This window comes from Rhinopithecus bieti, unplaced genomic scaffold (genome assembly GCF_001698545.2).
Source record: "Rhinopithecus bieti isolate Rb0 unplaced genomic scaffold, ASM169854v2 scaffold_12151, whole genome shotgun sequence".
Lineage (NCBI taxonomy): Eukaryota > Metazoa > Chordata > Mammalia > Primates > Cercopithecidae > Rhinopithecus > Rhinopithecus bieti.
Window position 1 is genome coordinate 153731 of NW_016807233.1, and position 72089 is coordinate 225819.

The window sequence follows — 72089 nt, forward strand, 5'->3', positions numbered from 1 at the left end:
GTTCTTCACGATAGTGAGTGAGTTCTCATGAGATCTGATAGTTTTATAAGGGGTTTTCCCCGTTTGCTTGGCACTCATTCTCTCTCCTGCTGCCCTGTGAAGAGGTGCCTTCACCATGATTGTAAGTTTCCTGAGGACTCCCCAGCCATGCAGAACTGCGAATCAATTAAACCTCTTTTCTTTATAAAATACCCAGTCTTGGATATATTTCTTCATAGCAGGGTGAAAACGGACTAATACAGTAACTTGGTACCAGGACTGGAGTGTTGCTATAAGGATACCTGAAAATGTGGAAGCAACTTTGGAACTGGGTAACAGGCAGAGGCTGAAACAGTTGGGAGGGCTCAGAAGAAGATAGGAAAATGTGGGAACATTTGGAACTTTCTAGAAACTTGTTGAATGGCTTTGACCAAAATGCTGATGGTAATATGGACAATGAAGTCCAGGCTGAGGGTCTCAGATGGGGATGAGGAACTTGTTGGGAACTGGAGTTAAGGTGACTCTTGCCATGCTTTAGTGAAGAGACTGGTGGGATTTTACCCATACCCTAGAGATTTGTGGAACTTTGAACTTGAGAGATGATTTAGGGTATTTGGCAGAAAAAAATTCTAAGTGGCAAAGCATTCAAGAAGCAGCAGAGCATAAAAGTTTGGAAAATTTGCAGACGAATGATGTAATAAAAAAGAAAAACCCATTTTCTGGAGAGAAATTCAAGCTAGCTGCAGAAATTTGCATAAATAATGAGAAGCCAAATGTTAATTGCCAAGACAATGGGGAAAATGTCTCTAGGGCATGTCAGAGACCCTCACAGCAGCCCCTCCCATCACAGGTCCAGAGGCCTAGGAAGGAAAAACGGTTTCGTGGGCTGGGTCCAGGGCCACCCCCTGCTGTGTGCAGCCTCAAGACTTCATGCCTTGTGTCCCAGTCTCTCCAGCCATGGCGAAAAGGGGCCAAGGTAGAACTCGGGTCATTGCTTCAAAGGCACAGGCCCCCAGCCTTGGCATCTTCCACTTGGTGTTGGCCATGCAGATACACAGAAGACAAGAATTGGGGTTTGGGAACCTCTGCCTAGATATCAGAAGATGTATGGAAACACCTGGATGTCCAGACAGAAATTTACTGCAGGGGCAGAGCCCTCATGGAGAACCTCTGCTATGGCAGTGTGGAAGGGAAATGTGGGGTCAGAGCCTGCATGCAGAGTCCCCACTGGGGCACTGCCTGGTGGAGCTATGAGAAGAAAGCCAGCGTCCTCCAGACCCCAGAATAGTAGATTCACCAACAGCTTGCACTGTGCACTTGGAAAAGCTGCAGACACTCAACCCCAGTATGTGAAAGCAGCCGGGAGGAAGTTCTGTACCCTGCAAAGCCACAGGAATAGAGCTGCCCAAGGCTGTGGGAGTCCACCTCTTGCATCACTGTGACCTGGATGTGAGACATAGAGTCAAAGAAAATTATTTTGGAACTTTAAAGTTTAATGACTGCTCTATTGGATTTCAGACTTGCAAGGGACCTGTAGCCCCTTTGTTTTGGCCAATTTCTCCCATTTGGAACAGGTATATTTACCCAATGCCTGTACCCCCATTGTATCTGGGAAGTAACTAACTTGCTTTTGATTTTACAGACTCTTACGCAGAAGGTACTTGCCTTGTCTCAGATAAGACTTTGGACTTGGTCTTTTGGGTTAATGCTGGAATGAGTTAAGACTCTGGGGGACTGTTGGAAAGACATGATTGTGTTTTGAAATGTAACGACATAAGAGTTGGGAGGGACCAGGAGTAGCATGATATAGTTTGGCTGTTTCCCCACCCAAATCTCATTTTGAATTGTAGTTCCCATAATTCCCACATGTAATGGGAAGGACCTGGTGGGAGGTAGTTGAATCTTGGGGACAGTTACCCCCATGCTGTTCTTGTGAGAATGAGTGAGTTCTCATGAAATCTGATGGTTTTATAAGGGGCTTTTCCCTCTTTGCTTGGCACTCGTTCTCTCTCCTGCCGCCCTGTGAAAAGGCGCCTTCCACCATGATTGTAAGTTTCCTGAGGCCTCCCAAACCATTCAGAACTGTGAGTCAATTAAACCTCTTTTCTTTATAAAATACACAGTCTCGGGTATTTCTTTATAGCAGCATGAGAATGGACTAATACACCTACAGTATTCAGGACTGCTCCTGATAGCAAAGAATGATCTGGCTCAAAATGTTAATGGTGCCAAGACTGAGAAAACCTGAGCTTTACAAACACACCTATACAAAGATCTATAAATCTATACAAGAAACCAAAGGTGGATAATCAAGGAGCTGACAGTGGACATCTCAATAAGAAGTCAAGATTCCTTGATCTATTTTTAGATCTGAGCCAATTCAGATCCAGAATCAATTGACAGAAAGCCAAGTCCCCAGGAGAAAGGATCTACCAACATCAAGGCTACTGTATGCAGTAGTAATTTTCCTAGTTCTTCCTCAAAAGGACCCACAGCCATTTCCTTGAGTAACAGTGCACCAGGAAAGGAGAACACTCACACATCTTGAAGATTTTTAACTGTAGAATCCAAGTGGAAAGGGGGATCCAAAGTGTTGGCCTTCCTGTTAGAGAAGGGGCATCCAGGGGTCGAATATAGATGGGATCCTGGCACAAGTACAAAGTGGATGGACTGGAAATAGGTACATTGGACAGTTGACAGAACATCCATATTAGACTCATGGCTTGTGGCAAGAGTGTTCTCAGTTGGGAAGGCTAAGCAGAAGCTCTGAACTGCCCCTGCTCCAGCCAAAGTAATAAATAAAAAGTATGGCCGGGCATGGTGGCTCACGCCTGTAATCCCAGCACTTTGGGAGGCCGAGGCGGGCGGATCACGAGGTCAGGAGATTGAGACCATCCTGGCTAACAAGGTGAAACCCCGTCTCTACTAAAAATGCAAAAAATTGGCCGGGCATGGTGGTAGGCGCCTGTAGTCCACTTGGAGGCTGAGGCAGGAGAATGGCATGAACCCGGGAGGCAGAGCTTGCCGTGAGCCAAGATCGCACCACCGCACTCCAGCCTGGGCAACAGAGTGAGACTCCATCTCAAAAAAAAAAAAAAAAAAAAGTAATATCACATCCCAATGAAATGGCAGAGATTAAGGTCACTCTTCCATACCTACAGGAAGCTGGGGTGGTGGCAAACCCCACCTTCATTTAATTCACCAGTGTGGTCTCTACAGAAACCAGACAGAGCCTGGAGGATGTCAGTGGAGTACTTCAAACTCAGTCGAGTGGCAGCCCCAACTGCATCTGCTGCATCTTTGTTAGAGGAGAGCAACATGGCCCCAGGTACGTGGTATGTGGTCAGTGACCCAGAAAATACCTCCCTTCCTTTCACAGTCAGGAAGGAGGATCAGAAGGTCTGAGCCCCTGACATGGCACCAGCTTTCAAGGAGACCAGCTTTTGGTTTCAAATTGAGGTCATTAAACTCCCTCTACCCCAGAAGAGGCAATAATTCACCTTGACTGGAATTGACACATATTCTGGTGTGCGTTTCCTTTCCAGTCCATAAGCCTTTATCAATCCAAGTGCAGCAGCACCACCTGAGGCTCTGCGTGTGACCCAGTGACACAAGACACTGTGTAGCATCACCTGGAACAAGGGCCCACTCTATGTCAACAGAGGTATGACAGAGGCATGTTAGAGTGGGTGTACCATGTAAATCTGGAAAAGGCAATGAGGTCATCACCTCCACCAGGGGACACCAGGGAGACTAATTTTGCAAGATTCCATAGCAAAAAGAAGGGAGCTGCGGAGAGAGAGCTGCAGAGGTCTTCAGAGCATTTCCTTGAGCCTTGGAATACAGCTCTGTGTGAGAAAATTCCCTGAAGCCAAAGTGAAGGAAACCACCCAAGCTCAAGGAAAAGCTCCATGAATAATTCCCAGAGCTCCCACGGAATTGGAATCACTCATCTTCCCACCAGCCAATATGAAGCAACATGAAAATACTCAGGCATGGAGTAAAGGCTCCACCTGTCTTCTTTTAGAATTAACGTAGTCTTTGACTCACCATGACAAAGCCTCAGATCAGAGTCTCAGCAGAATCAGACTGGTCCAAAGGTTACTTAATCGCCTGCGAGAAAAGTAAGTAATCCAATACCCTTCAAGGGAATATGATAAAATTTAGTACCCCAAAATATGAAATTCACATCTGGCATCCAAAATTACTAGGCATGCAAAAAAAAAAAAAAAAAAAAAAAAAAGGTAAATACCACAATCCATTTATTTCATAGAAACTAATGGCAAAGAAGATGTAATTACTAGACCCTCCCTCCTATGCCTCTGCTCTATGATCCTGGAAATGCCCAAGCAGTGGCCATAGACAGATGAGTAGGATTTATAAATACTATAGGGTCAGTCCATGGTTACAAGGGCTTCCAGGGAAAAGCAACTTAGGTCAGTGAGATGAAAGGAGTCTTGCATCTCAGAAGGATCCCAAGTGATCTGAGACTGAAAACAATAGAAAACAGCTGGCTTAGCTGTTGTTACCCACAATATTAACTTCTTTTTTTTTTTCAAAATGAAAGCAAGTTTATTAAGAACGTAAAGGAACAAAGGAATGGCTACTGCATAGACAGAGCAGCCCCCAGGGCTGCTGGTTGCCCATTTTTATGGTTATTTCTTGATGATATGCTGAACAAGGGGTGGATTATTCATGCCTCCCCTTTTTAGACCACATAGGGTAACTTCCTGACGTTTCCATGGCATTTGTAAAGTGTCATAACGCTGGTGGGAATGTAGCAGTGAGGACTACCAGAGGTCACTCTCATCGCCACCTTGGTTTTGATATGTTTGGGTCGGCTTCTTTACTGTGACCTGTTTTTTGTTTTTGTTTTGTTTTGTTTTGTTTGTTTTTTCTCTTTTTTTTTTATTATGCTTTAAATTCTAGGGTACATGTGCACAACGTGCAGGTTTGTTACATATGTATACACGTGCCATGTTGGTGTGCTGCACCCATCAACTCATCATTTACATTAAGTATTTCTCCTAACGCTATCCCTCCCCCAGGCCCCCTCCACATGACAGGCCCCAGTGTGTGATGTTCCTGGCCCTGTGTCCAAGTGTTTTCATTGTTCGATTCCCACCTATGAGTGAGAACATGCGGTGTTTGGTTTTCTGTCCTTGTGATAGTTTGCTGAGAATGATGGTTTCCAGCTTCATTCATGTCCCTGCATGAACTCATCCATTTTTATGAATGCATAGTATTCCGTGGCATCTATGTGCCACATTTTCTTAATCCAGTCTCTCATTGACACACAATATTAACTTCTGATCACCTGAATTCAGAAAATCCAACTATTTTCCCCAAGAAAATTTGTTTATACAGTTATAAAATTCATAAAGTGGCATGTGTCTGTAGACTTGGCTACTTGGGAGGCTTAGGCAGGAGGATCCTTTGAACCCAGGAGCCTATGATCTTGACACTGCTCTACAGCCTGGGCAACAGAGTGAGACCCCATCTCAAAAAATTAAATTAAATTAAATTCAAACTAAAATTAAAAAGTTTGGCCAGGCACAGTGGTTCACACCTGTAATCCTAACATTTTGGGATCACAACACTTCGGGAAGCTAAAAGGGTTTGGATTACGGGTGTGAGCCACTGCAGATCACTTGAGTCCAGAAGTTCAAGATCAGCCTGGGAAACGTAGCAATATGGGTCTCTAGAAAAAGTTAAAAACTTAGCTGGGTGTGATGACACATGCCTGTAGTCCCAGCTACTTAGGAGGCTGAGGTGGGAGGATGGCTTGAACCTAGGAGTTCGAGGCTGCAGTGAGCTGTGATCATGCCTCTACACTCCAGCCTGGGTGACAGAGACCCTGTCTCCAGGAAAAAAAAAAAAAAGTTTCATCATGGTTTTCCCTGGCCTTGGATATATCAATATGGTAGAAACCATTTCTCTTTCATACTTAAAAATGTTCCTGTATTAAGGATTATGTCAAGCAATCAAACAAGACAGAAGTATGTATGTGTGCCTATGTGTGTGTGGTAGGGGTGGAAGCTGGAGAAAGAGGTAGATGAAAAGTAAACCCATCACAATACACTCCCAGTGGCTACTGGGTGAAATTGTACAGCATTTAAATGGGTCACAAAAGAAGAACTACTAATAGTTACTCCTATGTAGGCTTAGTGCTTATGTCAATAAAATACTGTGAAACGATGCCAACATCTTTCCAAATGAAAGCAAAAATGATATCCAGAATTGATGTCCTGCAAAACATTCATATCATTTCAGTTATTTCAAGACTGTAAAACATTAGCATAAAAAGTGATAAGTTCATTCCAGTTAATATGAATCCTTCCTTCAAATAATTTCAAATACTAAATCATACTGAAGAATTTATTACCAATATAATAACATTTAAAAACTCCTCAGTCTATTAAATTCAGTGAACCAAAATTCTTCAGAAAAATATAATTCCCTAATTAAGCTGCAGCGAGGTGGGGACCTACGAGTCCTACTGTGCGGCAAGGTTCTCACCAGGGCGGCGGCAGGGTTACCAGCCACATTCATGAGCTGTTTCAACCAAGGCGCAGCTGTGGAGAATGAAGCTTAAGAATGCATAAATGCCAGCATATATTTGGATCCCAAAAGGCAAAAGCATTTTCATTGAGAAATTGGCCAAAAAAACACCTTTATTTCTCTTCTAAAAAATAGCTTTTGCAACCAGGTTCCTGTGAATTTCACCCAAAGATATTTGGGGTTTTAACATTTAATTCAATGACCCTACTTTGGCCTGAATATTCCAAAAGCCAGAATGTCATCTGTAGCATCATCCCTACCCATGACATCCAGGTGTGGACGAGCTCACTGTCCACTCTGCATTAAACACATATCCTTTAACAGTAACAGTAATGCCTTTAATATGGTCCATAGGGACCTATCGGGTCCTGGCATCCCTGATCTCTAGGATCACAGAAAAAATACCTGAAACTTCATAAAAAAAAAAAAACTAGAACTACCATAGGAGTGGGGCAGAAACATTCGAGAACACCAATCTAGAGGACCAGGGATGGATAAATAGCTGCAGGAAGGGACTTTAACCTTGGGAGAAGGGAAGGGTTCTATAGTGGAGAGGGAGGGAGAGGCTGTGGAAGGTGAGTGCACTCTTTGTATGGAAAATTTGCATTGAGAGAACCAGGGACAAGAAGAGACTGATGGGAGAGTGGGTTAAGACATAGAAACGGGGCTGGACATAGTGGCTCATGCCTGTAATTCCAGGGCTTTGGGAGGCCAACGTAGGAGGATCACTCGAGCTCAGCAGTTTGAGACCAGCCTGGGCAACATAGTGAGACCTTATCTCTACTAAAAATTTAAAAAATTAGCAGCGTGTAGTGGTGCACACCTGTCAGCCACTCAGGAGGCTGAGGCAGGAGGAGTTCTTGAGCCCGGGAGGTCAAGGCTGCAGTGAGCCATGATCATGCCACTGCACTCCAGCCTGGGTTACGCAGAAAGACCCTGTCTCAACAAAAAAAAAGAGAGAGAGAGAGAGAGAGAAAAGAAAAGAAAAGAAAAAAAGACATAGAGGGGAAGAGTCAGGGGAGATTACCCAAAATTACTGCATCCCCAAGAATTACTGAACGCAGAAGAGGGAAAGAGGCCCAGAGCCAAGTTACAGAGAAGATCTCAGATTGTGAGTAAGCAAATCACACATCAGACGACAGGAGTTAGGAAGAGACAGCTAGGTCGGTATCTGCAAGGCAGGAGACAAGGTTGCACCGGCAGGTAGAGAAGTGTGGCAATCAGGGGCCTCAGTCTGAAGAACAGCTGCATCTTATGACATCCTGGATCGTCCTACTAGGCAAGGAGGATTCTTATGGGAGAAAGCTGGGCTGAACTAATAAGTTAATGGCGGTGGGGAGGGGATCCACGAGCACTGGTACTGGCTGCCCAAGCCCTGGCCCAGGGACACCTGCCAGGGATGAGTCATCCATCTGTGGCTGGAGCCGTCCTGTCTCTCTGGGGGATGGTTATCGTATTGTGCTAGGATAGCTCTGGGGTCACTTGCCCAGGAAGTCAGGAAACCCAGACTGTATATTCCTAAAACAGACAAAAGGGAATCTCTCTCTCAGTCTGGACCCAGAAGCATGAGAAACAAGGAGAGAACAAAAGACTGGCTCCCTAGTCCCTGACTTCAGGAACATAGTGAGATAAGGTCTCACTATGTTGTCCAGTCTCATCTCAAACTCCTGAGCCCCTGATCCCACCATGGCTAAGATGTGTTCACCATATCCACGTGTGAAGGGGCTCTGCTTTGAGGCTTCAGGTGGAGTGAGACTTCTTGCAGTGAGTAAGAACCAAAGAGGAACCAGGAACCATGACAGCACCCGGATGAAGCAGGTGGTGTGAGTCTGTCCCTCTCAGGGCCCCCAGAGCTGATTGTTAGCAATGTAAGAGCCAGAAATTGATGGAACTGCACTGTCTTCTCCATGAGCTTATGAAAGAGAAACAAAGTCCAACACTAGTTAAAGTGGGAAGGACAGACTTTATTCAGTAATAACTATTGCAATAGAGAAGGGGTCTCGCATGAAATAAGCTCCACGTCGCCAAAACAACAAGAAGGAGACTTTTACAGACTAGAGTGTGCTGAGGGAAAGGCAGTGCCAGGTGCTAGGCTGGGCTGGTTCATGTGACCAGGACACCTGGGTTGGTTAATAGGCACTTATCCAGAGGAGAGACAAACATCTCATGTCTTTAGGACAGGAGGCGGTGCTGCATATAAAAGCAAGGTGCCCACCAAAGTCAGGACCTCACCCTCCCATGGGGACAGGAGTGGAGTTATCTCCCTGAACGTTTGCAATCAGTGAGTCCGCTCGCAGGTCCTTAAGAAAACAGTTCCAAGTGGTAGAAGATTTACATCTCAAAGGGACAGAGAAAGGACTTACAATTGCAAGCTTTCTAAAGGAACTGCTCTTAAATGGGGCTCAGGGCCTAGCTGCCTGTCACCAGGTGTTGGCTGGAACAAACGGTAGAGTCTTCTGGCAGTGATGAGGTTTCACAAGTAGGAATTTTAGGGGCTGGAGTCATTGTCATCCCAGGGACACAGCCTTGAAAAACCATGCAAGTGTTTATTTAAGTCTCTTCATGTAGGAGGCAAATAAAATCATTTGTGCTGAGAGAGAGTCTGCAGTTTTCACAAGCCAAGCTTGAGGCCTAGTTAAGAAGACGGCTCAGAGTTACCTAAGAAGAGTTTAGTCAAGAAGAATCTTGGCCCAGGTGCACTGTCAACTCCATGATTGCACCATGCCTTCCATGATGGCACCATCTTCTCCATGACGGCACCATCTTCTCCATGACGGCACCATCCTCTCCGTGAGCTGCACCATCTTCTCCATGAGCTGAACTGTCTCTTTCATGAACTGTCTTGGAGATCCTAGACAAGGCATGATCGTCAGTCAGTATGTAGTGTACCCATCTGAAGGAGACGAGGCAAGGTTGAATGCAGAGCAGTGCTGCTTTGGGGGCTGGCTGGCAGACAGTGGCTCAGAACCAGAGCAGGGTCTCTTCCTGCCCAGGGAAAGAGGCAGCACCTGGAGGATCTGATTCCCTGAGCACATCCCAAGAGAGCTCAGCTTGGATGCTGCTTCTCATGGTGGGAGCTGGCCGTGGTGAACCTGTGACTCATGGCTGGCAGGCAGCAGCTGTGGATAAGAGGGAGCCAGAGCCAGAGAGGAAAGAAAGAACAGACACACATACCCACTCATGCATGAGCCCAGGAGTACCTTCTGAGACTCCCAGGGATTCCTGGAGGTCACTTGGACAGCTGTTCATTTCCAGCCCAGAGGCCAAGAGGGATGAAGTGACCAAAACCGATTATCGCAAGGGAGTGTGACACTGTTTTTTTGTTTTTGTTTTTGTTTTTTTTTTTTTGAGACGGAGTCTCGCTGTGTCGCCCGGGCTGGAGTGCAGGGGCCGGGTCTAAGCTCACTGCAAGCTCCGCCTCCCGGGTTCACGCCATTCTCCTGCCTCAGCCTCCCGAGTAGCTGGGACTACAGGTGCCCGCCACCTCGCCCGGCTAGTTTTTTGTATTTTTTAGTAAAGACGGGGTTTCACTGTGTTAGCCAGGATGGTCTCGATCTCCTGACCTTGTGATCCGCCCGTCTCGGCCTCCCAAAGTGCTGGGATTACAGGCTTGAGCCACCGCGCCCGGCCGTGACACTATTTTTTAAGCCCCAGGCTGCCGAATCCTGGAGTGTCTGAGTCTTCATCACAGTCTAGCAGCAAGAATAGATGAGGTCAAACCCCCTGGGAAACAGGACAGGCCCTGCGAGCCTCCATTGCCAGCCCTCTCTTGAGATGCAGATGTTTAGGGTCCTGTTCCTTCTGGATTTATTCTCCTTGCGACACCATCCAGCCATTTTAGTTGTCTTTTGCACATGAATTTCCTGCCAAAGCAACAGAGATTGAAGGAAAGGATGAATTTTTTCTACAACTGGCAGAGGGGGAATGGTGTGCCCAAAGGCTCACACGAGCAGCTGGGTTCCAGCCAGAGACCTCAAGGGAAGACGGAGTCCTCTGGAAAAGGAAACAAGGCTTAATTCTCCTTCCAGGGTCAGTCCTGGGGCCTCTGGGTTGTATTTAATTTTATTTGGGAAGATGGCATTTCTTTTTCACATCTGCAGTGTGCAAGAGGGGGATAACCTTTTCCCTGGAGAAGCTGGTGGCACTGTTCCGTCCCCCAACACCCAGCCACCTCCACAGCCTCAAGCTCAGCAGAACTGGGAGAAGGCGGGTGCTGAAAACCTTGGACCAGGGTGGGAATGACAGGTCGTGCCCTGGAGCAGGGGATGTATGCAGAGTGGGTAATAACTGTTGTCAGTTCCCACGGAGCAGCCACTGCACTCAGCACTTCCTACGCAGGAAACTGAGGCTGGCAACTGGAAAGCACTGCCCACAGCCGGAGCTGGCGGCCAGAGGCTGAGCTGCAGGGCCAGGCAGTCTGTTCCAAAGCCTCAGCTCCCCATGGTGCGATTCTGCCTGGCCAGCCCATCTGAGCCTCTGTCATCTTTGTGTGTGTGTGTGTTTGCCCTCATCCTTGGCTGCTGGCTGTCTGAACATACAGTAAGCTCCACTAAACAAGGGGACGGCATTGGCACAAAAAACACAAAACAAGTGATCAACGCCCCGTGATTTGGCTCCAGGGCTACACCTGATGGCCCCTTGGCATCAAAGAAAGATCACACGATAAAGGTTTCCGCTGCCAAGTATGTCGTTTCAGTTTCTAAAGCACGTTCACAAGCCTTACGACACCTCGTCCCATCGTGATCTGGGCATCATTAACCCCATTTTTAAATACAAAATGAGCTGAGGTTTAGCGGACTGTTTGTATTGATTTCCCATCGTTACTGTAACAATTCACTGCAAACTTTGTGCCTTTAAAACAACACAAATCCCGTATCCCTTAGTTCCAGATGGTAGCAGCCTAAAATACGTCAGGGGGACTGCATTCCTTGTGGAGCTTGCAGGAGAGAACCCGTGTCCCTGGTCTTTCCTGGGCTTGTGCCCCGTGTCACTCCCACATCTGCCTCGGCTGCCTCAACCCCTTCTCTCACTCTCCTGTCCCCTCTTCTATCTTAAGGACCCTTGTAACTACAATGCTCCCACTGAGATAATTCAGAAAATCTTCTCATCACAAAATCCCTAACTTAATCACAGCTGCAGAGTCCCTTTTCACCATGTAAGGCTCCACATACTCAGGTTCCAGTGATCGGCACATGGACACGTGTGGGGAGCACACTGCTCAAGCCTCACAACTCAGAAGTGAGAGAGTGAGGCTCCCATAGCAGCTGCTAAAAGGCCTGGTGCTCGAGAGATGGTCTTTGCATAGACATGTGTGCATTGGGGTGTCTGGGCACACAGAGCCGCCGGCACAGACTACTTCCCAACCCATCCATTCCCCTGCCTTCCAACTCTCTCTCCCTCTCTCTCTCTCACACACACACACATACACACACAGAGGCACACATACACAGACACACACATACAGGCGCGTGTGCGCACGCGTGCACACACACACACTGCCAACATGAGGCTTTGGACCACAAGAAATCTGACTCTACTGAACAAGCCTTTCCCTTGGCCCCCAGAGGTGTGAGCAAATGACTGACTGAATGAAGTGGATTTGGATATGAAGAGCTGAGACCAAGACCCGAGGTACAGCAGGGCTCTGCAGGGGCTGGGCTATGGTTGCCAAGCGCTCTGAGTTATCTGACTATGGATGATTCACCTTGAAAGTCAACTCTAGCAAAAACATTTCAGGAAATTCTCAAATCTCAAAGAATTTTCCTACTTGTTTGAGGAGTTGCTCATCTGGTTCTCATTGTGCCACAGACTCAGTCCATTTTTGTCCTCATAAATTAAGTGTATTACGTTTTCAAGATGATGGAATCTAATACTTATAAAAATAAAAGAAGAGTAGAGTAAATGTCTGATGCTGTCATGATTCCTTTCAGCATCAGAAGATAAATTTTTCATGAATAATTTTCTTAGTCGATGCTGAAACCATTATTTCCAAGTAGTTCAGTGACTTTTCCAAAGATAAAACCTTGAAGATAATTAAGCAGGAATATTTAAGCTATGATAATCTGCATACAAGGAAAACAGCTGCTCTTCTTGCCTAAGAAAAATACACAAAATTGACAAGCATTCATAGTCAATAGTTACCTGATGTGTAACTATTAAGTAAGAAAGCACCCAGGTTCTTACTTCAAAATGAAGTTCAGTATGATGATGCATTTCCATTTTATTAAAATTAGCTGCACAACAAATAGGTAAATATTGTTTGCATTTCAAGACAAATGACAAGGCCAATTTCAAAAAAGGTTTGCAAGAAAAACATCGTAAAAGTTGGGAAACCAGGGAATTTTCTAATTGAACTTGTTTTAAATAATGATAGCTTCCAGATTCACAGATAATTTGCCTTCATAATTATGGAAAATTCATCTTGCACAATGAAAGCTAAAGTTTTCTACTCTAAAAATGTTAGTCTCCCGTGGAGTCTAAGATGAGCATCTTCACATTTGCATTAAGTTTCACTTTTCATCTTCTAAAGGGGCTCTGAAGTGTGGTTCATTTTCCACATTTCTCTTATACTCGAGCAAAGGTAGACCCGATAGAGTTACCTTGCTTAGGCTTATTCTAGTTTCAAAAAACAGCAAACATTCCCAGCTGGCTTAAGCCAAAGAGGAGGAGGGGTTGCAGGGAGACAGGGCTGGTTCATGGAAGCCAAGGACAGGAAGTTAGGTGATCCATGAGGAGGCCCCTGGGAAACCAGGAGGCATCAATGGTGAGCTTCCACCCTCTCTTTGCAAATCGGTCTTCTCAGTCCCTCAAGGCCACAGGGTAGGTAGAAGATGACCATCCACAGCCCCTGAGTTTACATGTGGCAGGGCCCGTGTGTGCACTTGGACAGATTTCCCATAGCCCAGCTACGCCAGGTGCCCACCCACGGCTGGATCACCCCCACCTGGGGGATGTGAGCACACAACAGAATCATGGCCCAGGAACCAGTCCTAAGCCAGGTGGGGCCAGCATGTTCCCAAAAGGGGCAGGTCATCCCACCAGGCAGCCATCCGAGCAAAGTACCCCCGTCTTCTGCTGGGGCTCATTGAAGGCTGAGTGATTGGATTCCACTGTCTGAAGAGACGTGGGGTTCATGTGGGCCCATGTTTCTAAACAGGAAGCAAAAGGCATGTGGAGCAAAATGCTTTGTCATCAGTCAGCCTGACCCACACTGCAGGGGCTTCATATCCCTACCCCACCTACTATAAACCAAAGCGTCCTCTCCCCAGTCTTCATGACACTAAACCACCCACCTTCATGTCATGTGCCTCCTCAGAGCACAGCACTGCATCCTATTGAAAAGCACTGGGTTTTAGTCCAAGCGTTTTGAAATTCACAGTGAGGGTCCTGAGACCCAGAGCAAGATACAAAAGAATGCAAGCGATTTAGCATAAGACAGTGGCCTCTGCCGGCCTCCTAACCATGCAACCTCAGAAATACCTTCACATTCCTGGACCACGGCTCCTCATCATCCAAAAACTGAATTCAATGGCACCTCTCCCATAGACTGATTGTAAGGATTAAGTGAAATCAGACGTTAGATTGAGCCATATGAAATGTCTGGATTTGCAGGGCAAACAGTTGAATATCTTCTTTCATATGGCTCACGTAACACTCAGGAGCTCTAGCACATAGTAAGTGTTCAATAAATATGAATCCTACAGGGATGCAAATTAAATGCAGACTATGCCAAATACAATGAAAAAATAACTTCTACCCAAGAGCACTGTATTCCCACCCCACCTCAACTTTGGACAGAATATAGCACATGGCATTAACTAAGGTAGAAAAGATAGTGCTAAGAATATATCCTTTGGGGAAATTTTAATTAAGTACCATCTGTGACAGTTCAAAGAAAGTTGGTTAAGTGACAATAGGAAGGACAAAAGGAGGCATCATCCCAATGGAGCTATAGAGCTGGTGGCCAAGCAGTCTTCTGCTTATAGAAGACACTGGAGAAAGCGATTTTCAGCTGTCATCCCCTGAAGACGAGACAAAGCCTTGGTCTCCAGCAAGCGAGAGGTGGGGGACAGGGATTGGTAACTGGCAGGGTGGTTGACTTTGGGGTGCTACTCATATTTCACTGTTTCAGCCTTACCTCGAATTTTGCATAAAAGAAATGGCTTTTATTTCAAGCTCCACCAGTCCCTAAGCTGTCCCATGCGTACACACACCACCGTGAGACCCTCTGCTGGCTCCAGGTCTGAGCCCCAGCAGGCCAGCAAAACACGGAGCGCATGAACCCCCTGGGCACAGCCCAAAGACTATCCTTGGCACTTTCCACTAGCAGTTAACTTTTAATTAAAAGGTAAAGAGACATTAATTATCAGTTAACAAATTTCAATCTCTATTCAGACAAGGGAATTAATGTGTTTTTAAAAGGCCTCAATAATTATTTCCTGAAGTTGAGAAAAGGGGTGAAGATAAAAATACACCTTCGCCCACACTCTTCTTCTCATTTTGGAAAACTTGGGTGCTAGGACAGCCACACCCAACACCTGCCAGCCAGTGCTCTGGATTTAAGAAGTGCAAGCGATTTGGCGTAAGACAGTGGCCAGTCTGTGGACTGAATTATCAACATTTTTGAAAGGAAGGGTGTCAGACCCCAGCAGAAGGGGCAGGTGTCCGCAGGCTCTTGGTTGGTCTTGGTCATTTTTGGAAGACTTTGGAACTCTGCACAGGAATGTCTTTCTCGGCTTGCTCCTGTCCTGTCCCCATAGAGCTTGGCTTTTCGAGTGCAGGTGGAAATGGCTTCTGCTGCTCACCTCTAAGTCCAGATGGATTTTGCCACGTGCAAAAGTTTCTAGAGGTCAAATAAAATTGCTTCCAGGAAGGGGAAAGAAAGGGTTCTCTTGCCATCGTGACTTTACAGTCATCACATCGGCAGAGCTTCGTGGTGGAGGACAATGATTTTCTACTGCCCTTGTTAAGTTCTTTGTAACCTTGTGATTTTTTTTTCTCCCTCAAACCTCCTTCTGAGATATTCTCCTACTTTTTCCCAGAAAGGTCATTTCCCTCCCTTCCTTTCTTTCCCTGGAAGGAAAATTGAACTGGTACATCTTACTTGAATTACTTAGCCTCTGAGAATGGAAAGTACGAGGGAGATCAAAAGGCTTTAAGCTCCTCGGATTAAAATTGCTCCAAGATAGCTCTGCCAGATGGGCAACATGCTGTGAGGTCATCTGCCATGAATAAATTAAAACCTGGGTCAAATACAAAAAGGAAAAAAAAAATTCATTTGAAAGACCCCAGTGTAGGTTGAGCTTTCAGCTCCTCTGCGGGCCCACAAACACAGTTCGTAGTATGAGAACCAAAAACTCCCCAGGAGCAGGCCAAGGGGTTGAGGAGCAAGTTTTGCAAAAGGTGAAGCAAAAGACAACACCAACGCACTATTGTCAAAGATGCTCATTCCTCAGAAGGAGGAGACGAGAGTTCCAAACAGATCAGGGTCTCTGTGTACGTGAGTGGTGCCCTCAGTGTAGATCCCATCCCTGGCCCGGTCCTCCTGTCCTCAAATGTCCTCTCCTCTTTCTCCTCCTCCGTCGCCACCACGACAACCTCAGAGCAGCAAGGGCTACAGCCTTTTCCCAGGCACTCACATCTCCACAGACCCAGCACCAGACTGAGGGTGTCTCCTGGGTTAGAGACCATCCCAGGCCTTATCCTGCACAACTGTTGACCACAAAGCCATTCTCACGAAGAGGGAGAGGGTAGAGTCAGTCAGACTCACAGACCTTCCCGGGCTTTGGGGACTGCATGACTCTGAGAAAGCTGTGTGACCTCTCTGATCCCCACCCACTCTCTTTTTTTTTTTTTTTTTTCCTTTTCTCTCTTTTTTTTTTTTTTTTTTTTTTTTTTTTTTTGAGACAGAGTTTCACTATTTTTGCCCAGGCGGGAATGTAGTGGCAGGATCTTGGTTCACTGCAAGCCTCCTGGGCTCAAGCGATTCTCCTGCCTCAGTCTCCCAAGTGGCTGGGATTACAGGTGTGTGCCACCATGCCTGGCTAATTTTTGTATTTTTATTAGAGACGGGATTTCACCATGTTGATCAGGCTGGTCTCGAACTCTTGACCTCAGGTGATCCACCCACCTCAACCTCCCAAATTATGGGCATGAGCCACCACATCCGGCCTGCTCCCCACTCTCCCTCCCTCCAATCAACGGGAACTGGAAACATCAACCTCATGGGAGAACCAAGGAAGCCTCCACAGAGTGGAGTCAACACATCTCAGTTCCCCTTCCACACCACACCACCAGCCCTGAGGCTGTGCTCGCTCCACCTCTGTGTCCCCAGCACCAAGCACTGACCAGATCCATGGTAGATATTCAGTAAAGACACAGTCAATGAACCTGCCCAAACCCACAGACACCAAAGTCTCAAGATAACAAAGACAATCCCAGGTAGAATATTGGATGAAACGATGCAGTTCACTTTGTTTGATTCTGGGCTCACCAAGCACATGTTTTTATTTGTATTTATTTATATATTTATTTTTTGAGACAGAGTCCTACTCTGTTGCCCAGGCTGGAGTGCAGTGGCATGATCATGGTTCACTGAAGCCTCAACCTCCTAGGATCACGTGATCCTCCCACCTCAGCCTCCCAAGTAGCTGAGATCCTGATGAAACAGTATTTCACTGTGTTGCCCAGGCCGGTCTTAAACTCGTAGCCTCAAGCGATCCACTCGCCCAGGCCTCCAAAAGGGCTGGGATTACAGATGTGAGCCATGGTGCCCAGTCCCAAGCATATATCTGATTTACATCTTTACTTCCCTTCCTGAATAGAGCACAAGTCTCTTAGCCAGTGAAAAGGAATGTTCTCTCGGGTAAGTTAATAAAATATGTTCTTGGACTTTACCCTGGTCCTTAATAGGGAACCTCACATTCTAGATATTCCTGTGTTGTGGCAGCACTCAAATTGAGTTGCTAAATGCAAAAAGTGTGGATGACACCACAGATGAGTGGCGGCCGCATCAGCCACAGGCCCTTCTCCTTCTCCTTGTCCCTTCCTCTTCCCTCCCCTACACTGTTATCGTCTCTCGCACTCCCTCCTTCTGTACCACGCTCTAAACCTGTTTTCCTCTCTAAACCCCAAATCACCTGCTACTGAATCCCCCAAGAAGGGAGATCTGGGGATACCACAGCCCCATCTCACACTCCCTCTCCCACGCAGTGGGCCCACACTAGCTGAGCAGGGGACAGGCCACCTACAGCTCCAGATGACAAAACACACATGTGACCATGTACACAGAGAGCTGGTGAGAACAGAAAACTTCCTTCATTCAGAAAAGACTGGAGCCAGACTGAGACCCAGACCCGCAAGCCCCCTGGGGCATCGCAGTGCCCTCCACACAGAGGGAGGACACAGGAACCAGGTTTTCTTCTCAGCCTTTCACTCCAATTTGTGATTTTTCTCAACTTGATTAGATCGTTTGCTTATATATTTGGTCTCTAGTCTTCTGGAAATAAGGGGTTAGACAACTGTTAGGCAAGAAATGGAGAAAGCACTATTTTAAAAACAAGCAAATAAGCAATGACTACAACAACGATTTCTAGAACATCCACTCTGTGCCAGGCTCCTTGCTAGAAAATGAGAGTAAGCCTCAACTGTTTTCCTTAAGGACTCATGACTTTTTAGGACAATTCATGTGTGGATGAGTGAGTGTGGTCTGCTGTGGCTTCATAACATAGGCAGCTAAGGGGCAGCCAGATGGCCTGCGAGGATCAGGGAAACCCATGTGAGCTGGGGTTTAGCGTCATCTAGAGTTACACGATGGTTTAGTATGCGTAACACATAATGTTATACTGCGTTTCATCATCTAGAGCTGTAGGAGGAATGGGGTGAAGGATGAGGATGAGTGATGGGGAAGGGGATATTGAAGACTCGGTGACCACAGTGAGCTGAGATACAGAAAACTGACAATCCTGGTGTTCTGTTATCTGCCAGCAGCTCTGTGCCAGAGGGCGTGGTGCATAGATGAGGCAGGAGCTGCTGAGGCTGAAGAGAGAATTTGGAACGAGAGAGTGAAAAATACCACCTATCCCTCTCTAGCTTCCTAGACTTGGGTAACAGGAAGCCACAGATTGCTTTGAAGTGTTCTAAGAAGGAACTCTATTGGCAGTTCAGAAGATGAGCTCGGGGGGCAGGAGAGATGTCAGCAGCGAATGATGAGCCCTTGACAATACTGATAAAAAACTGAAATGCATTTCCCCACTTCTAGGAATTGACATTATATGTATGCCTGCACAGAAGTGAAACACATCTAACAAGGGTACTCCTTGTGCCGTTGTCTATGTTGGTTTAAAAAAAAAGAGAGGAAGTGTCCATCAACAGAGGACCTATTGAGCAAACTATAGAAAACCTGCAAAATGGAACACTATGCAAACATCAAAAAGAAGGGAGAGAAGGAAGGAGGGAGAGAGGAAAGAAAGGTGAGGCCCTCTGTGCAGTATTAGGAACATACCTTTAGGATGTATTGTTCAGCGAAGAAGGTGCTATATTTCACGTAAGAAAGGGGGAGATAAGAATACGCATGCAAGCCCAGGCAGCATGGCAAAACCCTGTCTCTACAAAAAATACAAAAATTAACCGGGCATGGTGTCGTGCACCTGTAGTCCTGGCTACTCAGGGGGCTGAAGCGGAAGGATCACTCGAGCCCAAGAGGTCAAGGCTGCAGTGAGCCACAAGTGTGCCACTGCACTCAGCCTTGGCGGCAGAGTGAGGCCCTGTCACCAAAAAAAAAAAAGAATATATATGCAAATGTTTCATGTTTACATAAGGAAAAACTAGTAACAGCAGTTACCTATAAAGTATAAGGAGTGATAAGTGTGTCATTCAGGGCCTGACTACAAACTGTTGGGCCGCTCAGATGGTTTTAGCTGGAGAGTTGAATGTAGAGATTAAATACCCATCAATACCAGTCAGTGCAGAGATGACACACTATGTCTGCAGGCAGGAGGAAGACAACCACAGAGGAAGTTAAACAGCCAGGGACTAACAGCTTCAGAAAGCCGTTTCCATCTCCCCTTCCTCCTCCCATCGCCGCCTTGCCTGAGGGGCAGAAACAGTGACCTGAGTCCCAGGAGAAGGGGATTCGCCCAGGAGATCACCCCAGAGAACCTGCCACCATGTGAGAATGTAGCTGACCCCAACCATGGTGAGGCAGAGACGGAGCAGAAGGGGGAGGTTATGGGACCTGCTGGGTTCCCTCCTCTGGCTCCACCCCATGCCCTGTCTGCATCTCCCACTGGCTAAACAAAGCCCAAGAAGCAGGGCCAGTGCACTGTGTGGGGGCAGCTTCCCGGGCCGAGCAGGGCATGAGCGCAGAGAATGGACGTTGAAGTCGTGCACCTTTTATATTGTCTCAATTTTAAATCATGCAAATGTGTATGCTGTTCAAAAAATAATAATATAATGCCAAAATATTCGAATAATTCAATCACTGGGACCCAGAATGACAGAGACAACAGCGTGGGCATTGCCCCTCCCCAACTGACCCATGCAAGCGGGGAGGACAGGAGAATCTCTCCATGCCCAGAGTAGAGTCAAAACATCAACATGGAACCAAAATGGAAAAACAAAGACAAAGTCATGCACAGGATTGAGTGTGGGGCGAGGGGCTTACTCTATGATAACTTCTAATATACTGAAGTGTCTGAATTGGAAAACACTGCCACTGCTCTAATTGCTGGGGGAGGTTTGGAGGTAAAATAATCTTAGAGCAGAGTCCTCCTCCCTGTGTGGCAAAGAGAGGCTCATCTGCAGCCAGTGAGGAGGCATTTGTAAGGGAAGCCCATCCTGGGAAGATGCCAAAAGCCCCAGGGAACGATGCAGGGCTTGTGGTTTGCAAGTGTTGATACCAAGGTGGTGTAGCGGGAGTGATACCTCTTTCATTGTGTGAGGCTGACTGTGTTGCCTCCAAGAAGAAACAGTGCTCACCCTGGCAAGGTGTGCCTGCTTTGCAGGTGAGAGGAAGCTGGCAGCTGCCCATCAGGCTGTTTGTGAGATGGAACTGGAGGTGAGGCACCTGCTTCACACTTAACTGTGAAACCGCCTGGACCCTTCCCCCTGGGGCCTCAGCAGCAGTAAGAGTCTCCATCCGAGTCCAGCCCAGCCTGGAGGCACTCAGAAATCAAGATTCAGGAAGGGAACCCACGAAGGGACCAACTCCGTCTTTGCAGGGGAGCTCAGGGACCTCCGAGGGAGCGTGGGTGCAGTGAATTCAGGATACTGAAAGAGGCTGTGCTGTAAGCGGGGAGGGTGGGAAAGGAGCACAGGTTGTGGTGAGGAAACTCTACGTGTGACAGCCTCCTCTCAAGACCTGGATCCTCACACGTCTCCCATGGAGAGTAAAAGGAACCCCGAGCTGCACAAAGTCCCAGCCTCACTTCTTTCAGCCTGCACTCCTCTTCCCTGATCGACCTGACCCTTCAGTGAAAAAACTCTATACCCCTCCCTCACCATCGAGGATGGTTTCAGAAAAACAGTACAACATGGAGAAGATAGGAAAAGCCCCAGAGCTGTATTGTCCTGCTTGGAAGGTTTAGGGCCCCTCCTCCATAGCACCAAGCCCCTTTATAAGATAAACCTATGCTTCCCAAATCAAATGAAAATGACAAAAATAGGCAATGCTCCTGAACCTTCGATAAATATATGATTTTGAAAATTGTGATTGGTCTAAATTAAATGTGCATTTCATTCCTATCACTCATGCCCTGTATTCTTAAAACATAACTTGGTAAACACCGTATCACCTGAAGCTTTGTGCATCATTCCTTCTCTATTGTAAAAGCCTTATCATTGCATTATTTCCAACTGATTTGTGCAGTTCCCTCACACAAGACACAAAAAAGAAAACACCCCACCATCTTGTGTAGATGAAGGTCAGGCCTTCAAGGTCAAGTGTGGCATCCTGAATTTGGGGCCTGCAAACTTGGAGGACTCACAAGGTCTTCGTGACCCATGAGGGTTGAAATTCCTTCCCCTTTGCAGCAGGAAGTGACCCACTTCATTGCCCCAGCAAGGGTGGAATTCCACCCCTCCATCCAGGATACAGATACACGATATTAGTTCTCAGCACTCATGTGAGTGGCATTTATTTATTATTTGAAAAGCCATGCATTAGCCTCTGCGGGTGCTTTATAACGTAGGAGCTAGGATCCTATCCTAGATAAGCAAACACCCCACAAACTAGGGACAGTAGAACCCATCAGTAACTGTAGTACAAGATTAAAATTGCCAAGCAAGAGTCATAGATAGGTATGTTGCTATGTTAATATTTTTCTGCAAAAATTTGAAAAACTTCAAACCTATGGAAAAAATCAATGATTGCAATCAACACCTATGCACCCTTGACCTCAATTCACCAGTTGTTAACATTTTCTTACATTTGCTTTCTCCTTTCCTTCCCTCCCTTCTCTCTTGCTCTTTCTTCCTCTCTTGATCTCCAAATCATTCGAAAGTAAGTAGCAGTCACTGTGATACTTTTATGTTTCATTTTTCACAAATGTTTCTTCTAGGAAAAAGGATATTTTTCCTATATAACTTGAATATTATCACACCCGGGAAATTTAACATGGATCAATAATAATATTACCAAATACACCATCTATATTCCAGTGTCCCAGTTTCCCAAGACGTTCCCAAGGATCATGCAATGTATTCAATCTTCATAGCTCTTTAGTCTTTTTTTTTTTTTTTAGACGGAGTCTTGCCCTGTCACCCAGGCTGGAATGCAGTGGCGTGATCTCGGCTCACTGCAAGCTCTGCCTCCCGGGTTCATGCCATACTCCTGCCTCAGCCTCCCGAGTAGCTGGGACTACAGGTTGCCCGCCACCACGCCCAGTTAATTTTTTTGTGTTATTTTAGTAGAGACAGGGTTTCACCAGGTTAGCCAGGATAGTCTCGATCTCCTGACCTCGTGATCCACTCGCCTCGGCCTCCTAAAGCGCTGGGATTACAGGTTTGAGCCACCTCACCTGGCTTCTTTAGTCTTTCTTACCTAGAACAGATCCTTTGCCTATGTTTTTGTTTTGTTGGTTAATTTATTGTAACATCTTTTTTTAAGTCCAGGTCAGTCATTTTGTAGAATGTGCTAAGTCTGTATTTGTCTGACTATGTCCTCGCTAACCTTAGATTCCAGTTAAGGGCTTTGGGCCAGAATGCTAAATATACGACACCGTGCCCTCCCCCTTGCATCACAGAGGGCAGCCTGTGATGTCAGCTTCTCCCATGATGGTGATGTCGATAGATGGCTGTGCTAAGTGTTGGACCTCTCCGTTGAGCGGAAATGTTTTCCCTTGTAATTAACAAATAACCTAGGGAGGGAGTGACGCTCCGAGACCATGTAACCATCCTGTTCCCAACAACTGCTCCTCCCAGGGTCTTCACCTGACTCAGTGACAGCAGCAGTTGTAAAATAATGATTTTCTCATTCCATCATTTTCCATCTAATTCTTTCTCTTTTTTTTTTTTGTTTGCTTTGTTGTTTTGCTTTTGCTACTTGGAGGTGAAGAAGGGAAGAGACCATCACTCGCTGGAGTGATGAAAGAAACATCAGGAGAGACAGGGCGTTTGGAAATGTGGACGGAGACCTAAAACACTGCATTTGCAGCCTTATATTAGGAAACAGGTGTTTCCTAATCCTCCTTTTCTCAAGGATTACTCCCATCCACTAGTTTGTGAGTAAAGAACCACATGGGGGGAGGTGGGACTAGAACTGTGTCCACAATCGGGGGAACAGGTTGCTAGGCTCATGAGCAACAAGAGAGGGTTAGGCTGTGGTCCTTGTCCTCATGCACGGAGCACTCAATAAACCCTGGCTAAACCCCTTCCTTTGATACTGTGCTGCTCTGCTGGGCTAATTATTCCTGGAATACTGAGGAATCTCAGACACGCAACTGCAGAGTACATGTGTTTGATGCAGCATCCCAAGGTGTCGATGCTACTTAAAGGTTTAGGGGAAAAGAGATATTTTGTATTAAAACATGTAAGAATATGATTAGAACACAAATTGCAGGCAAAATGTTCAGCTAAAGCATGAGATTTCACAAAAATGTTGTGCTTTTGGTAAGCCATTGTGGACTTTGGTGAGCCCCTGGAATCCCAGGGACACACAGTTTCTCCCTTCTGCTGCAAAGACAAGATTGAGAAGAACATTTGGGAAACATGCTCAAAGTCAACCAAGCAATGAAGGAGACACAAACATCAGATATCAGGGAGCAAAAGTAGGTAACAAGCAGATTCGATGGTGCAAATGTTGACTGCTACGGAATCCATATTATAGTCATGCAAAGGGGTATTACTAACACATATGTTAACACTTTGTTTCTAATAATGTCATTATTTGTAACAAGGATTCTAAAACATTCTAAATTGGCCTTTGTTCTGATTCTTATCAATGATAAGTCTTCTTTGTCTTATCCTAGAGGTAACTGGATACTTCATGGGATGTGTTAGTAAACAGAAGAAAGGTTCTAACTTTCTTTAGGGTTTAAATTGTGTATTTTGGAGAGAGAGAAAGAAAGAGAGAGAGATTAATAAAAAGAAAACACTCACCAAAGAAATCCATTGGAATAGAATAAGAATTCCAGGGCCTTATCAAGATTTGGAATCCAGCCTATTATTCTATAAAATGAAAAAAATAAAAAAGACATTAAAGCTTTAAAATGAATAGGAGGCGGTCCCTGTCTTTATAGAATTGCTGAAAATCCAAGCTCTGAGGGTTCAGACAGAGTTAAACCATTTGTAAACCTAGTCAGAAGAAAATGAAAAGTATTAAGGCTGTGTAAGTGTATTTTTTTATGAATTGGAAACTAATCTCAATTTTATAACTATGAAGCAGGAGGCTTCTTAAGCTGTGACCATCAGTTTCAATTCTGAGCTCTCCTAAATACTTAGTTCACTGCCTCTTTGGAACTGAAGTCTCAGTAGCTAAGACTTTAACGATGTTAGAAGGGACTCCCTATACCTCTGCCCAGTGGAGTGTGCTGGGTAACAGACCACGTGCTCACAGAGAGGAACACTGCACTGCACGAACTCAGAGCCTCTGATGCCACTCAAGCAGCTAATGGCCAGGTGCGGGTTCCTTTCCCGGAGGGACATGTGTCAGGGAGGAGCACCTTGACAGACTGTGGGGCAATGCATAAGGGCAAAGCTCCACTCCATCTCTTCACTTGTGAATCTTTAAACCCAATCTATACTATGCCCTTCCTGCACTCTTTTTATCCAACTATGATATCTATCACAGTTTATAGCTTTGTATTTATGTGTCCAAGATATGTCTTCTCCACTTCACCAAAGTTCCTTGCAGGAGGGGCTCATGCTCTTGTCCACCCCTATGGACCCAGCTACAGCCTACCTTAGAGTACATGCAAGTTCAGCATTTGCTAATGAATGAATGAATGGCTCCCAAGTAGGAATCATATCTGAGAGATTTCCCCCTTGCCTGGGCATTGGTCACTTGGTAGTTGGAGCTGCAGTCTACCTGGATTTTCATTTAACCAAATGAGTAGATCCAAGACTGTCCTATAGCTTCAATCATTCATCCAGCTCATGTTCTCTGAGCCCTTATTATGTCCTAAAGACTATGACAGGAACTGAGGATGTGAAGATGAATAGGACATGTACAAATGAGTTAACACATCAGTCAAATCAAAGCCTGCTCCCGATAACTCTTTCTTTTTAGGGTCAACCAAATACATTGAATCTTTTGCTTAACATGCAATATGAAAAAAGAGAGAAATTATAAATTTAGGAAGATAGACAAAAGAGATAGTGACCTTGACTCACCAGTATCCAGGCCCAAAGAGAAGCAAGTTCTCTGATTTCACTCCCTGGAGCCTCAAACTTTCTTGTTCTTCTCCAAGCAGCAGACATTAAGAGAGACTGCTGAATTTCTTAAACATAGAGACCCTTAACAGCCAAAATTGCAAGTGAATTTAAATTCCAAGGCCAACTCTATTGATTGGTATTGTTCTCCTCCAGCCGTGGGTTGAGAAACTACTACTGGACTAAGAGAGAAAAGCCACCATCAGTTAGCGATATCTTCCATTGGTGCTACGTGCCATATTTCTGTCAGTCTTTCCCTCAGAGGTGGATATTACTATGGAGCTGACAGGGAGATCACAGGAGCAATTTCTACCATTGCCTTAGCACAATATAGGGTATATACTAGATGCTAAAGAAAAATTTAAGTAGATCAATAGTCTCTGTTCTATCAATGTTCTCTTTGTGAGATTCATGCCACACTTTCTGTACCACTTTGCAGCTAACGTGTCTATGGGAAGGCTATGATTTTGGGATGAACAGATTGCACATGGCCTTTGTTCTGATTTTCATCAATGATTATCCAATAGGGTAATACTTTTCTAAGTTTTCTGATTCATGCAATAGAGTTCAAGACATTCTTGATTTAAATTATGCCAGAGATTATCTGTGTTTGCCCAGGACAACCCTTACTACACTCTGTTATGATGATTCATTTATTCATCTGCAAGTTCTGCAGAGACAGTAACAACTACTAATTCATTTTTGTTTTTTCAACCCCAAGAGTAGTGCTTGGTGCATTAAATTAACATTTAAGTAAGTAAATGAGCTGAACATTTTACACCAAGAAGATGAAACTTTTGGCTTAACAGATAGGACATCTCTTAATAGAAGAGATGGATATTTGAACCACAGGTGACAACTTAGTTTTCCCCATATTACAGAGTAGTAGAATAGCTGGGGTGTCTCTAAGTTGGAAAGAAAAGGATAAATTATATTTAAAGTAAGGCAGAAAAAGAGTCAATATCTGTCATAAATTTTAAATCAAAATAGCACAAAATACTATAATATTAAATATATAGAAAATAATCATGGGGGAACTCAGCAACAAAAAAACAACTCAATCAAAAAATGGGCAAAAGACTTGAATTTAGCCATTACTTCAAATAAGATATACAAATAGCCAATAAGCAAATAAAAAGATGCTCAAAATCATTAATCATTAGGGAAATGCAAATCAAAATCACGAGATTTGTTCTGGACCAAATGTGTGTCCCCAGAAAATGCATATGTTGAAATACTAACTTCAGTGTATAATAAGAGATGGTAACTTTTGGAAGGTAATTAGGTCGTGAGGGTGGAGCCCTCTTGAATAGGATTAGTGTCCTGATGAGGATAGACTCATGAGCGAGCTCTCTCTCTCTCTCTCTCTCTCTCTCTCTTTCTCTCCTCTCTGCTTTGTGAGAATACACAGAGAAGTGAGCCATCTATAAACCAGGAAGAGTGTCTTTACCAGACACCAAACATGCTAGCACCATAATCTTGGACTTTCCAGCCTCCAGAACCAAAGCAATAAATGTTTGTTGTTTAAGTCACTCTTTCTGTAATATATTTGTTATAACAGCTCAAGATGACTAAGATAATAAACCACTTCACACCCATTAAGATAGCTGTTATCCAAAAAAAAAAAAAAAAAACCCATAAATCAACAAGTATTGGCAAGGATGTAGGATGTAGAGAAATTGGCGCTCCCACCATTGCTGGTGAGAATGTAAAATGGTGTAGCCACTGTGGAAACCATATGGTGATTCTTTTAAAAATTAAGCACAGAATTACTATATGATCCAGCAATTCCACTTCTGGGAATATATCCAAAAGAAGTGAAAGCATGGACTAGAACAAATGTTTGTACACTAATGTTCACAGCAGCATTATTCGCAAAAATCGAAAGGTGGAAATGATTCCAATGTCTATCGATGGATGAATGGTTAAACAAAATGTGTGTATACAAACAATGGACTATGGTTCAGCCTTTAAAAAGAAGGAAATTCTGACACATGTTACATGAATGAACCTTGAAGACATATACAAAGTGAAATAAGCCAGACACAAGAGGAATATATTGTATGATTCCACTTGCGTAAGATACCTAGAGTGGTCAAATTCATAGAGATGGATAGTAGCATTATGGCTGCTAGGTGCTGGGGACTGGGAAATTAGTGTTTAATGGGTACAGCATTTCAATTAGGGAAGATGAAAACATTCTGGAGATGGAGATTGGTTGGTGATAGTTGCACAACAGTATCAATGTATTTAATACCACTGAACTGTACATTTAAAAATCATTAAAATGGCAAATTTTGTTATGTATATTTCACCACAATAAAATAAATATGTTTTTAAAAACAACAAATGCATATGCCCTAAGGATTCTATTTCACTTTTGTGGAATTTTTTCCTACATACATAATCACAAATACATAAAATGACACACAGACCATCCCTGATTTGCCATGGTTTGACTTAGGATTTTTTGACTTATGATGGTTTATTGGGACACAGCCCCATCATGAATCAAGAAGCATTTATATATATAAGGTGATGTCTTGCAGCTTTGTATATAATAGCAAAATATTGGAAGCCATCTAAATTGCCTTCATGAGAGGACCAACTGGATGTATTATCATTCTAAGCATACAATGGAAAGTTTTGCAGCTGTAAAAATGTACCAAGATGCTCTGCATAGACTTATGTGGAAAGTTTACCAGGATATATACTTGAGTGGAAAAAAGCAAGGTGCAAAGCAGAGTATGATATGCTATAATTTGTGTTTTAAAAACAGGGAAGAATATGTCTTGAATTGTTTGTATATGCACATGATTCTCCTGGAAAAATACACAAGAAAATGAATTTTAAAATGTCTGTGAAGAGGGTAAACAGGAGCCGGGGAAGGAGGGGGGCTTTTCATGTCATTCCGTGCTTAATTTACAATTTGGGAAACATGTGAATGTACTGTCTGTTCATATAGATTCTTTAAAACTAGTTTTAAAATAAAATAAGCTATGTCAACAGAAGAAAAGCAATTATGTGGAAATTTTACTTAGAGTCATCATCTGTGATAGCCAATTATTTAGATTTGCTGTATTAAATCGTACGGCTGCCTCAACAAATGACCACAAACTGCCTGCTTTATAAAAACAGGCATTTATTCTCTCACTGTTTTGGAGGCCAGAAGTCTGAAATGAGTGTCAGCAGGAGCATGTTCTCTCCAAAGCCTCCAGGGCAGGATTCTTCCTTGTCTCTTCCAGCTTCTGGTGGTGGCTGCAGTCTTTGGTGCTCCTTGGCTTGTATATGCATTACTCCAATCTTCACCTCTGTCTGTCTTTACCCAGCATTCTCCCTGCGTATGTGTCTCTCCATCCAAATTTCTCCTTTTTTAAGGACACCATTCATGTTGGATTTAGGGTTCCCCCAATGACTTCATCTTAACTTGATTACATCTGCAAAGACCCTATTTCCAACTAAAGTCACATTCACAGATTCTGAATGAACATGAATTTGGGAAGACAGTATTAAAGTCAGTATATGCACTAAAGATTATGCCAGTGTCTCGATGTGCTTATGTAATTACTACCCTCTTCCCTGGCCCCATCATAGAGGCCTCCTGTCTTTCTTTCTCCCCAGAAGATTGGCGTAGAGATGTACCCAAAAGGAACACCTAAATGACCTAACAGGACAGTTGATGTCCACTCTTCTTCTTATTATTTCCATCATTGTCTCCTGCTCAATGCCAATCCACCAGTTTCAGGTATTTCTATTTCAACCAATATCCATTGCAGTTATTTTAATAGCAATAGTGAACTAAAGGACTTACTTGAGAATAACACTCACACTGTGATAAATTACTGAGGATATCAAGTCAGTTGTTAAATCAGGAATAAGATGCTAATTATGGACACAAGTACAAGTTGGGTTTTTATTTCTATTTTACTTCCCCAGGAAATAAATAATACTTATCTAGCTGGGACAGCAGGTTAGTTTCACAGTCCTGATCTTCTCATCTCTGGATCACGATCTGATATCTTAACCTTGGCTGTACTGAGGCGTTAATGGCTCACTCTTCATTTTATTCAACATCCAATTGTTCTGTTACTGGGCTCTGCCACTGCTGCCAAAAAATGTTCATGGGCTCACTTCTTCCTTCTTCTGCTCCTTTTCTTCCCTCCATTCTTTGTATCTTCTGCAGGTGTGGCCCCCAACAAGCCCTGCACCGTGCTGTGTTCTCTTGCTCCTATTACGGGTGAGTAAAGACAGATAAAATAGTGGTCAAGACACAGGATGTAGCATCAGACCCTCCAGGCTCAGATTACACATATGTTACTTACTAGCATGGTAACCTCATGCAAGTTATTGGACCTCTCTGAGCCTCAGTTTACCTATCAGGCAAGGAAGAGAGGCTCTCTCTGAGGAGGTGACATAAGTCTGAGACCTGAATGATGTGAAGATGTGTAGAAACAGTGCTGAAGGCAGAGGATCAGCAAATACAAAGGTCATGAGTTGGAAAGAAGGTCAACCAATGTGGGGAAGGCAGGTAGACCAGAGAAGCTGCAACATGGTCATCTAGTGCATATGTGTGCTGGTGGGGTGGGCAGGGGTTGGGGGATAACTGAAGTCAGAATAATTAGGCACACCCAGGTTAAGAAAGCTTGGAGGATTTTTTTTCTTTATGTATAATGGGAAGCCACTGGATAGTTTTAATAAGGAAATAATATTATCTGATTTACATTTTTAAAGACTCTTCTTGCTGCTAAGAGTATGACACATACTGGAGGTAGAGTGAAAGCAAGGAGATCATGAAGAATCTAGGGTAGTTTTCTAGACAAGAGGTGATGGTGGCTTGGACCTGCATGGGAGCTATGGGGATGAGCCTAGTGAATGAGTTGAGGAAATATATTACAAAGGTAGAGTTGACAAGACTTGCTGTAGATTTGTATGTTACAATGAAGGAAAGAAAAGAATTAAGATCTACTTCCAGATTTTTCTCCATATTTTATACAGGATCAAAAGTTCTATTTTGGACATTTTGGTTTGAGCAGCCTAGTAGACATCAAAGTAGAGATGTCAAGAGGGCATTTTATATACAAAGTTAAGATAAACTTGGAAGCTATTAGCATATAAGTGGTATGTAAAGTCACTGGACCATAAAAAATTACCTAATGAAAGAGTGTAAACAAACAGGGAAACAAGGACAAGAGAAACGGTCATCCAACATGCAGTCTTGTAAAAACAAGCACTAAAGAAAGCAATTTGAAGTAGCAGGAAAAATCAAGAAAATGAGGCAACATAGGAGCCAAAAAAGAAGGTGGCTCAGAAGAAGCTAGTGGTCAAACTTAAAGAAATCAAAAACATGATACAAAATGTGAAAGGAAAAGTCTTTGGTGAAATAGATAGCATAAATTAAAAAACAATGACAACTTCTGGAAATCAAGGGCACACTTAGAGAAATGCAAAATGCACTGGAATGTCTCAGCAATAGAATCAAACATGAAGAAGAAAGAACTTCAGAGCTCAAAGACAAGGTTTTTTAATTAATCCAAACCATCAGAGACAAAGAAAAAGGAAATTTTAAAAAACAAAGTTTCCAAGAAGTCTTCTCCAGAAGACTTCTTCCACAGTCTTCTCCAGACAAATGCTGAGAGAATTTGCTACTCCCTTTATAACAACACAATGAGAAAAAGAAAGGTATTCGGGCAACAAATAGCATGCTGAAGCATGATGAACAGAACAGTACCTCACATTGCAGTACTAACATTGAATGTAAATGGCCTGAATGCTCCATTTAAAAGATACAGAAAGGCAGAATGGTTAAGAGTTCACTAACCAAGTTTCTGCTGTCTTCAGGAGATTCACCTGAACATAAGGATTCATATGAGCTTAAGGATTCATATAAACTTAAGATAAAGAAGTAGAAAAAGATATTCCATGCAAATGGACACCAAAAGCAAGCAGGCGTAGCTATTCTCATATCAGACAAAACAAACTTTAAAGCAACAGCAGTGAAAAAAGACAAATGGGGACATTATATAATGATAAAAGGACTAGTCCAACAGAAAAATATCACAATTCTAAATTTATATGCACCTAACACTGGAGCCTCCAAATTTATAAAACAATTACTACTAAACCTAAGAAATGAGATAGACAGCAACATAATAAGAGTGGAAGACTTCAATACTCCACTGATAGCACCAGACAGGTCATCAAGAGAGAAGGTCAACAAAGAAACAATGGACTTAAACTGCACCCTAGAACAAATGAACTTGACAGATATTTAAAGAACATTCTACCCAACAACTGCAAAATAAACATTCTACTCATCAGCACATGGAGCATTCTCCAAGCTAGATCATATGATAGGCCACAAAACAAGTCTTAATAAATTTAAGAAAATTGAAATTATATCAAGTTTTCTCTCAGACCACAGTGGAATAAAACTTGAAATTAATTCCAAAAGCAACCCGCAAAACCATGCAAATACAAGGAAATTAAATAACCTGCTCCTGATTGATCACTGGGTTAACAATGAAATAACCATGGAAATTTAAAAATTCTTTGAACTGAACAATAACAGTGACATAACCTATCAAAACTTCTGGGATACAGCAAAAGCAGTGCTATGAGGAAAGTTTATAGCATTAAATGTCTACATCAAAAAGTCTGAAAGAGCACAAATAGACAATTCAAGGTCACACCTCATGGAACTGCAGAAACAAGAACAATCCAAACCCAAACCCCGCAGCAGAAAAGAAATAATGAAGATCAGAGTAGAACCAAATTAGCAGAAACAACAACAACAACAAAATACAAAAGAAAAATGAAACAGAAAGCTGGTTCTTTGAAAACATAAATAAAATTGACAGACCATTAGCAAGATTAACCAAGAAAAGACAAGATCCAAATGAGCTCAATTAGAAATGAAATAGGAGATATTACAATTGATATAGAATAGAAATAGAAAAGATTATAGAAATAGAAAAGATTATTCAAGGGTACTATGAGCACCTTTATGCACATAAACTGGAAAACCCAGAGAAGATGGATAAATTCCTGCAAATACACAACCCTCCTAGATTAAACCAGGAAGATATGGAATCTCTTAACAGAGACGAATAACAAGCAGTGACCAATAACAAGCAGTGAGACTGAAATGGTCATTTTTAAATTGCCAAGAAAAAAGTCCAGGAACAGACAAATGCACGGCTGAACTCTATCAGACATTCGAAGAAGAACTGGTACGAATCCTATTGACAGAATTCTAAAAGATAAAGAGGGAATCTTTCCTAATTATTCTATGAAGCCAGTATCACCTTAATCCCAAAACCAGGGAAGGACATAATTTTAAAAAACTACAGACCAATGTCCCTATTGAACATAGATGCAAAAATCCTCAACAAAATACTAGTGAACAGAATCCAACAGCATATCAAAAAGATAATCCACCATGATCAAGTGGCTTTCATACCAGGGATGCAGGGATGGTTTAATATACACAAGTCAATAAATGTGGTACACCACACAAACAGAATTAAAATAAAATCACATGATCATCTCAATAGATCCAGAAAAGCATTTGACAAAATCCAACATCTCTTTTTGATTAAAATCCTCAGCAAAATCGGCATACAAAGGACATATTTCAATGTAATAAAAGCTATCTATGACAAACTCACAGCCAATATAATTCTGAATGAGCAAAAGTTGAAAGCATTCCCCCTGAGAACTGGAACAACACAAGGATGCCCACTTTCACTGCTTCTATTCAACACAGTACTGGAAGTCCCAGCCAGAGCAATCAGACAAGAGAAAGAAATAAAGGGCATCCAAATTGGTAAACAGGAAGTCAAACTGTCGCTGTTTGCTGATGATATGATCATATACCTAGAAAACCCTAAAGACACATCCAAGAAACTCCTAGAACTGGTAAACAAATTCAGCAAAGTTTCAGGATACAAAATCAGTAGCTCTGCTATATACCAACAGTGACCAAGCTGAGAATCAAATTAAGAACTCAACCCATTTCACAATAGCTGCAAAAATAAAATAAAATAAAATACTTAGGAATATACCTAAGGACATGAAAGACTTCTACAAGTAAAACTACAAAACACTGCTGCAATAAATCATAGATGACACAAAAAAATGGAAATACATCCCATGCTCATAAATAGGTAGAATCAATATTGTGAAAATGACCATATTGCCAAAAGCAATCTAAAAATTCTATGCAATTCCCATCAAATACCACCATCATTCTTCACAGAACTAGAAAAAAAGAATCCTAACATTCATATGGAACCAAAAAAGAGCCCACATAGCCAAAGAAAGACTAAGCAAAAAGAACAAATCTGGAGGCATCACATTACCTGACTTCAAACTATAAAGCCATAGTCAAAAAAACAGCATGGTACTGGTATAAAAATAGGCATATAGACCAATGGAATAGAATAGAGAACCTAGAAATAAACCTAAATACTTTGATCTTCCACAAAGCAAACAAAAACATAAAGTGGGGAAAGGACACCCTATTCAATAAATGGTGCTGGGATAATTGGCAAGAGGCATGCACAGGCCACATGCAGAGGCATGAAACTGGATCTTCATCTCTCATATTATACAAAAATCAACTTAAGATGGATCAAAGACTTAAATCTAAAACCTAAAACCATAATGATTCTAGAAGATAACATTGGAAAGATTCTTCTAGACGTTGGCTTAGGCAAAGACCCCATGACCAGGAACCCAAAAGCAAATGCAACAAAAACAAAGATAAATAGATGGGACTTAGTTAAACTAACAAGCTTCTGCACAGCAAAATAAATAATCAGCAGAGTTAATAGACAACCCACAGAGTGGGAGAAAATCTTCACGATCTATACCTCTGACAACAACTAATATCCAGAATCTACAAAGAACTCAAACAAATCAGCAAGAAAAAAAAAAAAAAAAAAGATCCCATCAAAAAGTGGGCTAAGAACATGAATAGACAATTCTCAAAAGATGATATACAAATGGTCAACAAACATGTGAAAAAATGCTGAACATCACTAATAGAGAAATGCAAATCAAAACCACAATGCAATACCACCTTACTCCTGCAAGAATGGCCATAATCAAAAAATCAAAAAATAATAGATGTTGGCATGGATGCTGTGAAAAGGGAACACTTTTACACTGTTGGTGGGAATGTAAACTAGAACAACCACTGTGGAAAACAGTGTGAAGATTCCTTAAAGAACTAAAAGTATATCTACCATTTGATTCAGCAATACCACTACTAGGTGTCTACCCAGAGGAAAAAAAGTCATTATACAAAAAAGATACTTGCACACACATGTTTATAGCATCACAATTTGCAATTGCAAAAATGTGAAACAGGCCCAAATGCTCATCGATCAACAAGTGGATAAAGAAATATATATGCATACCGTGGAATACTACTCAACCACAAAAGCGAACAAAATAATGGCATTTGCAGCAACCTGGATGGAATTTGAGACTATTACTCTAAGTGATGTCAGTCAGGAATGGAAAACCAAACATCATATGTTCTCACTCATGTGGGAGCTAACCTATGAGGATGCAAGTGCATAAGAATGAGACGCTGGACTTGGAGGACTCGGGGGAAACAATGGAGGATGACAAGGGATAAAAGACTACACATTGGGTACAGTGTACACTGCTTGGGTGATGCGTGCATCAAAATCTCAGAAATCACCATAAAAGAACTTATTCATGTAACCAAACACTACCTGTTCCTCCAGAACCTATGGAAATAGAAAAAATGGGGGGAAAAAGAAGCAAGTGGTCAAATGAATCAAATGCTGAGAGGACTAGGGAAAGCATACATGTGATTCCCTTGGATCTTGACAAGATGATGGTCATGGGTAACCTTGACCTTAGCTGATTCAGTGTTGTGATGGGACCAGAAGCCAGAGCGAAGCTGGTGGAAAGAGAACAGAAGAGAAGGGACTGTGCCTATATAGTGCTGTTCTTACACAGAGTCTGGCACATAGTCATCTCCAATAAATAACAAGGGTTTATTGTTACCCATCACAAGGCACTTCTTGAATGCAGCTCGGCATGGCCCCTGAGTTGTAGATCACTACATAAGAAATCCTAAAATCACCGTGCACTACAAAATGCTACTCGATCCTGGAAAAGGTCACCAACAGAGGCACTTGACCAGAACAAAGCACTATTTTGTCAAACTTACAAACTCATGATGTGAACAAAGAAGGTGGAGTTCTGTTGTGCAAATTGGGTCCTGAAGCACGCAGGGGAAGACCTAAGTGGCAAAATGGGAAAGTCTTCCCGTAACAGTCATGCAGACCCGAGGACACACCTGCCAGACTCACCTCCCTAAACAAAGGGGGTTGTTTTATGAATAAGTATTTGTTAGCATCATATGCCCTTGTCAACATTTTAGTGATGTCATCAGAAATGAGAGATGCTAGATGCATGACTTAATCAGAAGATCATATTTGGTGACTTCTGCCCCAGGTGGTGACAGCATGGGACCAGCTTATCTTGTGAGTGGAAAGAGGGGAGAATTTTCTTCCAGCAATCATTATATTTGAGAAGCATGTAGGTTCAGCAGAAAACCAAAGAAGCAAGAAAAATGCCATGAACTCTTAAACGCCTGAGCCCCAAAGCCCTAAGGCAGCAGCTGACCAGGCCTTCAAATGCTCCTCGTTTGACTCATCTCAGGGACCCTGATTCTGCTGTAGTAGGAAATACACAATGTACCAGCAGACCCATTCAGCAACACTGCCTTCTATAGCTCTACAGAGACCTGTACCCAGTGAACTCACTGATGTGGTGATCAGTCTGATAAAGAATTAATTATTTAGAAATTCGTAGTGTCTCTCTTCACTCCCTCTGCCATACATGTGAGGCATGGAAGAGATGGATTCATTGAATCAAAGACTCAGATGCCCTAGCCATGCTCTGCCCTTTACCTATTCATTCAACAGAACTATATTGAACCCTTCTTACATGCCAGGAGCTGTCTAGCCAGAAACACATAATACAGCAACACACGAAACAGAGTTTTTGGGGACCCTTATGAAGCTAGCTTTCGAGAACAAAGGCATACAATAAACTAGTAAAGAAATGAATCCATGATACTCATTTCAAATACAAATAAATGCTACCAAGAACAATGCAGCAGGTGAAGAAACAGAGGTGGCAGGAGTGGGACATGGAGTGATTTTAGATATGGTTGTTACAGTTCCCCTGGTGGAGGAACCAAGGAAGTACAGACCTGAATAAAACGAGGAAACAAACCTGGTGAGTATCTGGGGAAGAAGTGAAAATTCAAGGGAAAAGGTACTAAAAGGACAAAAGCCCTGAGACAGGGATGAGCTTGGTGTGTTGAGAATTTTGCAAGAAGACCAGTTTGGCTGGAGTAAAACAAGAGAAAAGAGTGGAAGAATGCAAGATCACGTTAATTTACGCAGACATGCAGAGATTTATGGGTCATGGCCAAAAACTTGGGTTTTATTTAAATGTATTGGTAAACTTTTGGAGGCTTCTGAGTAGGAGAAGGGCATGATCTGATTTATGTTTTAAAATATCACTCTGGGCCAGGTGTTGTGGCTCACGCCTGTAATCCTAGCACTTTGGGAGGCTGAGGTGGGTGGATTCTTTGAGGTCAGGAGTTCAAGACCAGCCTTCCCAACATGGTGAAACCCCACCTCTACTAAAAATACAAAAATTAGCCAGGTGTGGTGGTGGGCATCTGTAGTCCCAGCTACTCAGGAGGCTGAGACAGGAGAATCACTTGAACCCGGGAAATAGAGGTTGCAGCGAACCGAGATAGCACCACTGTACTCCAGACTGGGTGCCAGAGCGAGACTCTGTCTAAATAAATAAATAAATAAATATCACTCTGATTATTTAATAGAGTAGAAGCAAGCAGTTGACTATTGCAGGGGGAGAGATACGCTGGCATTGATGGGATGATACAAATTGAGGTTATATTAGTTGTCTATTGCAGCTGTGACAAGTTGTCACACACTTAATGCCTTAAATGACACGATTTATTATCCTACAGTTCTGTAGATCAGAGGCTGATATGGTCTCATGAGACTAAAATCAAGGTGTGGGCGAGGTTGCATTCCTTTTGGGAGGCTCTAGGGAACAACTTATTTCCTGTTCGTTTGAACTGTGAGAATTTAGTCCTTTTTTGGCCATAGGACCAAGGTCTCTGTTTTCTTCCAAGCTGTAAAATGAGAGCTGTTTCCTGCTTTTAGAGGCTACCACATTCCTTGGTTGTGATCCCTTTTTCTTCACCTTCAAAGCCAGCAGCAGCAGTTCAGTCCTTCTAATGTCATCTCTCTCTGACCCACATTTCAGCCTTTCTCTTCTACTTTTAGAGGTTCATGTGAATTAGGCTGGACTTACTCAGATCATCTAGGATAATCTTCTATCTCAAGGTCTATTACCACAATCACATCTGCACAGTCTCTTTTGTCATGTAAAGTAATAGTTACAGGTTCTAAGGATTAGAGCATGAACATCTTTGTGGGGCCATTATTCTGCCTACCACAGAAGGGATGACAAATAGATGAATTCCAGATGCATTTTAAGGATATTGCCAACAAGACAATGAATGAAATATGTAAAGAAGAGAACCAAAGCCAAGTAGCCTGACTTCTAGCAGCACCATATACTGATTTGCGGGGCAGTGAGTTTGGGAAGAAATCTGATATTCCTATGTATCCCGAGGTGTCCCTAGCAAATTGGATGACAAATATTGAGTTTAGTGAGGAGGTCAAAGACAAAGAAAAAACATGAAACTATCATCATATTTATGATTTTTAATGCCATGAGACAGTGAAACCATCTAGGGAAGAATTGTAGATAAAGAAGAGAAGAGAACAAAAAACTGAGTCCAGAATGACTCTTAGTCTAGTCTCAACCAATATTCAGAGGTCACAAGAAGAGGACAATCCTAAAAAGAAAAAGTATAAAAGAGAAGCTAGTGACATGGGATGGGGAGAATCGAGGTTTATAGACACCAAACGAGATTTCAAGAAGGAAGTGATCAAGTACATCAAATGTTGCTGGTGCATCACACAAGATGAGGACTGGAAATTGTGCCTTGGATTTGACAAGATGGAGGTGGTTGACGACTTTAACAAAAGTAATTGCAATATGGAGAATTAATCCTTCATAGGAATAGAAAGAAGGGAGCCTGGCAGATGAGAGAGTGCAAACTCATTTGGGGTAAGTAACTCTTTTGAAGGTTTTGCTGTAAAGATCAGCAAATTAAGTTCGTGACTAGAAGCAGATGAGAAGTCAAAGAACAATATTTTGGTATGGGAGATCATACAGCATATTTGCTGATGAGAGTGATCCATGAGAGAAGGGAAAAGGGATGATCCAAGGAAGCCACCTGTATAGACAGAAGCAATGGTATCCAAGGCACAATTGCATGGGTTGGGCTTAGACACAGCAGGCTGTATATCACAGGAGCAAAGGCAGAGTGCCTGAGACAGACAAATGCTGTTGGGTTAGCAGATTTGGTGGGGAAAACATAAGGTAGTTCTCTGGTGATTGCTCAATGAAATAAAGCAAGGTCATCAATTGGGAGTGATTATTATTCAGCAAATATTTCCTCCCTTTCCCTGCCATCTCCATCTGAAGAATACACTTTCCCACCTCATTGACGTGGGACTTGGCCTTGTGACTTAGTTTGCAATGAAATTTGAGTAAATATGAAGTGAACAGAGCACTTTTGCCACTGGCATGAGAAGAATATGCCCTTGGCAAGCAGGCGGTAACAAAATAATGACAGACACATGAAACAAGGAGCCCCAGCTGATGCACAAACCTGTGAGCATGATTACAAATTCTTCCCACTGTATGCCACTGGGATTGTGTCCTTGCCTGTTACACAGCAAAAACTGACTGCAAATAGTTGTTTCTGGGTGTGGAAAAAAAATTGACAAAAGAAAGTAATAGGTTAGTCAGGCAGTGCTGAGGAGCTACAGGAGGTTGCGTTATGAATTCAAAGTGGAATTCATAGTCCATGCTGGTAGCAATTGTTTCTAGTCACCTTCAGTTGCTTGGATGCAGGTGTGAAATGGCCAGAAGTTTTAGCCAAGGCTGAGTTTTGCCAAGCAAAGTCAAGAGGAGCAAAAGAGCTGAGGATGTTTGCAAAGTAGTGATTATATTTAAGGACTCTGTAAACTCTAAATGGGGTCAATAAAAAGCAAGAAAAGAAAGAGCAGACATAGGGGTAATGACCAGTGAAAAAGAAATCAGGTTCATTGGTGTTCCCAAAACAGATGAAGTGTTGTTGGAAGAGAATGACTAAGATAAGTAAAGAAATGAGGAGGATCTTGGAGGAAAATGCTTATAATTAAAATTGTGGAGGTCTAAGGAATAACCAAAGGGGTAGGATGTGGCTGAGATAGAGCAGAGAAAAACTTACACATGCAACAATGAGGAAATGAAGAAACTGAGGAGCCCAAGTGTGGTGGTTTGGCCTGAATGTTGAATCACCAAAAATGCTAGGAAAATGCTAGGAGCAGTTTTGAAGACAAAGTGAAGTGTTTAATGTTTATATTTGTTCATATTAAGTTGAAAAGACATGAGTTCTGGAGCGAAAACAGATTAGTAATTCTTACTTATAATAACCATACTCTTCCTTCCATGCCTCATTCTTACCTCTAAGGTGGTGCAATGAAAGCCAGATCAGACATCACCCTCCGTATACCATGGTCTGCAACGACATCATAAACCTGGGTAGTGACTGAGGCTGACTTAGAGAGTAGCCCTCCTCTGCTCTGAGAAAAAGAAATAATCTCCCTAGTTAAATAAATTCTCTTTAGAAAATACCCAGGGATTTTACACTTCAGAATATAAATAAATGTCTCTAAAAGGAAGAGAAGACTAGTGTCTCCAGATTTGGATCCCAGGAATATGCCCATGGTCCCAGGTCTCATCCCCCTTGAAATGTAAACACATACCTCTGGAAGGATAAATCTCTCTGGAAAGTCTCTCAGTATCCAATCATTCTTTAGCTTTCAAGCCATATTCTTTTAGCCCAGGTCCCAGATTTTAATAAAATTTGCCCAGAAAATTCTAACTCCAGAAACACAGAAATATTGTCTCTATAGTTCCTTAGCTAGTAAGAATGACATGAATGTTAATAACCTTTAGTGAGCAAGGAGAAGTAACCAGAAGATGAGCTGAGGCCTGTGACAAGTGCGGAGTGATGGTTAATTTTAATGTGTCATTTTGACTGGGCCACACGGTGACCAGATATTTGATTAAATTTGTCTTCTCTATTCTCATTTTAGCCATTGTTCCAATACTCCACTTATCCAAACAATAATGCATAATATTTCAGGTGTCTGTGTGAAGGTGTTTCTGGATGAGTTTAACACTTGAATTAGTAGACTGAGTCAAGTAGATACCCTTCCTAATGTGAGTGGGACTCATCCAATCCATTGAAGGTATGAATAGAATCAAAGGCTGAGTAAGAAGGAATTCTTTCTCTGCCTGACTGTCTTTGAGCTGGGACATTGGTCTTCTCCTTCCTTTGAACTTGAACTCAGACTAAAAATTATAGCATCAGCTCTCCTGGTTGTCATGCCCTTGGACTTGGCCTGGAACTTACACTATTGGCTCTCCTGGTTCCCAGGCCTTCCAAGATGGGCAGGAACTATACCAGTAAGTCTCCTGAGTCTGCAGCTTGTTGATCACAAATCTTGAACTCAGCCTCCATAATAGCATGAGCTAATTTATTACAGTAAATCACTTGCTAGAAGATAGATAGATAGATAGATAGATAGATAGATAGATAGATAGATAGACAGACAGACAGATAGATAGATAGATAATAGGTAGATAGATAGCCTATTTGTTCTGTTTCTCTGGAGAACCCAGACTAATTCATATGGTAATGGCAGTTACCTCAAAGGACCAGAATTTTTTAGGAAAGGGGGAAGAAAATGATCAAGAAGAGATCATGCAAATCAGAAAGAATACCTGCCATACTTCCCAACTCTGTACTCCATGCAGAATGGGAGAGGAAATAACCACCATTCAAGAAGACTACAAAAGAAAGCAGGGTCCTCAGGAGAGAGCAGATCTCAGAGAAGAGAACTTTCTGAGAAAAGACTGGAAGTACAAGGGGTTTTGCTGATGATAGTGCTGATTCCAGAGGACACAGTGGAAATATCTGCTTGATAAGGAAGGGCTGGAAGATTGAGTCCTCTTAAGGAATATGAAGAACCTCCTGAGGGCACAAGTCAGGGTGGGGGGAAAGGGTCTTCTCAAAGCCTTGACATTCTGGTGGAGACTGAGACACACAGAGTGATGAGATTATTTCTCATGGTCTTTTAGGAGAAAGTGGATAAGTGGCCCTAATGATATCCTCAGACAGGTAGAGAGGCTGGGGAAGGAGAAGTCTTGCAAGGATTACTGTGCCCTGTGTGTCCCTTACCTTAATTGCTTCAATGAGAGGTGTCCCAGAGATAGGCAGACTTTCTAGGAGAAATCCCTAGCTATGCACTTGGCAGCACTGAAGAGATTCTTATCTGGAGACTTGCTTCCATGCAGACTCTGCTCAAGTCATCAATCAGTGGACTTAACCAAAAAATGGGAAGTGAAACTGGGACTTCAGTTACACAATGGAAGATGATGTATGGTAAAAGTGCTCTGAGGAGAATCTGGCCATTCAAAACCACTCAATTCCTCAGGAGATTCTCAGTAACCCATCACCCATGAATTATCAAAGACCTTGCCCTAGGGTAGGTCCTTAATAATATTTTCCATGTTCTTTATTCTGGTTCATCCCTGCTTTTCATTAAAGCCTGTTTCTCACTAGATCATGTGTCTGCTGCTTGGCTTCTCTTGGGCTATACCCCGACCTCCTCTTCCTCTTCCTATCACTTCTTTCCCCTTGGATCTCTCCAACATCTTTCCTCTCATAGTGAAGGACAAAATCCACCACCTCCATGTATTTCTTCAACCTTCACCGGGCTTCTTCATTTTACACATCTACATCTCTCTTTATCCATTAATTCAGTGTTATTAACAGCAGCAACTTTTGCTAGCTTGCCAGAAGTATGTATTCTTTTCTGGAAATGCCTAAAGTATGTGTTCTTCTCTGGAAAATGTACTAAGTGCACTGCTGACCACAGTTTCATCTTCAAGTCATCTTTGGAATCCCAGTCTACTCATCTCCAATCTCCTCTCTTATTATCTCATCCTAAATTTAGGCAGTCCTTGAAATCCATTTATTCCAAAAAAACTTACCACTATGTGAAAACGATGGGAAAATCTCCCAGCCCACCCTCCCCAAAGGAAACATGAAATCTCATAACAATACTAACTACCTTGCTACTTGGTAATGATGTTAATAGCCTGCTTTTTAAAACATTCATTTAAGCGTTCACCTGGTTGACTCTACATTATTTCATTTCTAACCTCAGTAATCCGTTCAGCACTTTAAGCTTTTAAGAAGGCATAAATCACAGCTTGATTTTATGTAGTGTCACACTCAGACACATGTTATTAATTTATTTTTTCTTAATGATGGAATAAAAAGTCAAGAGTATTCTGGCATTATCCTTAAACATGGCCAACTATAGTCAATGCTCTTACTACAATTTGTCTATGTCTTGGAAGGTTAGGGTTGTGCATTTTCCAGAGAACATACCTAAATTTTGCATTTTTGCAGGCTGCTATTGCACTTGCCCACATTTTTGCTGAAAAAACAAATATGTTTAAAGCACGTCACATGCACTAATTTTAAGTCTAGCTATTCCTACAGATCTGTACAAGAAGAACCAATTGCATATCAAGAACAACAGAAGAATGTTCATTAATACCCCCAGATTTATTTATTTGTTTGTCTCCTTATAATTATCATAATCAAAGAGTAGTTGCAAGTATGGTACAATTTCTCAGTTTGCCAATAAAGCAGAAAGACTTAAAAAGTCAGTTCTTGATGCCAGAAGTTGTAGTATTCAAATCTGGGATTTTTAAAAATCCTCTACTTCTACTCTTCCCCTGATATTTGCTTATCTGAAGTCAGATAGAAAAATGGAAAAGAGGCAAAATTCCCTGAAGTAGATGCCTTTGATGTTCCAAGTCCCATCTCTTTGACCCACTGCCTCCAGACAGGATGAAGAGTTTTGGGTGAGCTCAAACCCATTATATTAGTCTGTTCTCATGCTACTAATAAAAACATACCCAAGACTAGGTAATTTATAAAGGAAAGAAGGTTAATTGACTCAGTTCTACATAATCATGGCAGAAGACAAAGGAAGAGCAAAGGGACTTCTTACACGGTGACAGGCAAGAGAGCTTTTGCAGGAGGAATTCCCATTTATAAAACCATCAGATCTCATGAGACTTATTCACTATCATGAGAACAGCATGGGAGAGACCCTCCCCCATGATTCAATTGCCACCCCCTGGGTCTTTCCCATGACACGTAGGAATTACGGGAACTAAAATTCAAGATGAGATTTGGGTGGGGATACAGCCAAACCATATCACCCATCTTGCATTTTGCAGCATCTTACCTCAGATGGCCACCTTGGGTCTTTCTCTTTTGCCTGCTCTGGGGTCTTCTCAGTAGTTGGGAGGGAGGGAGGAGGAGATTAATATCCCCAACCAATGGGAATAGGAACAGATGAATAAGTGCTGCACCCTCCTGTCCTTCAAGCAGACCTTTCTGGGAGGTATCCCACGCTCCTCACAGGGGCTCCACTGGGCTTGAACCCTCAACAACTACAGCAACATCCCCTATTGGCTTTATGTATTATATTGATAACATATGAGGGTACCCTCATATGACAAACCCTCTGTCAATCTCCCTACTCTCTAACTCCTGCTTTCTGGAATCACCTTATTTGATGGGGGAGGAGACTCAAACAAATCCTCCTCTCCATCAGTTTTGCTACCACTGGGTCACATGTTTAGTCAGGAAATTGAATGATAAGGAAACTGAATTTAAGAGTCAATTTTAATTCCCAGTAACTGCTATGGTTTGAAAAGTTCATATATTGGAAATTTAATCTCCAATGCAACAGCATTGACAGGTGAGACCTTTAAAAGATGATTAGGTCATGAGGGCTCTGTTGTCATAGGTGGATTCATTCCATTATATCACAGGAGTATATTATCACATGAGCAGGTTCCTGACAAAAGGGTAAGTTCAGCTGTCTTCCCTTCCCTTCCTTTTTCCTTCCCTTTCCTTCCCTTCCCTTCCTTTACCTTCCCTTCCCTTCCTTTCCTTTCCCTTCCCTTCCTTTCCTTTCCCTTCCCTTCCCTTCTGTCCCCTCCCCTCCCCTCCCCTCCTCTCCTCTTCTCTCTCTCTTTCTCTCTCTCTCTCTCACAAGCATGCTCTCTTGCTTTGTCTCCTTCTCTCTTTTCCTTCCACCTTCACCAGGATATGACACAGCACAAAGGCCCTCACCAGATGCCAGCACTATGCTCTTGGACTTTGCAGCCCTTAAAACTATAAGCTAAATAAATTTCTGTTCTTTCTAAATTATCTATTCTCAGGTATTCTGTTATAGCAGCATAAAACAAACTAAGACATTGACAATTTTGGATCATCTGAAAATTTCACTAATACCTCAAAAAGTCCTGACCTGTACATTGGCTGCAAGAAATATAAAGTAAATAGAGAAGAAATATAAAGTAAATAGACCTAAGAAGCAAAGAAATTTTTCTCTTTCAGAGAGTATTAGCTCATGTGAGAACTCAAATGCAAGTCCACAGGGAAAATTGCAGTCATCATTCAACCTTAAAACAACACTTTGACAAAACCAATAACTTGAAAATTCTATGAGGATAGCACTTTATTCTTTATGTCCTAAGAAACCTTGGAAGATTAATAAATGTTTATTGCCTGACTTTGAAGTAGCTTTATCAAAGATAATAAAACAAATGTTCTGAACAAAAGTTGGCCTTCCATTGACATGATCCTTCTGGAGTCCCAGAGAGGCCATTTTCTAGCGAGAGTCATGGTTTATCTTAGAACTCAAATCATCCAACTATGGTAAATCTCTCCTTGGCTATTCATTTTTAATTTCTGTGTAATTTTCACTCACGGTATTTGCTGACTCACATGAAAGAAAATGTTTCCTTTAACTTTTCCTCTCCATTTTTTAAACTAACACAAATTACTTCATAGCAAAAGGATTTAACTAACACTTTTATGTATTAAGATACATATAAATATACTTTAGAAAAATGTTTATGTTAAAATACTTATAGGGGTTAGGAATGAATTTGTATGACTTTAGGATTTTTTTATTTGGGGTTTGGGGTTTGTTTGAGTTTTTTGGAGGGAGATGATTTTTATTATGTGTGTGTTTCCTTGTACACGAACGAGATTATCCAAGAAATAGAGAGAGAAAGAGAAATATCAGAATCAGAAGGACTACTTTGCTATTGATGGGCTTAAAGATACAAAATGTATGATTTTGAATTATTGGATATTAGTGCTAGAATCTGACATATAGCTTTGTAAATTATTTACATGAGGGAGTGCATGTGAATTGTCATTTACAGATGACAGAAAACTTAATTTAGAAGGGATAAACACAAAGAAGTTTATATGAACAGTCAGAAAAAAAAGGCAGATGGCTGTTAATATAGGCAAGGGCAGGTTGATACATTTTTTGAGAAGTAATGCATATAAAAGGGGTTGCATTTGTTTGCTTGGACTCACACGGAATACTGCAGACTGGGTGGCTTAAACAAAGAAGTTTATTTTTTCACAGTTTTGGAAACTAGAAGTTTAAGAGCAAAATGCCAGCAAATTCCATTTCTGGTGAGGGCTCTTTTCTTGACTCACAGATAGCCACTTCTTGCTGTGTACTCACATGGCAGCTGGAGACAGAGAGCTTTTGGGTGTCTCCACCTCCTCTTATAAAGTCACCAGTTCCATTGGTTTAAGGCCCTACCCTTGTGGACTCACTTAACCCTAATTACCTCCCAAAGGCCCCATCTCCAATACCATCTCACTGGGATCTAGGGCTTCAATATATGAATTTTGGAGGGACACAATTCAGCCCATGACAGGAGTCACGACCTTTGGTGCAGTAATTTCTCTTTTCAGAATCTATCTTAAGAGACTATTCCAAACTATAGGAAAAGATGTGCATAATGATTTTTCCTTACAGGAAAAAAAAATGGAACAAACCTAAGGCATAAGTAAAGAACAAGAAATGCACTCAAAGAAACCACTGGCAGCCATTAAAAATGGCAGCCATGAAGACTAAGGAGCAATAGGGAAAATACAGTGATAGGTGATATTTTTTTAAGACAAGAAGTGGTGTTGAGTAAATCCAGTTAGGATTGAACTGCTTTGGGTTTTTGTTTTAGCTATGGTTACTATTATGGACTGAATTGTGTCCCCTCCCCCATAATTTCTATGTTGAAGCCCTAACCCACAATGTGACTGTATTTGGACATAGAGTCTTTAAAGAGGTAATTCAGTTTAAATGAAATCATAATTAAGGCCCAATCCAATCTGACTAATGTCTTTATTAAAGAGGACAGGGATGCATACACACCACAAAAAGGCTATGTGAGGCCACAGGGAGAAGATGGCCATCTGCAAGCCGAGGAGAGAGGCCTCAAATGAATCAACCCTGCTGACTCCTTGATCTCAGACTTCCAGCCTCTAGAACTATGGAAAATAGATCTCTGTGTTTTCAGCTACTATAATCTGTGGCACTTCGTTACAGCAGTCCTAGCAAACTCATACAGTTACCAACCCTGTGCCAAAGCTTTTGCATCCCATTAACAATGCTTTGGCTTAGGATGAGGGCTTCAGTGCTCAGAGGTTTTTCTCACTGATCCTGCTCCACCCTTGGCTTTTGCATAATCCTATGTGCCAGCCTTACAGAAGATGTTTCTTCAAGTTCCGTCCTTCACCATCAGTAGATGCTGCTGTTTGTCACTCAGTGTTTGCAAGGCTGGTGGTAGGTTGCAAGCAGATCTCTGTTGTCCTAGGCTTGCATCAGTCTTAGATAGTCCTTGTGTGTTTGGGGCTTAAGAATACAGCATAAGGAAGGAAAATGTTTTGCCCTCTGCTCTCCTAGGTTCAGTGGCTGGGGTCAAGAAATCAAACTGATAAAAGACAGATTAGCAAGAGAAAAAAAAAAAACAGTTTTAATTATGTAAAATGCTTGGGAGTTCACAAAGAAAAAAAAAATCCACCTCAGGGAGGTGCCAGATGATTCAGGCTTATATACCACATTAGGTTAAACAAAGGAAGGGGGGTTAGGGGAATTTAGGGAATGGGAAGGGAAGGTGGCAAGTTATGGGAATTGGACCACAGAAAGTAGAGTAAACAAAGGTTATTTAGTTAGATTTGCTACGCAAATTTTAGTCTGTGTCTTCTCCATTGATAAAAGAGTCCTCCTCTTCCTGGTATGGGAGAAGGAGACACATTTCCAAATGGAAATTTCCTTTCTAAATGCAAATTTCTTTTACATAAAGAAAACTTTGCCCTATTTTTAGAGCTTTTTCTGCATCTGCTGGTTGTCAGTGGCCTTTAGCTCAAAATAATCCATATGCTGAAGAGATATATTTTAGGGTGGAATATCCTGGCACCCTCCAGCAGCCTTCTAAGTATCCCAGACCCTCCTTCCCATGAAAGCCAAGCTCTGCTTTCTAGCTGCTGTGAGCCTTCCTACCCTCCCCTAGGGATAGGAGATCCTAGTGCTGATGGAATAGTATTCTGGCTGATATCATCTGGAATTTTAGTCCTCTCCGAATCTCATGTTGAAATTTGATCCCCAGTGTTGGAGATGGGCCTAGTGGGAGGTGTTTGGGCAATGGGGACAGATCTCTCATGAATATCTTGGTGCCATCCTCATGGTAATGAGTGGGTTCACAGGAGATCTGATTGTTAAAGAGTCTGAGACCTCCCTATCCTCTCTCACTCCCTCTCTTTCCATATGACTTTCTGTTCCCCCTCCACCCTCCGCCATGAGTAGCAGCTCCCTGAGGCCTCACCAGAAACCAAGCAGATACCAGCGTCATGTTTTCGGTACAGCTGCAGAATCATGTGCCAAATAAACCTCTTTTCTTTATAAATTACCCAGCCCCAGGTATTCCCTTACAGCAGCACAAAACAGACTAATACACTAGCCCAGGGCCTTTTCTGCCCCAGAGTAGAGGCTTTGTCTTCTATCCTTCCCTTAGCAGCAATGGGTCTGTTTCTATGCCTCAGAGACTACAAATTCCACTGCCTCCTCTGTCAACAGCTGAAGGCTTTTGCGATGAGTGAAGCACCAGGCAGAAGGGTGGGGTTTTCTGCTTCTTTCCCTCCTCCCTGCCACCCAGGCCCCCTACCCCTTCAGTGGTGCCAACCATGCCCTATAAACCTGCACTACCAAAGAGGCTCTCTCCAGCTCTCCTCCGCGATCTTTCTGAGGGGTCACTGGTAGAAGTCTACAGAAGAGCCTGTGAGTGAGCGTGAATCCCTGTGGCTGCTACCCCCAGGGTTTCTCTGTTGTTCTACTAGTCCCACTAGGCCTTAGCAAGTTGTTCAAACTTTGGCTGGTTTCTTCCAAACCCTTATATGGGACAGTTGCCTCTCTGCTGTGTTCTGCTTCAGTGCTTGTACACTGCCTTTTCTTGGGAGAGAGACACTCCTTCCTTGGATGGCCAGCTACTTGATTGCCCCATGATCTTAGTTCTCTGGCTCTCTGATGGGTTTAGGAAAAGCCATGATTTGGTAGTTAATCTGGCTTTTTTGCCTTAAAGTCTGAATGACATTCTTTCCAGTTTCCTATATCCTAGGCAGACACAGAACCCATATCTCATGTTAAATGGGAAGTTTTGTTGCATGTAAATGCTAAATTCAGCCCCTGGAAGAATCTATTTTGCAAACAAGACAATGTCAAGCACAACACAATTCCCAAGAAGCTTTGAAGTCACTGGTGCTCCTCCATTGCTCTAAAAGTTTTCAATAACTATGCAAATATTCAGTTAAGAAGAACAGATGGAAGAAGAAGATATCAATACCTGAACATGCTAATTTTGGGTTTTCTCTCTTTTCCCTTTGCCAAACCTCCTTTAGAAATCAAATGTGGCATTGTGGAATGGGGAAAAGGCAGACATGTTTTAAAGTTAAAAGGATATTCACATTCAGATAGTCTAAAGACTCCAGTGCTTTCCAACACAGCCTACATTTTGAATAACAATTATTTTGCAATGTTTATTTTATGATTCTGAAATTAATTGATTAGGGAACTTACCTATATACCTAAATTTCTAGACAAAAAACTCCAATGTGATTCACTATATGTTATATAAAGCTGACGTAAAAGGAAAGTTGTTTATGATCTAGCAAATGCAATGTTTGATAGGACTATTATCAAATCTACACTTGGAATCACAAGAAATGCAACAGTTATAAATTAAATGGGTGTATGTGTGTTCTATTATCAACTCAAGACTACAAGTGGCAGTGTGATTGGTGATATGTTTTCTAAAATTGTAAGCAATTCTTGAAGTTCCTAAGAAAGCTAACCTTCCCTTGATATGCGAGGTTTAGCATTCATAGAATGCCTTCCTTTGATATTTAGCCTTCCCTTGATATTCAAGGTATTTAGCCCTTGATATTCGAGGTATTGTATTCATGGAAAATTCAGAGTACCTTACACGTATGACCAGCATATTTTATATTTTTATATATGGTGAAATATCTATAATGACAAATTGTCTCAGATAAGCAAGCTTATCAATTACATCAATGTCTCTGGGGATATTTGAAAGTTTTGCAGTCTTTTCTTAAGTATTGTAGGACATCCAGGAATCCTCCCTCCACCTAAAAGTTCACAAGCACCCATCAATAATTAAGAAACTCAAGCACCCGTAGGCACACTGGGAGAAGAACCAGGTCTTTTACCAATGAGCACGTTGCTCAGATGAGTCAGGTGACAAACCCAAGGCCACACCACAAGTTGACACTAGGCTCAGTCTCTTCTTTCCAGGCTCATTCTTCTGCATCATGCTTCTGGGACTCCACAAAGGGAAAATCCAATTCTACAATGACCCTCTGACCAATAAAAACAACAACAACAAACAAACAAAACACATCATTATAATTACCCTAAAGGTGTGTCTTTCAGCCACATGGGGTGTCTGTGTCCCCCTGTTTTGAGAAGCCGGGGCACCAGGTGAGCCAGCTAGTGGAAAGTGGCCACTCACATGTACTTGTCCATGGTTCTAGACAGCTGAGAGATTCTGCAAACAATGTGAACCACCACCTAAAAACAAAATCAATGTTCATGTCCCCTCTGCTTTTAGAATAAATCATTCATTCTGTAAGTATTCTACATAGAAAATGCATGCTCTGATCTAAGTAGCCATGGTAGAGACAAGCCTGGCATGGAGCCTACCCACCTTCATGGAATTTAAAGGGAAAATAAGCATCCAATAAATAATTATGCAATTATGTCATTAGTGATCAGCACAACTGAAGGAGAAGTCTAAGGTAACATAGTAACAGAGGCACTAATCCAGTCTGGGAGTTGGTAGGGCACAGGGAGGGTGTATCCCTTAGAGTCCCATCAGGGAAGCATTATGACACAGGTGATATGTGTTGAGCGATCTATTATAGAAATAAGCCTTCATGAAATCACAGGACATGCTGGGGAGGGAACAAGCTGCTGCCTCTGCATCTGGGAGGTGGCTGCAGGGGGTGCCCAAGCAGAAGCACCAAGGCCCTGAGACAGGCAGGGCATGGAGGCCTGAGGGACTTTCTGCCCTACAGGGACCAGAGTGTGATTTCTGGGAGACAGAGGTGCACAGCCAGGGTTGGGTTGGGGTTAGACCTGGCCAGGCCTCCTAAGCCATGGTAGGATTTTCTTTTTTTTCTTTTCTTTTTTTTTGAGACGGAGTTTCATTCTTATTGTCCAGACTGGAGTGCAAAAGCACAGTCTTGGCTCACTGTAACCTCCGCCTCCCAGGTTCAAGCGATTCTCCTGCCTCAGCCTCCCAAGTAGCTGGGATTACAGGCGTCTGTCACCATGCCAGGCTAATTTTTGTATTTTTAGCAAAGATGGGGTTTCACTATGTTGCCCAGGCTGGTCTCAAACTCCTAACCTCAGGTGATCCGCCTGCCTTGGCCTCCCAACGTGCTGGGACGACAGATGTGAGCCACCACATCCAGCCTACATTTTATCCTAAGAGTGATGGAGGTTGAGAGGGAGGTGTCACCCGGCAGGGAGAGTAGACAATGTGCCCACCGTGGAGTCTGAAAGACTCGGGTCAAAAGCTACGTGACTCCAGGCTCCTGCCCTTACCTCAAGCATTGGTACGATGGAGACAAAAAAGCACCACAGGATTAAGGGGAGGTTAAACGAGATAAACCATGAAAAAGTTCCCATATAAGGAAGACCAGGGGCTGGCACACATTTTCTGCAAAGGGCCAGGTAGTCCATTTTTAGGCGTCACAGGCCACACAGTTGCTGTCACAACCACCCAACTCTGCCACTGTCACATGACAGAAGCCATAGACTATGTGTGAATGAGCACTGGTCACCTTCCCGTACACTTGACTTGTGAGACACTGAAATTTGGATGTCATATAATTTTCACATCATGAAATATAATTCTTCTTTTGACTTTTTTTTCAACCACTTGAAAATGTAAAAATGATTCTTAGTTTGCAGACCATATAAAAACAAGCAGCAGGCTGTACTTGGCTTGTGGGCTATAGTTTGCTGACCCCTGTGGCAGACACAAAGCAAAAGTCTCTCTCCTTTCCTTGCTTTTCACACACAGACACACACACACACGCAAACATACAAATCCCCAAAAACACACATATACAGACCATATATGCACACAGAGACAAACACACATACAGACACATGCACAGACAAATCATATAGACACACCATATATATGTACATTCACACATATATACACTATGTATCATATACACACACATACAGACACACTCAGCCACACATACCATATATTTATACACACACGCACATTTATACAATGTACATTATACACAGAGACATATACACAGACACACCACACACCATATATATACATGCATGCATACACACATACACAACAGCACACATACACAGACATACCATATCCACACACAAACACAACCAGAACACACCCAAACATGCACATATACACACATATACACACAAATACACAGGCACACATGCCATGCAACTGGGAGGAGCCCAGAGGGTGGGCATTTTCTTCCATCACCTGCTGCTGGCATGGCGAGAGCTGTGTTAGGGTATTCTTGCATTGCTATACAGAAATACCTGAGGCTTATAAAGAAAAGCCTCAGGTTTATAAAGAAAAGAAGCCTATTTTGACTCACGCTTCTGCAGGCTGTACAAGCATGACACCAGCATCTTTTCAGCTTCTTGTGAGGCCTGAGGAAGCTTACAATAATGGCAGAAAGTGAAGGGACTGCCAGTGCACCACATGGTGAAAAAGAGAGCAAAGTGGGGAGGGAGGTGCCACATACTTTTAAACAACCAGATCTCACATAAACTCAGAGCAAGAACTCACTCAAGAATTACCACGAGGAAGGCACCAAGCCATTCATGAGGGATCCACCCCATGGCCCAAACACCTCCCACTAAACCCACCTCCAATACTAGGGATTACGTTTCAACATGAGTGTCAGGAAGGCAAACATCCAGATCATATCATTACACCCCTGGCCCCCAAAAAGCTTATGTCCTTACACTGCAAAGCACAGTCATCCCTTTTCAATAGTCCCCAAAGTCTAAACTCATTCCAGCATTAACTCAAAAGCCCAAAGTCTCATTTGAGACTCAAGGCAAGTTCCTTCCCACCAGTGAGCTTGTAAAATCAAAGACAAGTGATTTACTTCCAAGGCAAAATGATGGTACAGGCTTTGGGTAAACATTCCTGTTTCAAAATGCACTTCCCTGTGCATACATTCTTAAAGGTTCTGAAGAGAAATAAAATCAATACATTCTGTACTACATTTCCCCATAGAGTTTCCTGGAACCTTATCAATTTTCCACTGCGTCAACCCAGTATTCTTAGGAGGCAGAGCACGAATGTCTGAAGACATTGACGGGGCAATAATTCTCACAAATCTTCCCACCAGTCCTCAGGATCAGAATCTCATTGTATTTTTATAAATGACATGGCTTCCCCAAGAAAAGAAGAATGACAATTTTCTGGTTGCTTTCAGCCGGGGACCCAGCCTGCTTCCCCACACTCTACATTTTGTAGAGGTCTGTGCTTGAAGTCGGAGCATGTGCTTCATAAATGTTGGAAAGCAGGTTTTCCCTGAGGCTATCACCACCTGTGGCATGATTTACACACTGTGCTAGGCGAAAATTAAATATTTACTGTCCGCAAAAACACAGTTCCCTCCCAATGCGGCAGGGACAAGGGAAGCTTGCACGCATTCAGACAGCACAGTCTCAGTCCTAACAGCTGGGTCATGTCAGGTGAGGATGAGTGTGTGTGTGTGTGTGTGTGTGTGTGAATATCTCTATGAAGATAAGTGCCAGTAGGGACTTCAAGGGCCTGCCATCCAATTCCCTTGTTCTACTAAGATGGAAGTAGGCAACAAAGATGGGAGCTACCCAAGTTCAGTGCAGCCAAATTCCTTTCCTCCCAGTGATGCTCTGTTGGGGCTCAGAAAACAATACCCCAAAGTGAAGGCCTCAGAAGGAGAAGTTTTTATTTGACCTCCTCCTGCCCTCTTGTCTCTCAGTCTCATTCTTTCCCAAGGCGAGCTAAAACAATAATCCCTCTTTCCCAAGGCAGGCCATAGAAACCAGAATTCCTTTTCTCTAAAGCCAGCCACAAAACTTAAACATATTCTACATAAAAACTGGCCATGAGGAAATTATCTGACCTATCTTGCTTGACTGCAGGTCATAAGACTCCCATTCCAGAGTGAGTCGCGCCCCACACCCAGCAGGAAGGAATGACACTCCGAGAGGCCAAGAAGAATCTAGGCAGACAGGTCATGCTGGATTTCCCACTCAGTCTATCAGCATTAGGTCTTACCCTTTCTGTCCAATCACATTTTTACATAGCAGTCTATACTTTGTTAAGCCTAAGCATAAAAACAGACAATTTCCCCTGCATCTTTGGGTCTTTGTTCTGAAGGCTCCCTTATACACACATTAAATAAATTTGTATGCCTTTTCTCCTACCCATCTGCAGCATGTAAAGGACTTTCAGCAAACTTTCAGTGAGCTGAGTTCTTAGCCCCTACACCTTTCTCAGTAAATGGCCTCATCCCTAAGGAAGGTAAGCAATGGAGCACCACCAGGCAAAACACCTTTCCTTCTGACTTTACACGGATCATTCATTCTCCTCCCATCCCCTTTACATTCTCCATTCATCAATTTCTCCTTGCTAAATGCTCTGCCTGCCCCTCCACATCCATTTCCCACCTTCTGCATCCAGCACAGTCCTCCCAGGGGACTGACCCATATGGACCACACTGATGGGCTCCAGGACCTCTGGCTCTGGTTGGGTGTGATCAGGGGGAGGCACACGCAGGAGACTGAAAAGAGAGAATGGATGGCTGGAGCCCTGTCACTCTGACTTTCCACACTGGCCCATCATCCTCTCTGTCCCGTTGGTCCAGTGGATGGTAACAGCTCCCCAGGCCTACAGGCATGGCTCCCACCTTGCTGGACCACCTGCCTGTCAAGACCTTCACCTCACACTACCTTCCCCTGAACCCTTGCTTCCTGTCCTGCTCTCACCTGATTCTCCCATCTCTGAACTCTTCAAGTTCTCACGTGTCCCACAGAGCGGACCATCCTTCATCTTCACACAGGATGGTGTTCTTCCCCAAAGACATCAACAAGCACTTTAACAGAGGGGTTCAGGTACTGGCATGGTATCTCTTGTTTGCACTGAAGCATCTATTGATCTTTTTTTAAAATTTTTTGAGATGGAATCTCACTCTGTCACCCACGCTGGAGTGCAATAGTGCGATCTCGGCTCACTGCAACCTTCACCTCCCAGGTTCAAAAACTTCTTGTGCCTCAGCCTCCCGAGTAGCTGGGACTACAGGCACAGTTGGATACTTTTTATATTTTTAGTAGAGACGGGTTTCGCCATGTTGCCCAGTCTGGTGCCCACTTCCTGGCCTCAAGCGATCCGCCTGCCTCGGCCTCCCAAAGTGCTAGGATTACAGGCATGAGCCACTGCATCCAGCCTCATCCATTAACCTTTTATGTCATTAAACTCTTAGGAACATGTGACCAAACTTTAGTGTCCCTAACAGTTTCCCAAAGTCAGGGCCACACAGAGCAGAGGAAACTCTCAAGCTCTCCAGTTGTCTTCAAGGCATTGGCATCACCACTTAGGTCCTACCCTGAGTAAACTATGGAAGAGCCTTGATCGCATGGGTCCTGCTTGGAATCTGACAGACCAACTGAAGTAAAAGACAACTGGAAGGGATGGGCAGGTATGGTTTCCCTGGCTAGGGTTTTATGGCATAAAACTTTGAGGGGTATTTGTTTAAATAAAATTGCAGCCCCCATAGGCCATTCATTAGCAGAGAGCTGCATCTTCCTGAGAAACAACCTTGACCATGAAGTTTTGCTTTGATTGACTCCTCTCATCCCACCCCCTTGAGCCTGCCACAGCTCTCTGCATCGCAGAAGTGAGATGGAAATTTACCATATCAGCAAAACACCATTTTCTGTTGAGAGCTGCCTTGGGTGTTGCAGGATTCCTAAATAGAAACTGGCTGAGTGCACAGACATACACTGAAGAAAACACAGATTGTGTGTTTTTGTAAAAGGATAAAGCATATGAAGATGATATGACACATCAAGGTCATTTCCAAGTAGCTATCTCTAGATGAGCACTCCTGCAGAACTTGCTGCAACAATGGAAACCTACCATGTGCGTTGTCCAGTAGAGTAGCCACTGGTCACACGTAGCTATTGAACCCTTGCAGTGTGACCAGTGCAACCGGGAAAATGAATCTTATATTTTATTTAGTTTAAATAATTTAAATAGCCCTGTGTAGCTACAGTATTGGACAGTGCAACTCTAGATAGTTCTGTTCACGTAATGCATCTACCTAATGTGAAATAAAAACTGGCCAGAGGATCCCTTTGAGAAATCTTACTCCTGGAGTAAGATTCAGTAAGAAGAACCTATTCATAAGTGACACCACAAAAAAATCCCATAATCTGATAAATGAAGAATAGTTTGAGTGTGACTCAACAAGCATGTAGTAAGTTGGAGAAACTTCTGTGGAAATTATTTACCATAGTCCTCCAGATTTCAAAACTTCAATTTCAATTATATTTTATATGCAACCCCTTGGACTCTCAAAATTGCCACAAAATATTCCTCTTATAGCAAGCAAATCACAAATATTTATTGTATTTAATATATAGCCTTTCTTAATATTGACCGGTTTGATGTCAATATTTACTGAACACTTGCAGTATATGAGGTGCTGCAAAAGTTACAAAAGGCATAAATGACATGTCATTTGCCTTATCTTAGGATCTGACTTCTGTGGTGGTTTAAGGAGAATAAATTATTAAGTGAAGAGTATAGCATTCACCCATTAGCTCTGCCTAAAGAGACTCAATAACCTTCTTGTCTTTCTCTTCTCCTTGTATCCATTCAAGAATGATAGTGAAAAGTCAGAACCATTTTGACAGAGAATAAAGAAATTAGTATAATAAATGAGTCTCATTTTTAACCGGCTGAATTGGCAACTTTTTCCCTTGAAAAGACTCTTAGGAATATGATATAGCAATATTTATGGGTTTTTGAGATTCTGCATTTCAGTTCTACTCCCTAGAATCTAGGCAGCCAATTTTCTCACATTAGGGACATGGTCCTAGAAGAGATGACCTTTTTTTTTTCAGGGTCCTCTAAGCAGAGATGATATTCAAAATAGATGACAACCAGTAAGCCATGAATACTGCCCAATTAGAACAGACATTGTATGGGCACTGACCAATCAGAATGGATACAGTATGAGCATGAGCCTATCAAAACACATGCCTAGCTCCACATGGTGCCAGGAAATACCCTTTGATATGGTTTGGCTGTGTTTCCACCCAAATCTCATCTTGAATTGTAGCTTCCATTATCCCCACATGTTGTGGGAGGGACACGGTGGGAGGAAATTGAATTATAGGGGTGGGTTTTTCCCGGGCTGTTCTCATGATAGTGAATAAGTCTCATGAGATCTGATGGTTTTATAAAGGGCAGTTCCCTCTTGCCTGCTGCCATGTAAGATGTACCTTTGCTCCTCCTTTGCCTTCCACCATGATTGTGAGACCTCCTCAGTTATGTGTAACTGTGAGTCCATTAAACCTCTTTTTCTTTATAAAATTATTCAGTCTGGGGTGTGTTTTTGTTAGCAGTGTGAGAACAGACTAATACATCCCTTCAGTTAGTTGTTAGTTCATAGGACAGTCCAGGGTAGGGCTGAATGTGATTTAAGATTATAAAAGTATTTTATAAATCATGGTAGTGTAAGACTTCTCTACCATTTGTTGGATTAGCAAGCAGGAGTGAGGGATGAGAAACACCATGACAAATTTGCATCTATTACTAAGTATCTGTAAGGAATTCACTAAAATCCTGACACATTTTAAAAGTCAAATTCTACTTTAGCAATAGCATGGTTGAGCTTGAGGGCCTCAAAGCAGTTGCTAATTATAACCAGCATAGAAATCTGCACCAACCAGTTCAGAGCACGGTCAAATCACAGTCTTGCCTCTAGGTTAAATATGAAGGGGTAGAACGAGCAGTGAAATTCACTGACTGTATCTACACGGAAAAAGAAAAATATTCGGCAAAGGCAGCAATTTATTCTTCATAACAACATTCATGTTAACTTTCAGTGAGGGGAATGTACAGTCAGCAAAGATAATTGTGAAGATGGGATGGATTTTTTGCCGAAGGCTCTTGTTTTCCTTCTCAGAAAAGGCTTGATTCCTGAACACTGATTCTTTAAACTACCACCTGAATAGTGAAGAGTTAAGAAAGGCAATACACATTTTTTGGTGTTTTTATAAATTAAATACTACAATGCCCATTTCCAGTTTTTTCATGGTGTGCAGAGTAGGTGAGGTCCATCCTCTGCAAAGCATAAGCCACATCTATTTCATTTGAGGAGATGCAAATAGGTTTGATAAGGGGGCAGATAAAAATGAATGTCTTCATGTAAATATTCAATCATAAGATATTTAGGAACATGCACATCCACGTTAGAACTGAATCTTACTTTAACTGAGCTCAGTTTTGAAGTCAATTGTAGATTTTGGTTGACCCTAATTTTATACTTGTTTTCATTGATAATATGTAATAATACCCCTACATATTAAATATACATAAATATCATCTTCATATGCTTTAAGATAACAAAAACTTTTGAAAGTCATGGTAGAATACAGACTTTCATCTACCATTTGTTGGATTCACAAGTAGGAGTGTTGAGTGTTAAGAAAATATAATGAATTTGCAGCTTTTACTTAGTAACTTCATGGAATTCACAAAACCTTGAAACCTCTTAAAAGTCACATTCTACTTTGAAATCTGGAAAAATCAATTCCTTCTCTCACTGTCAAGTGTCAGTTCTGATGACTCTGACATCTCCTCTTCAGGTAATGTTGGCAAAGCTGCAGGCCAGTCTCAGGATGGAAAGGAAGGATGTCATCACTGTGTTGTAAATTGTCAGCCAAGTGCTCAGTGGAGCTTGGGGAAGTCTTTGCTATACTACAATTGTATTCCTGACCTCAGGACTGGCCAGATTAAAAGAAGCCTGTGGATGACTTGCTGGCCTAGGTGGACATTGATCAGCCTCCTGGCAACAGAGGAGGAAAAAAAGTCAGTTTAGTGGGTTGAGATCACTGTAAAATGCATACTTGAAAAGGAAGCTTCACTCATCTGTTAAGATAAAATTAAGGTACAGAGAGGAACAAAAATGTTAAAATAAGCTCTTCCTTTCTTGCATTATTTCCGATAACACACAATATAGAAGTTTTCCAAGCTCAGGTCCTAAAGAGCAATCCAATTCCAAGAATCAGGATTTGTGAAGTTCTTGCTTTACTGACTAGATTTTTTATGAAAATATAAAATATTTCTAAACTTCTTAAAGAGCATGCATTGTTTCTAGAGGAGAGGGACAAAATTGAAGAACTGACTCCAGATAGATCACCCATCTGTCTCCTTTCCCTATCAGGGAGAAACATAGTCTTCCCTCTTCTCATTCAGAACTGTAATCCCAAACCAACCATTTAATCCTCCAGAGTAGCCAATGCCTGTCTCATAACATTGCCCTATTAAAATGTGTGCAACACCTTTTTCCTGCCAGTCCTGAGAATGGCAGCTCAGGTTCCAGGACACAGAAGCTGCATTTAACATATTAAATAATGTAACTGGGCATGATAAATTATTCAGATTGCGATGGAATGCTAGCAAGTCTTGAGGTTAGAATTACTCTGGTTAATGCTTTTAATTTGTTGACTCCCGGTAACACAGAGAAAACTGGACAGCAGATGGAACTATGTCAGCAATGCTTTAAGATGTGTGCCTTCTGCTGCGAATATGCTAGAGATTCCTGCGTTGTTTGCTTTTGTTTTCACTGCTGGGTTGTGCAAACATTGCTGTTTTTTAAGTTTATCAAGTATGTATTTCTGTTTGTTTCAATGAGGGGGTGATTTGTGGGGAAGACTTGATCCAGGTCTCAAGTTGTTCATATGCCCACCTTCCGAAAATGACAGAGACAGAGAATTTCCTAAAACAACCAGAAAAACACACTGACAGTGAGTTAAGGTACAGGACAAAGAGAGGAAAAGGAGGATTCTTTGTATTAAATATTCACTAAAATACAAAACATTTGCAAATCCCCTGGCTTCATATAAAAATAAAAAAAGCATGCCTTTCCCAGTAACTGATCATAAATTTTAGTAAGAATTTCTAATTTTACTTATTACTTTTACCCTAATGTGTTTGAGCTACAGTTACACCCAAATTCATTCTATTTAACCAATAGGGAAACTCTTGTCTAGAAAACCATGTCAGTACTACATATTCTAACTGTAGATTCAGTCATCAGAGAAATAATCAGAGAAGAAAAGTGTCATATTGTATATGCCAGTTTTGAAAATCGATCTCTTTTTTTCCTCCTGACCCTTCTTACAATGTAATCCACGATTGAGTCTCTACAGTCTAGGATTCTATTTTTTCATTTATCTTTAATGTAATGTGCTTTAGGACCCATCTAAAATATGGAAGGTTTAAATAAGAGTGTCCCTGGTAGGGTGCCACATGGACAGTAGAGTATTTGGTGTCAAGGCCTTTCATTTGGCATTGATCACGGCACCACCATAAGCATCTCAAACTCTTCTCTGTGCTTTGCAGCAAGGTCAGTAGAGCAGGGACACGAGGTGCAAGTAATTCTCAATGCACAGTTGCAGGAAGACTTCTAGATATCAGAGAACACATTCCCTTAGAAACAATGCTATACATGTCTGTGGAGTTTTCACCCTGGGACAAAAAGCAGATCACCTCAAAGCAGATCACCTGGAGAAAGTGATAAAAATACTCATTCTTTGGCCCTATCTCCCAGACAGTCTGATCCAGAAAGTCTGGCGGAGGCCCAAGAGTGTGCATTTTAACAAGTACCCAGTGTGTTCCTGGCACAGAGCTGTACTGGGAGCTGCTGCTATGCCAGCAGGGTACCAAGGCAGAGGTATTTATAGGCACTGGGTGCACCTCCGTGATCAGCAAGCATTCTTTGGGAAAACTGGAATAGAGAATTCAGGAAATACATCTACCATTTCTGCCAGGTGGTGGCAAGAACAAGGACTGCCCCATTTCTTGAGCAGGAAGTCTCATGTTCAGGGAAGAAATTGGCAGGAGAGCGTGCTTAGAGATGGAGATGAGCAAAAGAGGGAGCTCCAGGCAGCCTGGGGGCCAAGAGTTCTAGGAACTGGTGCCTCTTCCCATTGTCTACAACCCAGCATCCTCCTGAGGACCGGGCCTATGTCAGCCATTGTGCCTGTAGTTCCCGGCCACAGTGCCTGGTCCTTGGTGGGTCAAAACTCCAACCCCAGCCTGTCTCCCACGACACTGCTCCTGAGACATGCCCCCACTTTTCTGAAGTTTTCTAAGGGTTCCAGGCACTGGAAGCATCAGGGGATAACTAAGGCTTGAAAACATGGTTTCACCACTGCACCTTGTCTTGCTCGTCTCCATGGCAGTGTGTGCTTTTGGCATGCTGGCCCTTAACTGAAAGGATGCCAAAGGGGCAGGAGTTACGGGAGGCCGGGGCAGCAGCAAATTCTGTCCTTTCCTAAAATATTAAAGTTCTAGTTTCCTGTTTTAGTAACTGTCGGATGTTGTTACAATTGAGCTGGGTGATTCGTGACAAAGATGCTGTATGCAGAGACCCACAGCAGCCTTGAGATGTAGACACAGATGTGTACAACTCAGGGAAGAGAGCTGGAGGGTCGTCATATTGAAGGTGGCGGTACAAGTAACCTGGAAACCTGCTGCTCCTCCTAACGCCATAGACCACCCTGAGCTGGGTGCCTTCCTAGACTCCGGACTCAGTGTCCAGACACTTCTCTACTTGCGGAAATACAGCTAACTCCTGGCAGAGAGAGCAAGAACACGGGCCCCACTAACCCCAGTAGCACCGACTCCAGGTGGGTAAGTACAGGCCATTATGAAGGCCTCAGGACGCTGAGCAAAGCGAAATCGCTGAGTCCCCGTCGGGCAGGGTGAAGTTATGGAGGAGGCAGACTGGTGCTTGGGGACCTGCCACTCTTCCTTTTCCAAAACTCCTGATTCACCTCTTGCTGTAAGGTAACCAATAACCCTTAAGTCTAGCCACACTGAGTTGACCTAAAAAACAGAGCTGCTTAAACACCTCCTCAGCCCTCTGAGTCCTGATGTCTAGAGGTGAAGACCATGAATCTGGACTTCCCAAGGGCCTCATCAGCGACCTGTGGGCCAACCCTGGCACATCAAATTTCCCCATCCTGGGGGCGTATTGAAGCAATGGACCCCTGGAGAAAACCAAAGTGCCCCCAATCACAAAGGGGCAGTTTGATACGAAATTATTTAACTTTTCTAAATGACCCAAAACATGATGCTATTTTTAGGTTGTTATCTATAGTGATCTAATCATATTTTTGTCATAACCGATTGGGATTAACAGTAAAGGAATTAGGGGTCAGGTGCAGTGGCTCATGCTTGTAATCCCAATGCTTTGGGAGGCCCATGTGGGAGGATCGCTTCAGGCCAAGAGTTTAAGAACAGCCTGGGCAAACAGTGAGACCCCCATTCCTACAAAAAAAAAAAAAAAGTTTAAAATTAGCTAGGCATGGTAGCAAGTGCCTGTAATTCTAGCTCTTCAGGAGGCTGAGGCAAGAGGATCCCTTGAGCCCAGGAGTACAAGGTTACAATGAGCTATGATCGTGCCACTGCAATCCAGCCTGGGCAAGAAAGCAAGACCATGTCTCAAAAAACGTTTTAAAAGGCCAGGCACGCTGTCTCATGCCTATAATCCCAGCACTTTGGGAGGCTGAGGTGGGCAGGTCACCTGAGGTCAGGAGTTCGAACCCAGCCTAGACAACATGGTGAAACCCCATCTGTACTAAAAATACAATTAGCTGGGCATGGTGGCAGGCACCTGTAATCCCAGCTACTCGGGAGGCTGCGGCAGGAGAATCGCTTAAACCCGGGAGGCAGAGGTTGCTGTGAGCCGAGATCACACCACTGCTCTCTAGCTTGGGTGACAGAGCAAAATTCCATCTCAAAAAAAAAAAAAAAAAAAGCGAAGGAACTTTGTCTGTCTGCACATGCATGCACCTTATAGTACCTTGCTTGTGACAGCATAATGCTCGGCATGGCAGGTATTCTCCATTTTAATGAGTAACTGTTTATTGAGCACCTAGAAATGCTGGACTAGCCTGTGTGTAGTCAACAGTCATCCATTAGTTAAGTCCTCCAGAAATTGCTGAGTGTTAACAGATCACCAGTTTCAGTAGAGAATGCAGCATGAGCAGAGAGCAAGTGTATGTGATCAGCAGTTGCCGTCCTGTTCACAAAACTGACTATCCTGCTCTGCAATCTATTAAGACAAAGCAGGAGCTTTAGTTGCTATTATGCCTGCCGTGTCTCCATGGATAGACCGTTTATCTGACCCAACTAGCTCTTCAGCAGCCGTGATCGGAAAAGCATTTGCGTCAGGCTGGCTCACAGCTTGAGATCTTTCAGTCTAATCTACAGGCTTTTCAGGACCTGAGCTTCATGCGGGGTGTCTGCAAAATAGTGCAATCTGTAGTCAACAACCCTGAACTCTAACAAGCCGGCTTCTCGGGCAGGAGTCCTGCTGGGCCCCAGCTCTGGGCCTGGGAGGCCTGTGTGCGGGAAACATGCGGCAGCAGCGCGGGAGCCTCTGACAAATTGGAGTCATACTGAGGCATGCCGAGAGGAGGATGAAAGGAAAACTGAGATGGCGCTCTGAATAGCTCTCAGCTGCGTCTCCTGGGCCCTATAAGGAGCTAAGGCTTATTGCAGAATGGAGAAAGTTTTGAGAAAAGAAGGCACAGTTGCACTGTTTTCACACCTTGGAACAAGGAATTCAGAATTCGGAGGTTTTCGTCAGCCCACACAGCAAGAACCTGGCGACAGAGGCCTGGCAGGGCTGCAGGGCCTGGGGAAGTTCTTAAAAGGAACCTCTGTGCCAACATCACCTTGACTGCTTCTACAAGCTGTGGCTTCGCCTTTCTGGCAGCTCTCAAGTGGCCACTTGACCACAACAAGGTCTATGTCTTCTCTGGACCAAGGAAATGGAAGGGAATGGCTGTGTCCCCAGGCCCAGCCTTTCCCCTGTGGCCCATTTTGCTCATTCCTCCTCTAAGTGCCTCCCAGGAAACATGGCCCATGGTACATCCTGTATCCAGGCTCTCCAAATGGGCAACGTGGAGGCCGTGCCTGGGCCCATGACTGCAAAGTCCTTCTCTGGTCATAATCAAAGATAGACCTCTTCTTTAGTACTTTGTCCTAAAGTTCCCCCACAATGAGGAGAAAGATCCAGTTATTTAATAACCCTCACTAGTTTCTAGCCCAGCCAAAGATAATTCAACTTCCTAGAGTCCTGATTTGTTCCTTAAGGGCCTTGGCACTCTCTGATGAGGTGCCCGGCTCCCCTAGAAGACGACAAACCCTTCAGGAAATAAGAAACACGAGGATATGTTACCAGTCCCCAGGGCTCAGCACCTCGAGGGTCACTGTTCTTTTTCCACCAATTGATTATTTAGCTGGGTCCATGTTTCAGTAGCAGAAACCTCTTAAGTTTCTCCCCCTGTGTATGTTCAAAAGAACACTACAAGCATCAAGAAGCACCACTCCAAGTTCCAAAACATCATTCTCCACTCAGGTATCCAAATGTACCTCACATTCCCCTTCCTCCTCATTCATACTAGATGCATTTCAAAGAGAATTACATGGCATGACCCTGTTCTGAATCTCCTCTCAGCTTATACCCTCCCCACAGCACCAGACCTGAACACTTTGGCTTGTCTGATAGAAACACACTTCATAGACAAAGATAACCACAGAAGGGCTGTGGAAATCATGGTTGGCTTCAATGTGCTCTTGGCTGTCCGTGCTTGGAGCTGGAGAGAGCCCTGAGCCAGCCACCTCACAGCCCAACAATGACTCCCTTCCACCGCTACCTCTCACTCAGAGACTGGTCCTTCTAAAGGAAACCTGTTTGCATCACCTTCCCTTCCAGCTCCAAAATAAATGCATCAAAAGATATATGCAAATTAAATGCATCAAAAGATTTCCATCAGGGCCAAAGAGAGCGGCCCTGATGGAAAAAAACATTACCTCTCCATTTTCCCAACACCCAGCCTGAGGAAAGTCACTGGAACTTGTACCGGGAGCTAACGATTTGTTACTCAGGCACAGCTTCCTTTATGCCCCAGGCCCCCCATATGTCTTGTTGTCTGGCTACCTGTGTTGACACTAATATTAATAGTATCACTTAGGTTTCCCAGTACACGACTGAGCATCAATCAGCCCTCCCTTTCTCCCTCCAGGCCTGAAAAACACACATCACTTGCAAGATGTAGGTTATTGAGCTGAATCCCAATTGCAGGGAGGAATATTATTTCCCAGAACTCCCTGGAAACTCAGGTAAATACCTGTGCCAAGAAAGAATGATCAGGGGCCGCAGAGGCACCTGCTGAGCACCATCCCTTCAGGTAAAGCAGCTCCTAACAGAACAAACCCAACCCATCTGGCCCAGTGTGCTATCCGAAACCCAGTCTGCAAGTTTACCTTTTCCAAAAGCTAAAAGAAGATAGCATCTATACTTATTGGGGACAAAAATCACAGAATCGCATTGAAATACTTCTTGTTCGAAGTTGCATTTGTACAGGTCAGAAAGGGGTGTTATTATATATATTCTACCTAATTTATGATTCGGGATGTAAAATGAACTCTAGGCCGGGCGCAGTGGCTCACACCTGTAATCCCAGCACTTTGAGAGACCAAGGTGGGCAGATCACGAGGTCAGGAGATCGAGACCATCCTGGCTAACATGGTGAAACCCCGTCTCTATTAAAAATACAAAAACCTAGCCCAGCGTGGTGGTGGGTGCCTGTAGTCCCAGCTACTCGGGAGGCTGAGGCAGGAGAATGGCATGAACCTGGAAGGCGGAGCTTGCAGTGAGCCAAGATCGTGCCACTGCACTCCAGCCTAGGCGACAGAGGAAGACTCCCCTCAAAAAAAAAAAAAAAAAAAAAGAACTCTAATTCGTTCATGTATGATAACCAGTGCTGACTCTACATCAGCAAATTCACATACTATATTCTCAGTGCTGCCAGTTGACTGTTTAACTGAACCATCCTGTGAAAAGACAGTTCCCATTGAAACATTGCCAACCAACCAACCAGTATGTAAAGCTAGTACCTCTCCCTGGAACTGCAGACTGGTGAATTTAACTACACTTCCAGCGTCTCCATGTGGACATCTAACAGAGACCTTAGAATCTACAAGCTCCAAATTAAATGTCTGATCTTTCCCCCTAAACTGCTCCACCCATAACATCCCTTATCTAGGTTAACAGCAACTCCAGCCTCTTAGCCATTCTGGCCATATTCCTTAACCATCAAGGACTCCTCCTCTCTCCCCTAAAATTCTAACTGTGATAGGATTTTTTCAACCCTCAAGCTTATCAGCATAGAACGTGCATGCAGAGCAAACCACATTTTCTCTGTCCCGACCCTCAAACCCAGTACATCCTTCCATGAGCCCAAAGACCCCAAGGGTCCAAGTACAGATGAGCACCACGTGGGAGCCGGGTGACCAGCAGAGCAGAACGGACTTGAGTCCTGGGAGAAAATGGCTCAACGACAACAAATGGCACATTATATATGCTGCTCACTCTTATGCCAACTCAGGCGGATATGTCCCAAAGCAAGTCACATCCTCCCAAAATGTGAACCCAGAGCTGTTACCCAGAACCAGCCCTGATCTTGGAGCCACTGCTACTGAGGGCAAGAAACAGTCCATTTCTCAGCCCCATCTCTCTACGCTGACCAACTGATGTGGAGGGGAGGAAAGGCAACGTGCCGCCATCATGAATACACAACATGCACCGTTTTAGAATCACCCACCACAAGGTAAGAATTTTTAAACAGCCAAAAAAGTCCAAAAAGGGGGAAAACGGTCTAAACCACCTGTCGAGGAGGGCCACAGCTACTGCTTCTTTGTTCAGGATCACTAGATTCACAGGATTTTGGAGGGAGAGAAGCGGTTTCTGCAATAAAAGAACAATTTTAGAGTCATTAAGTGGCAAAAACCAAGCTGTGTGCTCTAACAATTCTGATTTATAAAGAAACACATTTGCTTTTATGTAGTACCCCTGGCATAATCCTTAACCATAAATACTTGTTTTAAATTCCCTTGAGATCCCATCCCTTTAGAACGTTATTTCTTTAAAGAAATAAAATATGGAAAACTAACTCAAAATCAATTTCTTTCTCAACACATTAGTTTCACCCAGAGACAAAAATGATCTAAAGCTTCAATAGCTGATCAAGGAAGATAAATGCCAGACAAATGGAGATAGAAGAGACAGAGATGTTTGATTTGGGCCATGATTTTTGTCAAGATAATTAATTGCTCAAAATACTAATGAATAAATATTCACTCACAGGAACCTGCAAGAAGCTGTGGTCAGATTATCAAAGGAAACAGTCCATGCTCTCTGGAATTTTTTTAAATCTGAAAGATGCAATCTAGAATACACATGGGAGGCAGCCATGGTAAAATCAAAAACACGGGGCTGCTGAAAATAGAGCTCCAATTTTTGTGGAAAACGAAGGTGTTTAGGCCCTTCAGTAAGAATTGATTGGCTGAAAACCTTCCCATGGAATTTGGTGTTCCCAGCAGCCTGTGAGGGCAGGTGTCCCATTCATCCTGGAGAGGAGGGATGTGTTCGGCCTTCAAAACTCGACTGCTGCTGCTTTCTGGTGACATTGTCTTAGTGATGGCCTCATCCCATTATCACTCTGTATTGTCTCATGGCAAGAAAATGAGATACTACAGCAAGACTCTCCAAGAGTGGGTCTAGTTTTCCAGCATTCCCAACACCCTGTTACATTAAAGGGGAACAGATCTCTTACTTGACTCTACTTGAAATTGGGAGGAAGTTACCCCCGATGTATTAAAATACCTCCCCACATGTTTTAATGTAGAGGGCTTTAAACAAAAAAGAAAGCATGGGGAAGAAACAAAAATTTTTAAAGGTTTCAGGGTTCTTTCTCACTTTGTTTTAAGCATTAGACAAATAGTTGGATTTTTACGGTTAACCTACTCCTAGAATATTCCAAGTTCTAGAATTTCTTCTAAAATTTATCCAAAAAATAATAACAACCATTGTCAAGTTGTCCTCCCTGTGCAGCTGGTATCTAGCAAGCCAGCCCTTCTTCCAGCTTTCTCTTTTCCAGGTCTTTCTACCACCCCCTCTTGTCTACTCACCTGTGGTCTTTGGTTCATCTGAATTGTAGCCAGAGTCTTCATTTCCACTTTCTGTCTTAGTTTGTTTGTCTTCTCCTTTTCAGATTTCCTACAATTAGACCACTTTAAGTTCATGTTAATTGTTTTTTGTTTGTTTGTTTTTGTTTTTTTTCTTTTTGAGACGGAGTCTCGCTCTGTCGCCCAGGCTGGAGTGCAGTGGCCGGATCTTAGCTCACTGCAAGCTCCGCCTCCCGGGTTCACACCATTCTCCTGCCTCAGCCTCCCGAGTAGCTGGGACTACAGGCACCCGCCACCTCACCCAGCTAGTTTTTTGTATTTTTTAGTAGAGACAGAGTTTCACCGGGTTAGCCAGGATGATCTCGATCTCCTGACCTCGTGATCTGCCCGTCTTGGCCTCCCAAAGTGCTGGGATTACAGGCTTGAGCTACCGCGCCCGGCCTCATGTTAATTGTTAACATTAACATTGCCAAACGTTAATTGGCAATGGATACCTATGTAGTTCACATGGTTACTCTCAAGAGTATGCTTATATGTGGAACTTAACACAGGCAACCTATAGCTCTGTCGCTGTGTGGCAGGTGTAGACGTCCGCCTATTCACACATTCCCATTATGGGGAGAGATGAAAGTTTATCATGGTCCATGGACTCCACTCCCCAGTTGTTACTCAACTCTCAGAAACCATTCATCAAATAAAGCAAGAGTCAGTAAACTATGACCCACAGACCATATCTGACCCACCCCTTGTTTTTGTAAATAAAGTGTCATTGCAACACGGTTACACCTATCAGCTCACATATTGTCTACGACTACCTAAACATGTAGCCATAGTCATGTTATAATAGCAGAGTTGAGTCCTTATGACAGAGACCATATGGCTGGCAAAACTAAAAATATTTACTATGCAGCCCTTTATGGAAAAAGATGTGCCAACTGCTGAAATAAAGCAAAAGTCGGTGCAGCCTCCTAGGGTTTGGAGGCTGGAAGGAAGTCTGGCAATGGATAGCCAAAGAATTTAAAATAGTCATACTTGACCTCTAAGGAGGTATGCTAGGGAAACAATCAAGGATATGTACAAATATGTACTTGAAAGAATGTTGATTTGTGAGCTATTTATAAAAGCAAACCGCAGACAACCAAGTACCCAATCAGACAGGACTTTTAAATAAATGACGAGAGTTCTCTAAATGGAATTCCATGGCACCTGTCAAAATTATGACATATGAGAGCTCTCACACACTGCTAGCTGGAGGGTAAGCCTGTACACCTTCTTTGGAAACATGTGGCACCGTCTAAAGCTGAAGATATGCTACCTTCTGGCCCAGCTTTTAGGACTAGATACAGTCTTCCTTGGTATTTGTTAGGGATTGATTCCAGGACCCCTGCAGATACCAAAATTTGCAAATGCTCAAGCCTCTGATATAAAATGGTGTAGGATTTGCATATGCATATAACCTACACACATCCTCCCATATACTTTGAGTCATCTCCCGATTCTTTATAATACCTAATACAATGTAAATGCTATGCAAATAGTTGTTATACTGTACTGCTTCTTTATTTTGTATTATTTTTTACTGTTACTATTTTTTTTCAAATATTTTTGATCCATAGTTAGTTGAATCAGAGGATGTGGAACCTGCAGATATAGAGGATCAGCTGTATTCTGTTTGGTCAGAACCAGAAATGAGTACTTATGTTCACCAAAAGACTCCTACCATAATACTCAGAATAGTTGTTGTTTTTGTTGTTCTTGTTGTTTCTTGGTGACAAGGTCTCACTCTGTCACCCAGGTTGGAGTGCAGTGGTATGATCTCGGCTCACTGTAACCTCTGCCTCCTGGGCTCAAAGGATCCTCCCAAGTCAGCCTCCTGAGTATCTGGGACTACAGGAAAGCACCAACACACCCGGCTAATTTTGTACATTTTGTGGAGAAGGGGTGTTTCCATGTTGTCCAGGCTGGTCTCCAACTCCTGGACTCAAGGGCCTCACCGCCTTGACTTCCCAAAGCGCTGGGACTACAGGAGTGAGCCACCATGCCTGGCTGGAGCATTAGTGTTTGCAATGGTCCCAACCTGAAAACTATTCAACCACCCATTTAAAGCAAAAAGTAAAAACACATTGCGTATGTGCCCAGAACGTAGTATTACATAATAATGAACCACTGACGCCCACGTGCCACGGTATGGATCAGCCTCACAGTGAGAGGCTCACAAAGGCAGACATCAATGGGTATACACAAAATGACACAATTGACACATGCCCCTCATCTCCGGGGATGTGGGAAAGACGTCAGAAGAATGTCGCCTTTGGGGAGGAGGGGTAGGCAGCAATTTGACAGGGGTCTAGGGGACTTTGGGGATGCTGAGGATGTTCTAGCTGTGACTTTCAGCCATCAAGCCCAGGCGTTTGTGCTTTTTGCGAAACCTGATCAAGCTACACACCTGCCACTTGTGCACTTTTCTGTACTATCTGTATCTATCTAAAACTATCTTATACTTATTCTGTACTTGTAAGTATCTATCTAAAACTATCAAACAAATAATACAAAAATGCTGTGTGCAAGTATTTGTTAATAGAAATAATCTTCAGAATGTGCCAAGTGAAAAGAGCAAGCTATGGAATAATGGTTACTATGATCCAAATCTCACAACATGCTTTGTGTGCATACCTGTGGGTATATACATGAACTATGTATGTAGGTACATACATAGTTAGTTAACAATAATTTCTTTGGAACTATAGAAGTGTGGGTGATTTTTTTAAAACTATTTCTTATGCCTATCTTTATATTTACTTTTTTCTAAAATAAACATGCATTGATTTTTTTCTATAATAAACATACAACTATATATATATTATTTTAATTATTTTAATGCAAAAGAAATCCTTGAGCAGCTGGAGCGAGCACCATGGACATCGTGAAAGGGGAAAGCAAGTGGGGTTGGATTATCCAGTGGGCAACCCCCATTGTCCTTCTGGAGCTTAATGCAGTCTCGCCTAACTTTAAGGGCTGCATAGAGAAGGACCCAAGCCCTGAGTCAGGTCTGCCCAGTTCACATTCAGACAAAAAACTCTACAAAGCATACAGCAGTGAGTACCTGGCATGTACATCAGGCACTCAAGATATACTAGCTTTTCTCATGCACCCAGTGTCATTATTCTACAGTTGTTGTTATCCTCTACCCATTATCCTGACTAGCTATTGATCACTTTGCTGTGCTTTCAAATCACCTAAGACCCCAGAGAACAGAAATGGAAGATGTTGGCACAGTCAACAACGGTGAACCAAGAGTCCAGCCTTCCGTTCTGCCAGTGGTAGCAATCAAGAGAAATGCCAGAATAATTATCAGGGTCCATTTTTCTTCCTCTTCCCTTGCCCTAAGTCAGGCCTCAAAGGAGGAATATTTTCAGATTGCTGCTTGGCGGTGTCCTCTCTCCAAACTTCGCGATCGCCAGGGGTCAGAGGGAGAAGGGATAGCCTCTGCCACATGGTGATGGTGCACATTCATTCACAGAATATAGCCAAAGGGTGTTTTAGAATCTCAGCACTTAAAAATGTAAATATTCTAATAAAATACTGATAACTACATGTGTTCTTATATTACCCACAAGAAACAACAGCTGTCTAAAAAACCCTTCCCT

At 42.9% G+C, this 72089-nt stretch overlaps 1 long non-coding RNA gene across 1 annotated transcript; it reads right to left on the bottom strand.

Annotated features, from left to right (window-relative positions):
- Positions 1–10129: 10129 nt before the first annotated feature.
- Positions 10130–26077, bottom strand: LOC108535024 (uncharacterized). The gene is made up of 3 exons (XR_001887112.1): positions 25369–26077; positions 24136–24204; positions 10130–10403 (listed from the first exon to the last, which is right to left on the bottom strand). It is a non-coding gene; the product is annotated as an uncharacterized LOC108535024 (long non-coding RNA).
- Between the last annotated feature and the right edge of the window lie 46012 nt (positions 26078–72089).